A 72,089-nucleotide genomic window follows, 5' to 3' on the forward strand; every position below is an offset into this window, starting at 1 on the left:
GAAATGAGGGTAAGGCGTATTTGGCTTACGTTGTGGACACAAGACAGAGGGTACCTGAAATTGGAGAAGTTGAAGTTGTGAACGAGTATCCGGATGTGTTTCCGGATGAATTACTGGGGTTACCACCCGAGCGAGAGGTGGAATTCCGAATTGAGCTAAATCCGGGTGCCAAGCCAGTGGCTAAAGCTCCCTATAGATTAGCTCCCGCTGAGATGCGAGAGCTGATGACACAGATACAGGAATTACTCGATAAGGGCTTCATACGCCCGAGTGTGTCACCCTGGGGAGCCCCGGTACTCTTTGTGAAAAAGAAAGATGGTACGATGCGCATGTGCATCGACTATCGAGAGTTGAACAAGATGACAGTGAAAAATAAATATCCTCTACCTCGAATAGATGACCTTTTTGACCAATTGCAAGGAGCGAGCTGGTTTTCAAAAATTGATTTGCGCTCGGGGTATCACCAACTTCGGGTACAAGAGGAAGATATTGCGAAAACCGCATTTAGAACCCGATATGGGCATTACGAGTTTTTAGTAATGTCATTTGGGTTAACTAACGCACCGGCCGCATTCATGGATCTTATGAATAGAGTATGCCGGCCCATGTTAGATAAGTCTGTAATAGTGTTTATAGATGATATTCTAGTTTACTCTCGTAGTAGAGCCGAACACGCAAATCATTTGGGTGAAGTATTAGAAATTCTTCGGAGAGAAAAGCTTTACGCGAAGTATTCAAAATGTGCCTTCTGGCTTAGAGAAGTGCAATTTCTCGGCCATGTTATCAATAAGGACGGTGTCTTGGTGGACCCAACTAAAGTGGAGGCTGTTACGAACTGGGTTCCTCCAAAGAACCCGAGTGAGGTAAGAAGTTTTCTGGGTTTGGCTGGGTATTACCGAAGGTTTATACAGGATTTTTCCAGAATAGCATTACCCTTGACCAGACTGACAAAGAAGAATGAGAAATTTGTATGGGGGCTTGAGCAAGAAAACGCATTCGAAACATTAAAAAGTAGGCTGTGTAACGCACCAGTCTTAACCTTACCCGAGGGATCAGAAGGGGGTATACACTGATGCTTCACATCAGGGGTTGGGAGCTCTTCAAGGCAGCTTAAACCGCACGAAAGCAATTACCCAACACACGATCTAGAATTGGCTGCAGTAGTATTCGCGTTGAAACTGTGGCGACATTATTTGTATGGAACAAAATGCACTATATATTCGGACCACAAAAGTCTCAAGTATTTCTTCGAACAAAAGGACTTGAATATGAGACAACGAAGGTGGTTGGAGTTAATTAAGGATTATGATTGTGAAATCCTTTATCACCCACGGAAGGCTAATATCGTAGCAGATGCGTTAAGCCGGAAGGAATACCCACCACCCATACAAATCAAATCAATGAAGATTACTGTCACCCCTAAACTTTTGGAATTGATCAAAGAGGCCCAAACTAAATCTTTAAATGCTAGTGATCCGAGGAAGGAAAGAATGAAGGGCTTAGTTGGCGAATTAAAAGCGAATGCTGACCGTATCATGACCAGGTATGGCCGAATATGGGTACCTTGGTTATGTGAAGTGAAATCACGGTTACTAGAGGAGGCCCACAAATCTCGCTATGCGGTACACCCCGGAGCAACAAAAATGTACCAAGATTTGAAGAAAGGATATCGGTGGCCTGGAATGAAACGCGACATTGTTAAGTACGTGGCTAAGTGCTTGACGTGTTCCCAAGTGAAAGCGGAACACCAGAAACCGTATGGAAAATTGCAACCCTTAGAAGTACCGGTTTGGAAGTGGGAAGACATAACCATGGATCTCGTTACAAAACTCCCCAAAACAAACAAGGCCATGATGCTATTTGGGTTATTGCCGACCGACTCACGAAAAGTGCTCACTTTCTACCCATACAAGAAACCATATCTTCTGAAAAGTTGGCGGAGATTTATACGAATGAAATAATAGCTCGTCACGGAGTACCCGTGTCCATTGTATCGGATCGTGACACAAGATTCACATCTCGATTCTGGCATAGATTTCATGAAAAGGTGGGCACCAAGTTACGGTTGAGTACCGCGTGTCACCCGTAAACGGATGGGCAGTCAGAAAGAACGATACAAACGTTAGTAGACATGTTAAGGGCTTGTGTCATAGATTTTAGATTTTGGGGGAAACTGGGACGACCATTTGCCATTGGTAGAGTTCGCGTATAATAACAGTTATCAAAGTAGTATTCAAATGACGCCATATGAAATGCTGTACAGAAGAAAGTGTAGAACCCCTGTATGTTGGGGAGAGATCGGGCAGCGAGAACTCGCTCCTAAAGATGTTGTGGAGATAACAAATGAAAAGATTGATCTAGTGCGGGCTCGTTTGAAGGCAGCGCAAGACCGACAAAAATCTTACGCGGATAAAAGAAGGCGTCCCATTGAATTTCAGCAAGTTGATCGGGTATTTTTGAAGGTCTCGCCGTGGAAAGGCATCATCCGGTTCCGTAAACGAGGGAAGTTAGGCCCTCGGTACATTGGGCCGTTTAAAATTATAGCCAGGATTGGTAAAGTAGCGTATCAGTTGGATTTACCTCCGACTCTAGATGGAATCCATAACACTTTTCATGTGTCACAACTAAGGAAATGTCTCGCGGATGAAACGGCATATGTACCACTTGATGATATCGAACTGGATGAGAAAATGAACTATGTTGAGAGGCCGGTGGCTATCAAGGATTCCAAAATAAAGCATCTTCGAAATAAAGCCATTCGACAAGTTCTAGTTAAATGGCAGCATCGGAAAGGATCAGATCTAACATGGGAATCAGAAGATGAAATGCGAAAGCACTACCCGTCTTTATTTGGTACGTGTTAAGGTTTCGGGGACGAAACCCCTTTTAGGGGGGTAGATTTGTAACACCCCAAAAGTCTATAAAAGATTATTTGAATGATTAATTGTTTTAAATAAATTATATTTAAGTCATAAATAAACATGGAAGTTTAAAGAGTTAGGAAATAACCAAGAATGACAACATGAATGTTTCCAAGGGGCTGAATGTGTAAAATTGTAAAATAAATAAGAAATTAAAAGTAAATGTGGGGTAGTGTGGGTGTTCTATGCAGGGATCAACCAGGAGGGGAGAAACCCCTCTTTGCCCTAGTTCATCAAATCTCTAACAATTAGAGGTGATTCTGGACATCATTTGAATGCATGTGGCCTAATTCTCAACCATCTAAGAGTTTCCTACATAGGGTAAGTCAAATTTTGTGATTTGATGCTAGATGGTGAAAATGGGTTTTGATCAATCCGTGAATTAGTATGAAATTAAGCTTGTGTATGAATTAGAACCATCATTAGAGGATGTTTTATGCTTGAATTCATTTGTATTGAGGGTTTGAAGGAAAACCCATTTGTTCTAGTAATATGATGTTCTTTAAGTTAAGTAAATTGAGTGGTTTTAATGGATGAATGAATATGTATTAGGATATTAATGAATTGTTAGGTTGTGGAATGAATAAGTTATGTGAATTTAGTTGATTAAAAGAGTTGTGAATATTGCTAGTGAAATCGTACATTGGATACATATACATAAGGCTTAAAATGTTGTATGCACACCTTGTGTTCGATAAAATGCCTCAATGAAAAACTATGTGATTTTGAATGGATTGATAAGTGTTAAATTGTATAAGTGAGATATAGTATTGATACATTGCAAAATATGAAATGGAATGTGATTGATGTGTGAATGTGATTATTATGTAGTGAATGAAATAATCTAAATAAGAATGAATTATGTGTAGGAGTGAAAGAAGAAGGAGCTAGTTCCGGTTCACAACACAAGGCTCAAGAACGAGGTAAGTTCAATTACTTACAAGTTTATGTAATGTTAATAATTGTATAGTTATCATTACAAACCCATGTTTATTGTTAGTCTTATAATCCGTTAGATTCTAGTTAAAATTTATAGAAGGTATGTCCTTAATGGAAATTGTAGTCAAGAATGAGATTTCTTATTGATTCGTATTGAACGGGTCACTTGGAATAGAATGAGAATGTTCACGATTTGGTTTATGAGAATGATCCGTTATGAACGGGTTGATTAGTATGGAATAAGTATGAAATAGGAAGATAGCATGTCGAACTGTATCTAAATGGGTCGACCGCTTAAAAGAATGAATGTTAGAAGAATTGAATGATAATGTTGGTAAAATTTTAAGTTGTATTATATAAAGTTATTGACAAGTTTTCTTTGTTGTAATAATAGGTAAATCTCATGCTTAAGTGTTTCGGCCCCTTTCTCGGATCGAACACGCACCTTGTCAACCTCATATGCGCTTCCGGTTTAAGTCGCTCACTTGAAATGGGTCAAAAATGGTTTTGTAATGTAATGTTAAGTTAATTTAGGATGTTTGTAGTAACTTGGGTATTTGCCTTAAAACTTATTTTGGGCGGTATCGCCAAAATACTTGTAATGAATTTTGTGTGGTTGTATTTCTCATCTTTTCAAAAGATGTCTTGCGCTTTGTTTTTTAATGAAATTTGGTTAAAACAGGGAATCGTTTATGGTACGAACGGGTCATGCCCAAATTTTCTTTATTAAGTGAAAAAAAATATGTGTCATGTTGTAGACTTTCGAATATATGAAATAGTGGGCGTTTGAAGTTGGTATCAGAGCCTAGGTTTGAGGGATTCGAACACAATGAAGTGTTTGGACTCAAACCCAAAGCTCGTAAGAATGGGTGTGTTCGCTCCGAGACGCAAAAGAGGTAAACCTTCTAAGAAAATTTTATAGTAATTATTGCTATGAGTATAAAGTAATAGAAAGGTTAGAAAAAAGTTTTTTTTATATGTAGCCTTAGTAGTGAATGGTGCATTAGGAACCTCAGGAATGTTCATTATGTTAATAGAATGTTCATTATGTTACTAAATGTTCATCATTTTACTGAATGTTCGTTATATTAATAGAATGTTCATCATGTTACAAGAATGTTCATCATGTTAATAGAATGTTCATTATGTTACTGAATGTTCATTATATTAATAGAATGTTCATTATGTTACAAGAATGTTCATCATGTTAATAGAATGTTCATTATATTATGTTACTGAATGTTCATTATATTACTAGAATGTTCATCATGTTACAGAAATGTTCATTATGTTAATAGAGTGTTCATTATGTTACTGAATGTTCATTATGTTACTAATATGTTCATTATTTTACTGAAATGTTCATCATGATCTAAAAGATACAACATGATCGCCGGTGACGATAATGCACGGAGTATGAATTGTAAATGGAATGTAGTTTGATAATACAAGTTTATATGTGTCGAAGAGGTGTATAAAAAGGAATTCTAATATATATAGAATGAATGTTTTATGTAGATGACGGACACAAGTAATATAGATGATGCTGAAATAGCACGACAAGAGGCATTCGATAATAAGATGATGGAGGCGGCAGAAATGGTTATGAATGCCAACCTTCCTAAGTAAGCTCAAGAAGTCGAAAGTCGTGTCTTGGGGGTTGTTGATAAGATGATGACTAGTAAGATTGAGGAGTTAAAGGAAATGATTGAAGGGTCTGGGACTAAAAGTAAGGAACGAAGGTGTACATATAAGGATTTTATGGCATGTAATCCATTTTCATATAATGGGGAGGTGGATCCGATAAAGTGTCAAAGATGGATAGCAAACATCGAAACCGTGTTTATACGTAGCCGATGTGAGAAAGAAGATCAAGTAATGTTTGCTACGGGTTAGCTTCAGCAACAAGCCAAAGATTGGTGGGATACCCAATGTAAAGAGTTAGGGGAAGTAAGACTCCAAACACTAACCTGGCAAGAATTCAAGGAGTTGTTCCTTAAGCATCATTTCCCGCAGTCGGCAGTTGATAGAATACAAGATGAATTCTTGCATCTTCGCCAACAGAATGAATCCATTGATGAAATCACCAACATATTCTTTGATAAGCTAAAGTTCGGTGATGATTTCGTCATGTCCGAAAGGATGAAGATAAACCGGTATTACGGTATGTTGAAGGCCGAGTATAGGGAGTTCATTACCCCCTCGAAGTGTGAAACTTTGAGTGAACTTATCAATTTGGCCCGGGATAGAGAGATAGAGCTGAAGAGACAAGTGGAAAGGGGGGGGGGGAGAAAAGAGCTGCTAAAAAGACAGTGACTACGAGTCCATCCAAGAAGCCTAAGCAGCATGACACTAGAAATAAGGGAGGATCTAAAAGTAGTATTCCTCCATGTAAAACTTGTGGAAAGCTTCACACCGGAGAATGTCTATTGGGAAAGAAGGGATGCTATAACTGTGGTATAAGTGCCCTAGTCCCGTAAGGACGTGTTTCAATTGCTTTACTCCTGGTCACGTCAAAGCCGAAAAGAAGAATGAAAATCAGAAGGCTCGGGGAAGGATGTTTCAGATTACCACGGAGGAAGCTAAGGTTCTACCAAATGTTGTATCAGGTATTTTCTTAGTCAACCTAATACCCGTGAATGTGTTATTTGATTCTGGTGCTAGTAGGTCTTTTGTGTCTAGTGAACTTATGTGTCATCCCTCTTTTAGAAAGGAACGAATGTCTATACCCATAGAAGTAGAAGTAGCGGATAGCAAAAGCAATTTGCTAAGTGAAGTTTGTAGAAATTGTAAAATCACCATAGAAAACGAAGATTTCGAAATAGATCTTATTCCTATGACTTTGGGGGAATTTAAAGTAGTAGTAGGAATGGATTGGTTATCCCGTTATCACGCGAAAATACGATGTGAGGCGAAAGTCATTCATGTGTTGTCACCTAATGGGGCTCGAATAAGTATCCGTGGAGAAAGAAAGTTAGAGACAAAACTGTGTACTATTGTCGAGGCGGTTAAGTACGCAAGAAATGAGGGTAAGGCGTATTTGGCTTACATTGTGGACACAAGACAGAGGGTACCTGAAATTGGAGAAGTTGAAGTTGTGAACGAGTATCCGGATGTGTTTCCGGATGAATTACCGGGGTTACCACCCGAGCGAGAGGTGGAATTCCGAATTGAGCTAAATCCGGGTGCCAAGCCAGTGGCTAAAGCTCCCTATAGATTAGCTCCCGCTGAGATGCGAGAGCTGATGACACAGATACATGAATTACTCGATAAGGGCTTCATACGCCCGAGTGTGTCACCCTGGGGAGCCCCGGTACTCTTTGTGAAAAAGAAAGATGGTACGATGCGCATGTGCATTGACTATCGAGAGTTGAACAAGATGACAGTGAAAAATAAATATCCTCTACCTCGAATAGATGACCTTTTTGACCAATTGCAAGGAGCGAGCTGGTTTTCAAAAATTGATTTGCGCTCGGGGTATCACCAACTTCGGGTACGAGAGGAAGATATTGTGAAAACCGCATTTAGAACCCGATATGGGCATTACGAGTTTTTAGTAATGTCATTTGGGTTAACTAACGCACCGGCCGCATTCATGGATCTTATGAATAGAGTATGCCGGCCCATGTTTGATAAGTCTGTAATAGTGTTTATAGACGATATTCTAGTTTACTCTCGTAGTAGAGCCGAACACGCAAATCATTTGCGTGAAGTATTAGAAATTCTTCGGAGAGAAAAGCTTTACGCGAAGTATTCAAAATGTGCCTTCTGGCTTAGAGAAGTGCAATTTCTCGGCCATGTTATCAATAAGGACGGTGTCTTGGTGGACCCAACTAAAGTGGAGGCTGTTACGAACTGGGTTCCTCCAAAGAACCCGAGTGAGGTAAGAAGTTTTCTGGGTTTGGCTGGGTATTACCGAAGGTTTATACAGGATTTTTCCAGAATAGCATTACCCTTGACCAGACTGACAAAGAAGAATGAGAAATTTGTATGGGGGCTTGAGCAAGAAAACGCATTCCAAACATTAAAAAGTAGGCTGTGTAACGCACCAGTCTTAACCTTACCCGAGGGATCAGAAGGGGGTATACACTGATGCTTCACATCAGGGGTTGGGAGCTCTTCAAGGCAGCTTAAACCGCACGAAAGCAATTACCCAACACACGATCTAGAATTGGCTGCAGTAGTATTCGCGTTGAAACTGTGGCGACATTATTTGTATGGAACAAAATGCACTATATATTCGGACCACAAAAGTCTCAAGTATTTATTCGAACAAAAGGACTTGAATATGAGACAACGAAGGTGGTTGGAGTTAATTAAGGATTATGATTGTGAAATCCTTTATCACCCACGGAAGGCTAATATCGTAGCAGATGCGTTAAGCCGGAAGGAATACCCACCACCCATACAAATCAAATCAATGAAGATTACTGTCACCCCTAAACTTTTGGAATTGATCAAAGAGGCCCAAACTAAATCTTTAAATGCTAGTGATCCGAGGAAGGAAAGAATGAAGGGCTTAGTTGGCGAATTAAAAGCGAATGCTGACCGTATCATGACCAGGTATGGCCGAATCTGGGTACCTTGGTTATGTGAAGTGAAATCACGGTTACTAGAGGAGGCCCACAAATCTCGCTATGCGGTACACCCCGGAGCAACAAAAATGTACCAAGATTTGAAGAAAGGATATTGGTGGCCTGGAATGAAACGCGACATTGTTAAGTACGTGGCTAAGTGCTTGACGTGTTCCCAAGTGAAAGCGGAACACCAGAAACCATATGGAAAATTGCAACCCTTAGAAGTACCGGTTTGGAAGTGGGAAGACATAACCATGGATCTCGTTACAAAACTCCCCAAAACAAACAAGGCCATGATGCTATTTGGGTTATTGCCGACCGACTCACGAAAAGTGCTCACTTTCTACCCATACAAGAAACCATATCTTCTGAAAAGTTGGCGGAGATTTATACGAATGAAATAATAGCTCGTCACGGAGTACCCGTGTCCATTATATCGGATCGTGACACAAGATTCACATCTCGATTCTGGCATAGATTTCATGAAAAGGTGGGCACCAAGTTACGGTTGAGTACCGCGTGTCACCCGTAAACGGATGGGCAGTCAGAAAGAACGATACAAACGTTAGTAGACATGTTAAGGGCTTGTGTCATAGATTTTAGATTTTGGGGGAAAATGGGACGACCATTTGCCATTGGTAGAGTTCGCGTATAATAACAGTTATCAAAGTAGTATTCAAATGACGCCATATGAAATGCCGTACAGAAGAAAGTGTAGAACCCCTGTATGTTGGGGAGAGATCGGGCAGCGAGAACTCGCTCCTAAAGATGTTGTGGAGATAACAAATGAAAAGATTGATCTAGTGCGGGCTCGTTTGAAGGCAGTGCAAGACCGACAAAAATCTTACGCGGATAAAAGAAGGCGTCCCATTGAATTTCAGCAAGTTGATCGGGTATTTTTGAAGGTCTCGCCGTGGAAAGGCATCATCCGGTTCCGTAAACGAGGGAAGTTAGGCCCTCGGTACATTGGGCCGTTTAAAATTATAGCCAGGATTGGTAAAGTAGCGTATCAGTTGGATTTACCTCCGGCTCTAGATGGAATCCATAACACTTTTCACGTGTCACAACTAAGGAAATGTCTCGCGGATGAAATGGCATATGTACCACTTGATGATATTGAACTGGATGAGAAAATGAACTATGTTGAGAGGCCGGTGGCTATCAAGGATTCCAAAATAACGCATCTTCGAAATAAAGCCATTCGACAAGTTCTAGTTAAATGGCAGCATCGGAAAGGATCAGATCTAACATGGGAATCAGAAGATGAAATGCGAAAGCACTACCCGTCTTTATTTGGTACGTGTTAAGGTTTCGGGGACGAAACCCCTTTTAGGGGGGTAGATTTGTAACACCCCAAAAGTCTATAAAAGATTATTTGAATGATTAATTGTTTTAAATAAATTATATTTAAGTCATAAATAAACATGGAAATAACCTAGAATGACAACATGAATGTTTCCAAGGGGCTGAATGTGTAAAATTGTAAAATAAATAAGAAATTAAAAGTAAATGTGGGGTAGTGTGGGTGTTCTACGCAGGGATCAACCAGGAGGGGAGAAACCCCTCTTTGCCCTAGTTCATCAAATCTCTAACAATTAGAGGTGATTCTGGACATCATTTGAATGCATGTGGCCTAATTCTCAACCATCTAAGAGTTTCCTACATAGGGTAAGTCAAATTTTGTGATTTGATGCTAGATGGTGAAAATGGGTTTTGATCAATCCGTGAATTAGTATGAAATTAAGCTTGTGTATGAATTAGAACCATCATTAGAGGATGTTTTATGCTTGAATTCGTTTGTATTGAGGGTTTGAAGGAAAACCCATTTGTTCTAGTAATATGATGTTCTTTAAGTTAAGTAAATTGAGTGGTTTTAATGGATGAATGAATATGTATTAGGATATTAATGAATTGTTAGGTTGTGGAATGAATAAGTTATGTGAATTTAGTTGATTAAAAGAGTTGTGAATATTGCTAGTGAAATCGTACATTGGATACATATACATAAGGCTTAAAATGTTGTATGCACACCTTGTGTTCGATAAAATGCCTCAATGAAAAACTATGTGATTTTGAATGGATTGATAAGTGTTAAATTGTATAAGTGAGATATAGTATTGACACATTGCAAAATATGAAATGGAATGTGAATGATGTGTGAATGTGATTATTATGTAGTGAATGAAATAATCTAAATAAGAATGAATTATGTGTAGGAGTGAAAGAAGAAGGAGCTAGTTCCGGTTCACAACACAAGGCTCAAGAACGAGGTAAGTTCAATTACTTACAAGTTTATGTAATGTTAATAGTTGTATAGTTATCATTACAAACCCATGTTTATTGTTAGTCTTATAATCCGTTAGATTCTAGTTAAAATTTATAGAAGGTATGTCCTTAATGGAAATTGTAGTCAAGAATGAGATTTCTTATTGATTCGTATTGAACGGGTCACTTGGAATAGAATGAGAATGTTCACGATTTGGTTTATGAGAATGATCCGTTATGAACGGGTTGATTAGTATGGAATAAGTATGAAATAGGAAGATAGCATGTCGAACTGTATCTAAATGGGTCGACCGCTTAAAAGAATGAATGTTAGAAGAATTGAATGATAATGTTGGTAAAATTTTAAGTTGTATTATATAAAGTTATTGACAAGTTTTCTTTGTTGTAATAATAGGTAAATCTCATGCTTAAGTGTTTCGGCCCCTTTCTCGGATCGAACACGCACCTTGTCAACCTCATATGCGCTTCCGGTTTAAGTCGCTCACTTGAAATGGGTCAAAAAAGGTTTTGTAATGTAATGTTAAGTTAATTTAGGATGTTTGTAGTAACTTGGGTATTTTCCTTAAAACTCATTTTGGGCGGTATCGCCAAAATACTTGTAATGAATTTTGTATGGTTGTATTTCTCATCTTTTCAAAAGATGTCTTGCGCTTTGTTTTTTAATGAAATTTGGTTAAAACAGGGAATCGTTTATGGTACGAACGGGTCATGCCCAAATTTTCTTTATTAAGTGAAAAAAAAATATGTGTCATGTTGTAGACTTTCGAATATATGAAATAGTGGGCGTTTCAATGTCTTACCTCAAGTTGTAGAAGTTTCGTGTATTGCTTCTAGCCAACCATTTTCTCTAAGTGATTCCTCCCCCTCTTTGGTTCCAATTGTGAGGAAGTAAACGTAAAGACATAGTTAATTTCAGATGTCTCACTTCTTGTCAATTGCATCCCCAATCACATTCATCAAAGAATGCTCCTTGTCGATTGTTATAGAAGGCACCACATCCTATAAAAGATCGGAGTGAAGGTTTGTGTAATATTCAAAATAATAATAATAATAATAATTATAAAAAAAATCAACTTCAGTTTATTTTAAACGTTTAAACTGTTTAATTGAATTTAAATTGGGAAATAAAATTATCTTTTTAATCCAAAGAAGATATTGATTGAATCAAGCAATCAGTTTCATCCACCAACTATTTGAGCCCATCTCTTTTGAAAATTTCAACAAACTCATCGGATAAGTCGGTTGTCATGTGCATTACGTTTTGACCTTTGATTATTTAGTATCCTTGAACTATCAATAGTTTTTTAAAAATCCTTCTTCAAACTTGTTTCCGTTTCGGCAGAAACCCACCGCCTACGAGCACCTTTGCCCAACCGAACTCCAGCCATACACCACTGTAACCATCGCCATGCTTTGATTATACTCGTCGCAGCCGTGAAGCGTCGCTACCTTGGTGAATATCGTCGTCGTACAACTACCGTAGTCGCCGCCACCAAACTACCCGCCACTCGTATTCCGTACGGTTCAGTCTGATTCACGCCACTGGGAGTTACTCGTGTTTCACCGATCTTGCCTCACTTTCGGATATGTTTCTGTTCGACTATTAAGGTACCCGCACGAACCACCTTACGATTTGGATTCGCATAAATATACGATTTCTGGTTTGAGTTCGTTCTGACGGCTAAAGCTTTGTTAATTTCTTTTTATTATTATTATTATTATTATTATTTTTGAACATGACATGAGGTTGAGAAAAATAATCATACAAATTGGATAACTAGTTTGCTGCGTCTGTTTTCCGATTTCGATCCACCGGTGCATGCACGCGCACCTTTGTTTTCCATCATTTATGTGTTCTTTTGAAGTGGACATATGTATTAATTAACTGATAGTTGAATTCAAATGAGAGTCGAACAACTTAAATACTCAGTAGTGATGGAACTTTGTTAATATGATCATGAGTCAGACAAGTCTTGGTTTTATTTTGACTAATATTGTACTGTGATTTTTTTTAATTGAAGAAGATGAGTATGGGGGGTTTTAGCCTCATAAATTTCTACTTCATTGTTTTTTTTTATATATATTTCTGGTTATTTAAATAGTATTACCAGATTTAGTATTTTGGTTTAATTAATAATTTACATAAATGTGGTTTAAAGTGATATTAGCTTAATTTAATCTATTATCTATATTAAAACAAAACATTTTGGTGCCACTTGGCACATTCTTATCCCACTTATTGCCACCTGGCAATGTGATATTCCTCACAGATTGATTTTGAGCGGCAATTTGTTTTCTCTTCTTTTTCCTTTGCAAGCGGCTTCTCAAACACGCATCATTCAGCCTTCTCCGAATCACATACGTTTCTTCACACCGCCCCCTCTTTCTCTTTTCCCCATTTTTATTTCATCCTCCTTACATTCAAAAACCCTAATATACATCGTCCTCTGTGGCCACCAGATTTAAAATCAAAAACCCTGGGTCTGATTATATATTTCATGTTTTCCGCGATTCTTCTTTCAAAAGATTCCGGTCATCTAGGGTTTCCTCCGCAACTGGTGATGATGGTTGATGATAACAGAGATAACAATGAAGCCCTCAATGATTTCTTCTACTTCTAAAAATTGGCTCCAGATTTCTGATCCCTTTCGTTCACACTCCGTCACGTCTATTTCGAGTTTAGGGTTTTGAGGCATTTTTTATAGAGGATTTCTATTCAGGTGTGTTTGGATCATGTGCATTACAATTTCAATTTTACAATTTTGATTTTTCAATGGAGGATTAATGGTGAAATAACAATTCTGAGAAAATTTAAAATTAATGGTGTTGTTTCTCCATGTTACTTAACAGGTGTGCCTATGCGTGTAATAAATAGACCTGGTATCAATTGCTGGGAGCCAATGGCCGTGATGATGGTTCTATTGTAAGTTAAACTTATGTAATTAACAGTTGATGATGAGCTGTGTTGAATGTTCTAATGGTATTTTATAGCATTTTGTGATTTGAGAGTTTCTTATCAACTGATCTGGAACAACAATATGCTAAACAGGTTAATATTTGACAATTTAATTGAGGTATTCTTTGCTTTTGATTGTTGTTTGTACGCATATAGTTATCGAATATGATTTTTGCAATTTTCTGTAGATTTACGTGTTTGAAAGTACCAAAGGAACAAAAATTTTCAAAAATTACTAGGGATTTGATTTTTCATTTGCCATGTGATGTGGAATCAAGGTTAGGTATCGGTGGAATTGAAGAAACAAATATGATTTAGGTTTAATTAAGGGTGTGTTTATAGGTATGGATATTACAATCTTAGGAAATTAAAAGGTGTTACAGATCTAAGCAAAAGAGCAAAGATCCCTTGGAAGGATTTTCTATCAATTTTGGATGCATTCGCACATGTTTTACAAAATAAATTAGGGGAAAACCTATATATTTAATTCAAGGAACTTTGTATACAGATGTATTACATCTTGCCCTCCACCTGTAAGTGGAAGAACTCATTCTCACACAATTACAAGCCATCATAACGTAGGCGGGCCTCCCAAAAATATGAAATTGAAGCTAACTGAACCACTTAAGCTTATATTCAAGTAGAGGTTTGCATAAAAATTGAATATATTTTTTAAAATACTTTTTACTTTGAGCCATTGTAATGACAATTCTATGTAGTTTTGTTCATAAAAACTGAATCTATATAAAAGAAAATAGTGTGACCCATATAGTGACTTAGTGAGAGTTTGGGATGATTACTTCCGGTGACACGTTTGAAGCGAAATTCACTTTTAGGCCCCGACATTGCTATGAGGATCCTTGGTGATGTTACTTAAGGAAATGCATTGGATGTCCTTCGCCAGGTACATAATGAGACCATGCTACATAAGTTAATTTTTTTTCTAAATTTTGTTTTGTAATGAATTTGTGATTCAAATGGACACAGGTTTAAAATGACTAATATACCCTTCATTCTCTCTTTTGTTTTGTTCACTATATGCACTTTAAATGACAATGGTAGCTGATAGTGTTATTGTTTGTGTCTATATAGATTGCTTTCAGTTTCTATGATTATGCAACTTTTATAATTTAAATGAGTTTATGTATGTATGGTGTAGACTCTTGATGAAGTTGTTCAAACTTATCATGGGAAGACAAAAAGAACCCTGGTGAATCACGGTTCCTTGCTCAGGTGCGATTTGACTTTTTGTTTGTGATTGCAACAAAGGAAACTGGATAGTTTCTCCTTCTGTTATGGTTAGTATATCTCATAATGTACTTTATTAGTTTGATTTTGAAGTCCTGTTTGTAAAGCCATCCTTTAAATTAGATTGGCAAATGCATACGTAGTCTCGTATATGTTGAGTGAATCTGCTGGAAGAGTCATTGTCGACAATAGGAGTTTCTATCTAGGGATTTTCATTTGGTACTAGGTACCGGTACCAAAACGATACCGTACCGAACAATTTTTAGTACCAATTTGTTACCCACTTCTTTCGTTTTTCGTGGTCGGTACGGTATGGCATTTTGGGTCGACCAAAGTCCAGTAGATTTTTTGCTTAAGCTTATGTTTCGATGAGATTCCGGTGACTCAGTTTCGAAGTGCGTATCATAGATTGGTGTACCAGTTTTGGAATCAATTCTTTTTCTTAAAATATTTGCTGATGATTTTACTTTTACGTCAGTTCCCGAAGAACAACTACTAGAATTGCTACATGATGAAGATGGTCTTGTGGGATCCATTTTGGGGGCTGTTGAAGTACCGAAAGAAGATGGTTTGGAACTTAACACACCCCTTCGAGGACCAATCACTCCTGTTACCATTGATCATTTTGTGGTTGGTTTAACTGTTCGAGTCCCTTTCTATGTAACTGTCACATTTAGTAGGACAATAGCGCAAAGCAGATTTGAGTATACAAAAGATATAGATAATAAGATAGTACCTATTAAAACGTATAAAATAAAAGAGTAAAATGTCATTTTCGTCGCAGAGGTCTGGCCAGTTTTGCGACTTTCGTCCAAAGGTTTGTTTTTCGGCTTCTGGATCCAAAAGGTTTGAAATCTTGCCATTTTCTCCGTTAATTCAGTGGTATTTCCGACTTTTTTGTTAACTTAAAGGACAATTCAGTCTTTTTCAGGGGTAATAAGCTGGATGGACCTAAAGAGATGCCCTTTAAGTAAAAAGACCGAAATGTCCTTTAAGTTAAAAAAAAACCGAAAATACTCCTGACTTAACAGAGAAAAATGGATGGAGTTAACGAGCGGGATGAAAATGGCAAGATTTCTAACCTTTGGGATCCATATGCAAAAAAAACAACTCTTTGGACAAAAGTCGCAAAACTGGCCAACCCTTAGGGACGAAGAGTAATTTACTTTTTGAGTCCTTGTGTTTTAGTGGTTTTAACCACTTAAGTCTAAAATCAAAAAGTTTAATGCTCTGAGTGCCTAACCGCTCACTCTATAACGTTTTGACCAATAAAATGATTGGTAGCTGATAGTGTTATTGTTTGTGTCTATATAGATTGCTTTCAGTTTCTATGATTATGTAACTTTTATAATTAATGGAGTTTATTTGGTGTTAGATTGTTGATGAAGTTGTACAAACTTATCATGGGAAGACAAAAAGAACCTTGGTGAATCACGGTAGGTGCGATTTGGCTTTTTGTTTATGATTATAACAAAGGAAAGTGGACAGTGCCATTGAATATAAGAACATGAATAAGCTTTTGAATAGAAAATAAAAACTCAGTTGATGATACAAGTTTTCTTTGTTAGCTGTATATAAGCAATCCCAAATTCTCCTCCCTAGAATATCATTTTGAGTAAACAACCGTGCCTATATGCAGTACAACAGCATATTAGAGTTCTTTGTTACATGCCATATCCGTTATATGTATATTCATAAATGTTATCCAATTTAGTTTTTGACAACAACCCTTAAAGGAGAGCCAAAAAATATAATAGCTGCAGCAATACATGAAAAAGACATTCTATGTATTTTTTGTCTTGCTTCTTTTTGTGTATATTGCAGGTTTCAATTATTAATCATTTAAAGGAGAACCAAAAATGATTTATGATTAGATGGTAACCGGTCAAAATGGGTTGTTTTAAAGAAGTTTCAGTTTTGGTTCGGGTTAAAACAAAATCTAACCAAATATGGGTTCATGATCAGATGGTGGTACTGGGTCAAACATGGCGTTTTAAGAAAGTATTAATTTTGTTCAGATTAAAAAATATAAAATATCTGACAAAAAATGATTCATGAATAGATGGCAACCGGTCAAAATAGGTCGTTTTAAAGAAGCTTTAATTTTGATTTGGGTTAAAACAAAATCCTACCAAATATGGGTCCGTGATTAGATAGTTACCATCTAAATGAGTCATTTTTTCTAAAATGTATTAGTTTGTTTCGTGTCAAACAAATCTTAAGGAATATGGGTTCATGATCACACGGTGATGGTTTATTTTAGAAGTATTATTTCAACAATTTTAACTTATATATTTGTGTGTTTATATAAACACATTTTTTAATTTAATTGTGGGTGTGTTTAAGTTTCTTATTTTGTCAAACTGTTGCAGGTCATGATTGGGTACAACTACTTTGAGTTTATCGACGGGCTAACCTATCTTGTGAACAACAATTATATCCCAGTGAGTCGGATTGATGATGCAGTTAAAAGAATTTTACGGGTGAAGTTTGTGATGGGCTGTTTGAAAATCCATTAACTGATTTAAGCATGGGAAATACCTTGGAGAACAGGTTAAGACCCAGAACCGGGTATCAAAAGGCGGGGCAGGTTTCGAACCGAATCGGTTATAGAAAAACCATTTTTTAAAGTAACCGTTTTAGTTTTTTTTTTTTTTTTTTTTTTTTTTTTTTTTTTTGGAATTTTAGGTTTTATAACCGGTTTTTTGTACACCTCTATCTGGAGCTGGAAGCAAAATCCTGGGGATAGAGTCGAAGGAACGGATTGTGATATGCTTTTTGGTATTTCGGGATCTCATTTAGTTTCTAATTCATGAGATTAGTGGTCTTGGCTTCTTGATGATTCGGGTACGTTTTTGGTCCGCATCTTAAAACAATGATTTGTACTAAAAAGGTTTGGGCAGCCGGGTAATGCTATTCATTGGAACAAATGGGTTCCTATGAAAGTGGGCATTTTGTCATGGAGGGAAAAGGCTTCCAAGGAGGTGTGCTTTAGCATGTCGAAACATTAATCTGGCTTCCACGATCTGCCCTGTGTGTAGTGAAGCATCGGAGATGGCTGAGCTTATCTATATAACTATATAAAGCCCTGTGTGGAAGTGGCGGCTCGGTTGTCATGGTGGTTGTGTTGGATAGTGGTGGTGTCAGTGGCGGTTGGTTGTGGTGCTGGTGGTGAAGGCAACAACAGTGGATTGAACACTGGCGACGATGGCAAAAAAGGGTTCTGGCGGGTATTTTGGTTACCAGGGTAAGAACACTTCGTCTTTCCTCTCCTCTGATCTTGCTTGATTTCATCATGAATTTAAGTTTAACAGATATTTTTGGTGCTCTAGAAATTTGGCACGATCTGATCTTGATTTTTAGACCGAAATCGAAGCTACACGCCCTCTGGAATCACCCTGTTAGCCATAAAACCAGTGAGTTGTTTCCTTTAAATCATTATATTTACGATTTAAATTTCAAAGTAAATATTATGTTTTTGATCGATGGTTACCTTGCAGAAGTTGCAAGTGATCGGAACCTCACACACACTGTTTTCACAGTGTTATCACGGTCAATCCCTGATGCTGCTAGACCGGTACATGATGCAATCTATGGCGCTGTTGACGTTTACTTGAAAGAACACCCGACGTTAACTGAAGTCGAAAGGAAGAAAGTTTGTGAGTTAATTGATGTGAAAAAGTTGTCAGCAGACGCGTCCATACACGCTGCACAGAACGATCGGCTTCTGCTGCGAATGGTGGTGCAGATCCTGTTTCACGAGCAGGTTCAAGCCACTGCTGTGATCAAAGAGGCAGCACGTGGCAACCGGGCGCTGGAACAAGACTGGGAGATTAAAATGCCGCTGCGTTCTAAGTAGCTAAGAACACCTTCATGGATGAGGTTTACGGATGGGGATGTCAAGGAGGTGTCGAGTGGTGGTAGCATGCGATTGCTGCCATCGAGTTCACGGAGGTTTTTGGATAGGTTTTGGGTGGTGGGGATGGGTCAGCGGCACGGAGAGACCAGGACGTCTGGTAGTTCGCAATCTAAATTTTCGAGTTCATCGTCAAGGAAACAGAGGTATTCGATTTCTTAAACGGCATATTATGTTTCTGGGGCTAGGTTTAGTTTGTTTTAAAACAAATGTGTTTCAGTAGATGTATAAAAAGCATGAGGTGATTTAGGTGTAGGAAGATCTTAACATGCCTTTTCTTTTTGTATTTTAATAATTCAGTTCTATTTGTATATTTTCATAGCATGCTTATGAGTTGATTACATGAATTGTTTGGTGATGTTTTTAAATCCTTATTGCTTTAATTTCAATTTGTAGAAACAATAATTTTCTGGATATGGAGGGTGATACATAGAGTAATGGTTCTATCTCATTATGTTTGAACATCTGAAAAATATCGATGTGAATTGATGATCGTGTATTATAATGTCGGAATGATAGGTCTTCGCAAAAGAGTGGATAATCTTAAGAATTTATAAAGGGGGTTGATACTGATGATGGCTTTGACTTTGTATGTCTTACATATCCAGATGACTACATCCCACAGGTCTCTTAGTTAAATATATATTTCAATATTATTATTCATTATCTTTTTTTTTGTTTGCACAGATTAGGAGAACGCTTGAGGAGCACTTTGGGCAATGCGAAGAGATTTCAAGCATGTCTATTCTTAAAGATTTTGAATTTGGTAGTTCTAAAGGGTAGGCTTTTTATTCTCCTCCGCAAACGTGCGTTCATCGCTGGCATGCACTAATACATCATCTACAACAATTATTCTGGCGAGAATATTGTCTTGTGACTATAGGTTTGGGATGTAGCAACTGGTACAAAGGAATACACTTTTGAAGGTGATAATAATGCTCCCGTTTATTCCGTATACCCTCACTTCAAGGAAAACATTCAGGTAAACTGGTCGGATGAGTGGAGCGGGGTCAAGCGGATTGGAAGTCGCCTAAAGTGTGAAACTGTATAAAATCAAGTTTAGAGGGATTTGAATAATTTTCTGTTTGTTTCGTCCAATGTATGCGTTTGTACAGAATATTACAGTTCAAAGTAAATAATATGGTTTTGGTTGAAGCCCGCGTATCATCATGTATCTCGAGATATTACATTATTTGTCTCATTGTAGTTTACTAATTTATTATTACTTCAACGGTTATTTAATTCAAACGATTACTTCAATAAATTAAACTTATTCATTTGTGTTTTAGTCCACCCGCGAACCTCGCGGGTTCTTAAACTAGTATAATTATGTAAATAACACCTTGGTGGAGCATAAAAACTCATTTTGATGCCTCTCTCTCTCTATATATATATATATATATATATAAGTGTATGGTGTGTTTTCTAAATATGTTCTACAAGGTCAAGTATTATATTTATTAACTTTAGAGTGTCATGGTGTCAATATAGTTGGGAAAAGCGTAAACCTTTTATATATAATTACGTAAGATCATATGTTGAGCAACTAAATTAATTAGCCAAGAATTATAAGAGTTTTGTCGTCGGACATCAACTTACAACCAAGTAATCTAAACAGTCATAGCTAAATCTAATTTGAAATATTATGGGAACGTAGGCTCTCGTATTATTGAGGACGACTTGTTTTGTTTTGCGTTTACCTTGCTTGGCTAAATTAAGGTACGGATTCTGTTTTCTTTTCATCATAGTATGTTTATTCAAGTCCGTTACTTTGTAGTACGGATTTTTCGTCAGTACTTTCTGTTTCGTATTGTTATATGATTGGTATTTGTTGTAGCATGCAATAGACCTTAGATTTTGTGCTCGTTATTGCATGTTCTCTTTAGACTTATGTCAAGATACTTTTATTTCTGATACGCTTTGTACTCTGTCACCCGAGCAATTATAAGTTACTTGTCGTTGGGGCGTCAACGACATGGCACTCATCGTGACGGTGCGTAACTAAAGTTCACGGCGTTTCTAGTTTGTGCTTGTGTAGCACATGGCCCCTAGAGGCGAATAGACCGATCTTAGCTCTGACTCCTGACTCCTGACTCCTGTTGAGATGGAATAATGTGTGTGTGCCTACACGCACCATCTCGGCGCATGGACTATGGCCATGCATGCCTCTGTTTAGGCTCGTGGGTGCTTCTATATTACGTGACTTGTTTTATTGTTATATGTTGTCACGTATGTCTTGTCTCTGTTATGATATGTTTGATATGATTATATGCATCTGATTATGTTCAGTATCTGTTATCTGTTCAGTATAAGTTTTGGGATTCAAGTTATAAAAGTATTTGTTTCGATGCCATCTTTTGGATTTGTTAGTGTCGGTACCGATCTGTTTTGCTTCTGTATGCCCGCCTTACTTTTACTGTTGATTTCTCTGTTACTGAGCAACTTTTTGGCTCAGCCGTAGTTTTCTTTTTGGTGTTTGTCTTATTTGTTTGACAGGTAATTTGGGAAACGTGGGGAATACGTGAAGAGTGTCGTGAAGATAAAGATGTATTTTTATTTCGGTAATGTAATGAAAATGTAATTAGGATCTTTCGTTTTCAACGTTATGGATTGGTTTTAGTTTTGATATCTATATGAGTGACATGCCAGCTTGTTCCGGGTTGGGGTGTTACAATTATGGTATCAGAGCCAAGGCTCTTAGGCTCTTTCCTGTAGAAAATTTAAACCTTAAAAACAACCTGTGAGTTAATGGGTAGACGTTGGGTTAGGATTTCAACTTCTGATCAATTTTCGTACTCGTTAGTTGTTGTCTTTCAGCATTTGTTTTGGTGTTCGCTTTTGTATTTGTTTTAGAACTATTGCTAACTATGATTTGTTTATCGCCACACTAGCTTTCTTTACAATTTTAATAGGTTATTGAGATGCATGATAAGAGGACCGTTAGGACACTTATGTAAGGTAATTGACAATTATGGTCGCGAACATAATCGTGAATTACAGGTACATATGTGTGCTTTTGGACTCCTATTGTGTAGATTAGTATGTACCTGAATTTGTTGTGTCTTAGCATTCTAAATCTCACTTTACTTGTTTTGTTATTTTCGAATTTGAAATTATTTTGTATGTATCTTTTGACCATCTCAGAACTCCACACTTTAGTATGTTTCATATATAAGTATACCATGTTCAAAATTCATTTCGTAACTGTTATATCTAAATTTGCTCATCATCCGTACTTTAACAATTTGAGGACGAATTTTTGTGGGTAAAATTGTAATATTCGAAAATAAAAGTTATATTTTTTTTTATAAAATGAATAAAAATTATCAATAGAACTCGATGATCAGTTCTTAGATTATTTGTCTTAACTTTTGATAATTAAGTGTGAATGTATGTTTTATCACTTTTATTTGCTAAGTGTTTGAAGTCCTTGTTAACTGCTTTAGAGTATCCTCCAGTTACATCTGCTCCTTTTAGGGATACTTATTTTGATTTGCTTTAGTATCCGTTTAATTGCCATCTCAGAAACTCCGTACCTTAGTATGTGTTATGTCTAAATGCTTGCTATGTGTTAAGTCTTTTCCGTGTCCGTTATGATTGAGATCGTTCGTATCTGTGCTTAGCAATTTTGAGGACAAATTTTTTTTTAGGAGGGTAGAATTGTAATATTCAAAATAATAATAATAATAATAATTATAAAAAAAATCAACTTCAGTTTATTTTAAACGTTTAAACTGTTTAATTGAATTTAAATTGGGAAATAAAATTATCTTTTTAATCCAAAGAAGATATTGATTGAATCAAGCAATCAGTTTCATCCACCAACTATTTGAGCCCATCTCTTTTGAAAATTTCAACAAACTCATCGGATAAGTCGGTTGTCATGTGCATTACGTTTTGACCTTTGATTATTTAATATCCTTGAACTATCAATAGTTTTTTTAAAATCCTTCTTCAAACTTGTTTCCGTTTCGGCGGAAACCCACCGCCTACGAGCACCTTTGCCCAACCGAACTCCAGCCATACACCACTGTAACCATCGCCATGCTTTGATTATACTCGTCGCAGCCGTGAAGCGTCGCTACCTTGGTGAATATCGTCGTCGTACAACTACCGTAGTCGCCGCCACCAAACTACCCGCCACTCGTATTCCGTACGGTTCAGTCTGATTCACGCCACTGGGAGTTACTCGTGTTTCACCGATCTTGCCTCACTTTCGGATATGTTTCTGTTCGACTATTAAGGTACCCGCACGAACCACCTTACGATTTGGATTCGCATAAATATACGATTTCTGGTTTGAGTTCGTTCCGACGGCTAAAGCTTTGTTAATTTCTTTTTATTATTATTATTATTTTTTTTGAACATGACATGAGGTTGAGAAAAATAATCATACAAATTGGATAACTAGTTTGCTGCGTCTGTTTTCTGATTTCGATCCACCGGTGCATGCACGCGCACCTTTGTTTTCCATCATTTATGTGTTCTTTTGAAGTGGACATATGTATTAATTAACTGATAGTTGAATTCAAATGAGAGTCGAACAACTTAAATACTCAGTAGTGATGGAACTTCATTAATATGATCATGAGTCAGACAAGTCTTGGTTTTATTTTGACTAATATTGTACTGTGATTTTTTTTAATTGAAGAAGATGAGTATGGGGGGTTTTAGCCTCATAAATTTCTACTTCATTGTTTTTTTTTTATATATTTCTGGTTATTTAAATAGTATTACCAGATTTAGTATTTTGGTTTAATTAATAATTTACATAAATGTGGTTTAAAGTGATATTAGCTTAATTTAATATAATTATGTAAATAACACCTTGGTGGAGCATAAAAACTCATTTTGATGCCTCTCTCTCTCTCTCTATATATATATATATAAGTGTATGGTGTGTTTTCTAAATATGTTCTACAAGGTCAAGTATTATATTTATTAACTTTAGAGTGTCATGGTGTCAATATAGTTGGGAAAAGCGTAAACCTTTTATATATAATTACGTAAGATCATATGTTGAGCAACTAAATTAATTAGCCAAGAATTATAAGAGTTTTGTGGTCGGACATCAACTTACAACCAAGTAATCTAAACAGTCATAGCTAAATCTAATTTGAAATATTATGGGAACGTAGGCTCTCGTATTATTGAGGACGACTTGTTTTGTTTTGCGTTTACCTTGCTTGGCTAAATTAAGGTACGGATTCTGTTTTCTTTTCATTATAGTATGTTTATTCAAGTCCGTTACTTTGTAGTACGGATGTTTCGTCAGTACTTTCTGTTTCGTATTGTTATATGATTGGTATTTGTTGTAGCATGCAATAGACCTTAGATTTTGTGCTCGTTATTGCATGTTCTCTTTAGACTTATGTCAAGATACTTTTATTTCTGATACGCTTTGTACTCTGTCACCCGAGCAATTATAAGTTACTTGTCGTTGGGGCGTCAACGACATGGCACTCATCGTGACGGTGCGTAACTAAAGTTCACGGCGTTTCTAGTTTGTGCTTGTGTAGCACATGGCCCCTAGAGGCGAATAGACCGATCTTAGCTCTGACTCCTGACTCCTGTTGAGATGGAATAATGTGTGTGCGCCTACACGCACCATCTCGGCGCATGGACTATGGCCATGCATGCCTCTGTTTAGGCTCGTGGGTGCTTCTATATTACGTGACTTGTTTTATTGTTATATGTTGTCACGTATGTCTTGTCTCTGTTATGATATGTTTGATATGATTATATGCATCTAATTATGTTCAGTATCTGTTATCTGTTCAGTATAAGTTTTGGGATTCAAGTTATAAAAGTATTTGTTTCGATGCCATCTTTTGTATTTGTTAGTGTCGGTACCGATCTGTTTTGCTTCTGTATGCCCGCCTTACTTTTACTGTTGATTTCTCCGTTACTGAGCAACTTTTTGGCTCAGCCGTGGTTTTCTTTTTGGTGTTTGTCTTATTTGTTTGACAGGTAATTTGGGAAACGTGGGGAATACGTGAAGAGTGTCGTGAAGATAAAGATGTATTTTTATTTCGGTAATGTAATGAAAATATAATTAGGATCTTTCGTTTTCAACGTTATGGATTGGTTTTAGTTTTGATATCTGTATGAGTGACATGCCAGCCTGTTCCGGGTTGGGGTGTTACAGTTTGTGTAATTTAGTTAAGGCAACACAACTTCTACTTCGAAAATTTGAACTTATGTATATTTATATAAATGATTTTCATTTATTCTGTTTAAAAGCCAAATTTCATTCTTATTTATATTAACTAAAATTGTTTAAAAGTTATTACGGGTACATTAATTACAAAAAAAAAAGAAAATCATAAATATGTTTCATTGTATTTGTGTTAAATTGAGAAACGTTTTTATTTACATATCTATTATCTATCCTATCTAATAAATAAGAATTTTGGGTTGCCACGTGGCACCCTTAACACACTAGGATTTTGGAGGGAAGTTTTTCTACAATTTACTAATTTATTAAAAAGATAATTATAACTACCTAATTTAGTAAACAAAATATTCCGAAATTTGTGTTCAGTTTTATATCCCTAAATTAACCTTTATATTTTACTCTTGTGGAAATATGCAATCAGCTTAATCCATGTTTACTATCCCCAAAACTCAAAACCATTTTTGAAATTTCCATTTGATGATTTTTGCATCATAGTGTCGGTTGTTTAGTAATTTTGATGGGGTTCACAGTTTTAGTTTTAGTATTCAAAATCACCATATTCATTTTATATCATCTAAAAAGTTATGTTGTAAATAATGTGCAAGATAAATTCGAGTATACACAGATATATAAAAAAGCAAGGTCTATTCAAATGTTAATCCTATGAAAAATGCGGACCAATTAAAAATGACGACAAAATACCACTAAATTTGAAACCTTTCACATTTAACGTCGTAAAATGAGAATAACCTTTTATTTGTTTTGCTTTTATCCATTCTTTCTCTATGTAGGTTTTTATTATATCGGCACTTCATTCATAAACGGATTTAGGTATTGGTGTTAGGATTTAGGATGAATTTATCTGTAATGGACACCACACCTGAAATGAAGGAGATGAGGAATGTAGAAAAATTGTTTTAAATATTAACTTTTCTTCCCATGCAGAAGAAATAATTTAGAATTATTGGTGTAAAAAGGTAACATTTACCACTAAAAAATAAGATTTGTTTGAATTATGTTTAGGTTTGTCTTTCTAACTGTACATTCAACTTCATTAAAGAATATTGTGTGATCATCATCTATCTTTATGCATGTTTGTTGATGTATTTAATTTTTGTATGTTTCCAAGGGGGGAAATAAATTGGTGTTCGGATGAAAGGATTTGAGATATCCTCAAGAATGGTTAGGATACGGTCGGAAGAAAATGGATGCCTGACCTGATATTCTTGGTTTAATCTTATGTGCAATTGAAACTAGCTCAAAATCTGCTCAATCCAATGATAACGTGTCCTTTATACAACTCGTGTAATACATGATTTGAAAATTGTTATTGTAATTTTTGTTTTTGTTTTTTCGTTATTTAAAGTAATATGTAATTTCTTTTATATCTTGTTTATTTATATACTTTTGATTATATATTTTTTATTTCTCAACCCGTGTACTACACGGGTTACTAACCTAGTATATAATAAACAAGAAGATTTGGGCTGATGTGGCATTAGATTAGAGCCTCTAGGATTGGGTTTTGGCGGGAAACTCAATACGCAGCCAAAAAAATCACGCGGATCTTTCTTTTTTCTAACCCGACCCATTGATTTCGGGTCATATATATATATATATATATATAACCCTAATTCCTTTTTATTCTTCCTTGAGAAGCTACTAACCGAATATCTATCTTCTCTCACAAATCACAATCGATGTTGCTAAGTTCAACATGTGATGTTCATCTGGTGCTCCTCAATTTCAGTCGTGTGATCTTCGTTTATTTTCATCATCACCTTCTTGTCAAGCATCGTTAATATTCATTATATTCAATCAAACAGGTACTGGCTTTTTAAACTCTTCATATTAATTCTTAATCCTCTCGTATGTGATGGTCAAAATCCACAACATGAGTCGCTTGAGGGTTTTTGTTCATCAACATCGACGCTTTCTAGAGTATGTTCGTAATCGATTGAGAATTTTTCTAGATAATTATCATTCGTGTTTCATTTAAATCGATGTTTCCGGTCTAATCGATTTATTATAAGTGTTTGATTAGAGCCTCTAGGTTAGTAACCCGTGTAGTACACGGGTTGAGAAATAAAAAATATATAAGTCAAAAGTATATAAATAAACAAGATATAAAAGAAATTACATATTACTTTAAATAACGAAAAAACAAAAACAAAAATTACAATAACAATTTTCAAATCATGTATTACACGAGTTGTATAAAGGACACGTTATCATTGGATTGAGCAGATTTTGAGCTAGTTTCAATTGCACATAAGATTAAACCAAGAATATCGGGTCAGACATCCATTTTCTTCCAACCGTATCCTAACCATTCTTGAGGATATCTCAAATCCTTTCATCCGAACACCAATTTATTTCCTCCCTTGGAAACATACAAAAATGAAATACATCAACAAACATGCATAAAGATAGATGATGATGACACAATATTCTTTAATGAAGTTGAATGTACAGTTAGAAAGGCAAACCTAAACATAATTCAAACAAATCTTATTTTTTAATGGTAAATGTTACCTTTTTCACCAATAATTCTAAATTATTTCTTCTGCATGGGAAGAAAAGTTAATATTTAAAACAATTTTTCTACATTCCTCGTCTCCTTCATTTCAGGTGTGGTGTCCATTACAGATAAATTCATCCTAAATCCTAACACCAATACCTAAATCCGTTTATGAATGAAGTGCCGATATAATAAAAACCTACATAGAGAAAATATGGATAAAAGCAAAACAAATAAAAGGTTATTCTCATTTTACGACGTTAAATGTGAAAGGTTTCAAATTTAGTGGTATTTTGTCATCATTTTTAATTGGTCCGCATTTTTCATAGGATTAACATTTGAATAGACCTTGCTTTTTTATATATCTGTGTATACTCGAATTTATCTTGCACATTATTTACAACATAACTTTTTAGATGATATAAAATGAATATGGTTATTTTGAATACTAAAACTAAAACTGTGAACCCCATCAAAATTACTAAACAACCGACACTATGATGCAAAAATCATCAAATGGAAATTTCAAAAATGGTTTCGAGTTTTGGGGATAGTAAACATGGATTAAGCTGATTGCATATTTCCACAAGAGTAAAATATAAAGGTTAATTTAGGGATATAAAACTGAACACAAATTTCGGAATATTTTGTTTACTAAATTAGGTAGTTATAATTATCTTTTTAATAAATTAGTAAATTGTAGAAAAACTTCCCTCCAAAATCCTAGTGTGTTAAGGGTGCCACGTGGCAACCCAAAATTCTTTGGGCTGATGTGGCATTAGATTAGAGCCTCTAGTATTGGGTTTTGGCGGGAAACTCAATACGCAACCAAAAAAATCACGCGGATCTTTCTTTTTTCTAACCCGACCCATTGATTTCGGGTCATATATATATATGTAACCCTAATTCCTTTTTGTTCTTCCTTGAGAAGCTACTAACCGAATATCCATCTTCTCTCACAAATCACAATCGATGTTGCTAAGTTCAATATGTGATGTTCATCTGGTGCTCCTCAATTTCAGTCGTGTGATCTTCGTTTATTTTCATTATCACCTTGTTGTCAAGCATCGTTAATATTCATTATATTCAATCAAACAGGTACTGGATTTTTAAACTCTTCATATTCATTCCTAATCCTCTCGTATGTGATGGTCAAAATCCACAACATGAGTCGCTTGAGGGTTTTTGTTCATCAACATCGACGCTTTCTAGAGTTTGTTCGTAATCGATTGTGAATTTTTCTAGATAATTATCATTCGTGTTTCGATGTTTCCGGTCTAATCGATTTATTATAAGTGTTTGATTGGTGGAGTCATGTTTTTGTTTTGGCGGAATTGTCTTTGCATCATATGTATTTTTATGCAAGTCATTAGATGGGTCAAAATGCTGGAACTGCTATGGAGGCATCGGTGATTCAGTGCTGCAATATTTTTTTACGATTCAGAGTGAAATAAGGGAGCCACCAGTATAATGTTTTATTATTCTCTCTGTCTCTTTCTTTGATTATGGATCAATTTTACGTGCTTCTTCATACTAGATACTTCATAGTCTTTGAACCCTGATTGTGTAAAATCATAAGAACTCAAAATAAATCTATTTTAAAGTTACATATATTAAATTCTATGTGTATATACAGTTAACATGTAGAAAATGATTAAAATAATCTCCATTTTTGATTTAGCATCCTGGTAATATAGTTGTTGATGACATGATGGTGGAAGGCTGGTATATCATATGATTTTGGAATGATGGAAAGATAATGACTGATCATTTACTCTCTAAACCTTTTTATTGCCGTGAGAAAAAATATACAGGATTTTCTTTAAATTACTGATCCATGAGCTCTTGCAGCGTAAGCGCGAGCAACAGAGAAGGTTTGTTGGAAGCTTCTTATGGAGTTTATGAGAAAGTTCCAAAAAAGGTATATGGCTCCTTGGCTCCCACGTTTAGCTTTCTTTTTTTTCCATTTCAAATTTTGTAGTTCATTTCAAGTGGGTCAAATGTCACATAATGGTAATCATGTTTCACCATTATTCTACCTAAGCGCTTAAATTGAAGAATTAAAAATGTTTATCCAAAGATTCAACTTTCAATTTTAGAACAATGTTATGAAATTAAAGAAAATATGGCCTGAAATTTATAGAAAATTTGTGCAGAATAGCTGATTGATGATCTGGATGTGGAATTGGTATGTTGTACAAAGGGGAAACTAATTATAACGATCCCCTAAAACTAGGATGTTGCACAATGCCATGAAATCTAATTTGAAGATGGATGAAGTGAAGGTACATTATGTACAAATGCCAATACATTTCAAATTAAATTTCATTACGAAAACTGATTTGAATTATATGCATTTACTCTTGCTTGCTAACGGATGTCGCATGCCGTTTAAACATCCAACTTTACGAAAACATCCACGGATTCAAGCATCAGGTAAGAATTTCTTTTTCGGATTGTTAATCCTTTTCTTTATCTAATGTATCCATGCTTTGGTTAATTGGTTCGACGACAGAATGCGCTAGCCGCCACCACCAGCATTCATGGCTAGGGTTCCAACAAGTTGATCTGGAGCCAGTTCTATTAACAGGTCTGCGTTTTTTTTAATAAAAAGTATATGTTGATTCTCCATTATGGTTGTCGTTGAGTCTTCTATTTTTCTTTACGATGTATGCTCCTGTTTCCTCTATTTTAGGTTATTGGGTTGAATTGTTGTTATATATCTTTTGCTAAAACCATCGTTTGTATCAGTTATATACCCTTTTTGTTAGTAAATCAGTTTTTCCGATTAAAGATTTTATTTTAATTTACATATTTTGTATGTTTTTTATTAGTTACATTGCAAACTTTAGTTGGATTGAAGATGTTGGTTTGAATATGGACAATGGATTTAAGACTAGAGATATGACGAATATAAAATATAATGCAAGGTGGTTCTTCGAATCAGATATTTTAAACGGGTTCTAAAGTTTTTGATATAGGTTAGATGATTATAATTTCTAATTATATTAGTTTTTTTAAATATGTTTAGGGAGTAATAACAGTTTTATATACGTAATATATATATATATACACATATATTATTGCGCCTTACTTATCTCGGGCATGCGCTTTTTTTGCATCTTGTGTCTAGGCTCCAGGCAAGGCCTATTCGCCTTGAGTCCGCCTTGCGCCTTTGACAACATAGGTTAGATTAAGTTTTTTCACTATATTTTTTTACTTGCAGACTTATAAATCTCCTAGCCACTAGCCAGTATGGATGAATTGCACATGCTCTTGCTACAGTACTCCGTGAGGAAGGCTTGCATGCATTATACAAAGGATGGCTTCCTTCTATCATTAGTGTTGTAAGTTTAAGTTCTAATGTTTTTAATAATGGTCTTAACATGTTATATGTTGGATTTAGGTTTTTATTGTAGATTTCTTATATAAATAACAAATTAGGTGCTGGCTAACTTGGATTTAGGTTTTTCTTGTAGATTTCTCGATGCTCTACTCTTCTTCGTTTTCATTGTTCAATGATTTAGACTCTACAATCATCTAATAGAAGGTATGTTTTTAGCTTCATTCCTCTATGATTTTTATTGTTAATCTAATTTTCTCTGTTAGACGCATCATTTATTCGATTCTATTTCAGATTCAACACAGATCGTTATGTATTATAAACCTTTAAGTAATAATACTAAAAATTGGTGCCATGGATGTTACGGTTTGATGTTAATGACATATCTGAAGATGCAAGGCAAGATGCAAAGGAATCCTTGAATAATATTTATCGATCAATTGTAAGTGCTAATCTTAATCCTTTTCCTTTTCATATTTTTATTCTATATTGGATCCTTGATTTTCTGCAAGAAGGATACGCAATCAGTAAGAAGAGAAGAAGTGGTCGTCGTTGCCATTGCTAAGTACATCGCCGATCTGTCTGCCAAATCAATGGGTCCTTCTCCGTCGTGCTCTCTGGCGGTACTTTATTCGATACTACCAGGTAACTATAACCCTAACAACCTACCTTCCTAATTGATTACGGATTAGTTACATGTTACTAGAAAAGAAGTTAGAGGTTGTAGTTGTTATATTAGTTGTTTTATTGTGTTATTTTTGGTTTGATAGTTAGAGCTCAAATATAACTGAACTTAAGTTGCTGGAGCCTCCGTACAAGTAGATGGATTGGTCGAAATGGTTGATTTTCTATTTCATTGGTTCAGGAAGAGAGTCCATTAACGATCCTCAACATCCAGATTTTTATGAAGGAGAAGAGATGTGGATGGCACGAGGCTTCATTAATCAGTTTTTTTTTTTTTATGTAAGTTACACTTCCAATAAATGAACATGAATTCGTAGATGAACAAGTAGGTTTTTTTTCTTAATTCTGGACTAAAAATTAGATTTGGGTATTTTCCGCCATAGTGTACTTTTATTTCTCTATGGATTTCTAATTAAAGCTTAATACATGTTAATTATGTATGTGCATGTACTTGCTATTTACGTGTAATTAATGAGCCTTAAACAAAGGCTAAAGCTAATACATTCATTAATTAAAGTTTTTTTAAGCGTAAAAGAACTATATAATCCTCAAAGCTTTACAAAGAAATTATGGTGTACTTTTTGTATAAAAAATAGTATTTTCTTACTTTATCCAAAGTATGAGGTGCATCAGTGTGATTAGAAACGGCCGGCTTGGGTTGGGTTAGGACATACCACGCACAATCTACTGGATGATGATGATGATAGTGGTGAACTTGGCAGCTCTGTTAAGTCTAAAAAGACCAATAAAAAGGTAAACAACTTTAGAAAAAAATAGTGAAACCCAAGAAGATGAAGATAATGAGGTATAAATTCTGGTACTATTATTGGTAAAATTATTATTTTTTTAATTGTAGGTTATTGTACTCGTGTCTTATGTAACAATCGGTACTGATTATGACTGTATTTGGTGTTGTAGGGAGCTGTAAATCTGAAAGAAGAAAGATGAGTGAAGCAAAAAGTTATTCAAGATATCTTGGATAGTTCTAAGGTATTGCATATCATCTTTTATTGGCAGCGACACAATTTATTTGTCACTCTATATTGCTAATATTTTGATAATTAACGGTAATTTGTTGGTCAAATATTAATTCCAAAGTTCTATTGTTGTGACAGTCGCAAGAAGAAAGACTGCTCGACCAAAAACGAGAGGATCACATAGAAGCCCTCCTTGACCAGGTACATTTTACATGCATGTTCTAATTATGGACTGTCGACAAGATTCTCGGGTTGGTAACGAGACAAAACGGGTTTGGTTTGAACAGGTCATCATTAGTCATTAGTCTGGGCCAAAAGTCTCAGACTCAGCTTCAACTACCTTTTCTTTTCATTATCATAAGTACTTAAGGCGTACATTGTGACTGTAAAAACCAATAGTGTTGGATTATCACAGGGCTAGCTAAAATGAAAACATGGCAGATTGGCTGAATGGGTCAAAACTTGGTACAAAGAGCAGTTTTCACTGTGGGCAAGATAGATGGTAATGGGTCAAAATAGGTTTGTTTTGAACCGGGTCATCTTGAGTGTAAGTTGAAATGAGCCAGTCTGACTTTCAACCATGTTTTATCTTTTTATTTTCATAAATATTTAAGCCTTAATTGTAACTATAAAAACAATATGTTGGTGCACTTGTGTCTGTACTTTGTCTGTATTCAGTCTCGATGTAAAACGATGTCTATGTTAGTCTTGTAAGTTTGACCAAGTCAACTATCCTCCTAGTTTGACTTGGCCAAACAGTTAGTTTATGAATGTAACATGTCTGGCTCGTAGGATGACCCATCGAAGGATAGTGAGATCCTTCGATGAGATCGAAAGTTGAACCTTCGATGGATGGACCTCGACAGATCAACCTTCGAGGTCACTGAGAACCCTTCGATGGAAGTCTGATCGAAAGATGATCTTTCGATCAGTATTCCTGATCCTTCGATAGGTTCAACATCGATAGATGATCCTTCGTGACATCTATCGGATCCTTCGGTCAGACCTGCTGTGTATGGGTATATAAACCCATGCAGTGTGTTCATTTCACACAGACATGAGAGACAGATGCACACATAGAGAGTTGAGAGCATTCTGTCCGAAACACACACACCTTGAGAGTTTGCAAAACTGATTTGTAAACATTGTGCTTGTAACCGGAACCTTCATTCGTATTAATACAAGTGGTGTTAATCGGTGAACCTTTGTGTGTTTGTGTTTATACTTGTTTCATCTTGGTTTGCTTGCTAGCTTGGATTCCGCACTCGCTAGTGGGTTTGTATAACAAGGTTTAGGTTCGTCATCCTCCGAGAGGGACCTACAAGTGGTATCAGAGCCGTGGCTCTTTACCTTGTTTAAAACCGGGTTTGTTCAAGTTCTTGGTGTGTTTGGACACTTGGTTTAGCACCCGTTTTTGGTGGTTTTCTTGCATTTGAAAACTGAAAAACGCGTTCTAAACCTTTCGGGAGTGTTCAAGGTTGGGTTGGGTAACTTAAAAACTTGTTTTTAAGGAACTTTGTTATTTCCGGCCAATTTCCGGTCATTATTCCGGTGACTGTTTTCTGGATAGGGTTGTCCATTTTGGGTAATATTTTCAAAGTTGGTGAAAAGTTGTGTCTGCACATACCTTCTTCCGAAAGTTGTGCACCAACCCATCACCTTTCCCACCTACCCGTCAACTTCGTGTCAGTGTGTCAGAAGCATTCGAAAGATATCCTTCGACATCAAAAGACCATCTTTCGATCAAAGACAGCTCGATAGATAAGCATCTTTCGAGTAGTCTTTCGAAGTCTAAGCATTATCTTTCGTTCTTGGAATCTTTTCGAAGGATACATTCTCGAAAGATAAGGATCTTTCATTGTGAATCTTTCGAGATCAGTGTTCGAAAGATAAGGATCTTTCATTGTGAATCTTTCGAGATAGTTATCCGAAAGATAAGGATCTCTCGAATTGTGAATCCTTCAAGATAGTTATTCGAAAGATAAGGATCTTTCTATTTGTGAATCTTTCGAAGTCTTTGTTCGAAACTCAACAGTGATCTTTCGAACACTGTTGATCCTTCGAACAAGTCTTGATCTTTCGATTCTTGTCTGTTTGAATTTAACAGTTTGCATTTGTGAAGGTTTTCAATTAGTATCTCATCAAAATGAGTTGTACAAGTCCTTGGGACTGGAGTATTGACTCACAATCTAGTCAAGAGCTAACCTCCGCTGCAGCTTGGGCAAAGAGTATGTTTCCACAGCCATCAATCAGTGCTAGTCAATGGGCATTGCTGTCAAATCAAAATCAAAACATACAGAATCTTGTTGTAGCGAGAAGAGAAGGATATGCAGCTACCAGAAAGACACATCATGATTTGTTGAAGAAGAAGTTTGAATCATTTCACTTCTTAGAGAATGAAACCCTAAATGATCTAACTACTCGTTATTATCATTTGATGTGTGAGATGTATTCTGGTGGTGTTCTTGTCTCTCAACAGGAAATGGTAGCACGGTTTGCTGATGCTCTACCTCCAAAGTGGAGCCCATTCATAGAGTTTTTAAAGCATACGGGCGTTTTAAATGCTGTCAATGTTAATATCTATGAATTCATTCAGAAGTTGGAGCACAAGAACGAAGAGGAAATTCGGAAAGCTAAAAGGATTACACCTACTCAAAACACAGAAATGTATTTGCCTGGTTTTGGTCCTTCAGCTAGTTCTAGTTCTGTTCAGCAACCGGAGCTTCAAACGGCGTTCGTATCCAATACAAGCTCTTCTCCGTGTCCACAGTTCAATCAAACCCAACTACAAGCCCAAGTTTCCACAACACAATCTCAATTTGATCCAAGTGTCGATTGTGGTCCGGACATACAGTTGGGAAACGGTGATCAAACAAGAACTGCGTTCTATGCTGAAATTGTCAAAAATGTCAATGATTGTGAATCTTTGGGAAATGATGACAGTTCAGGATATAGTGGCAGCTCTGATGAAGAATCAGATTTAAATGAAAGAACTGATTCTGAAGCTGATAATTTGTCGGATGATGCCAAGGAGACAAGGTCAAAAATCTGACTTGATCAAGAAAGCTGATGCTACATCGAACGAAATGGAGAAGATTCTCACTGAAGATGGATCTTTCTCTTCTCAGATTGCCTTTGTGGCTAATGTCACAGATTCTACAAGTCAGGTTCAAGCTAAAACTCCTAGCATATGTAGTGATTGTGCCGATATGAAACTTAAATGTGATGAATTGAAACGTGAATCTGAAACGGTTCATAGTCACAATCAAAGTTTGGTTATTGAACTGTCCAAGTGCCAAGAGGCAAACATGGTGTTAACTCGAAACGAAAAGGATTTTAAATCTGTAATTGAAACCCTAACGAAAAGTGTTTCCGAATTGAACAAAGTTGTTTATCATAAACAAGTTAGTATTAACAATTATATTAATCTTGTTGAGGAAACCAAAAGGGAGTTAGCCATTGCCAAATGCGAGCATGATGCTATCAAGCAAAAGTTGGAGAGTTATTCTAACTCCCGATTTGTGCTCGATCACATCATAGACGTTCAAAAACTGAAAGGTAATGTGAAAGGCGTAGGGTATAAGGCGTGTCCACCCCCTTTGAGACACAACTATACCAAAATGCCCGATGAAGAGGAAATGCCTCGGTATGAACCCAGTGTGCCTCTTGATGTTGAGGAATTTGTTACTGGCCTAGGGTTCAAACCGGACAATTCATCGGAGGGCTCATCTGATAACAAAGAAAAGTCATCATGTGATTCAACTCAAAGTCCTCCAACCATTGAGGACTATGATTCTACAGATGATGAATCAGATGTAAGTGACCAGGATGAATCACTTGATGTGACGAAAGGAGTAGAAATTCCAATAGAGAATCATATTCTTTGTGATCCTCCTACTCCTGCCATGCAACCTGTTGCCAAGAAAGTGATAAATCCTGTCAAAGATGTCAAGAATGACAAAGAAAGTGTGTTTGCTGTTAAAAGCAATAATTTGTTGTACACTTTGGTCGGAGATGTTAAAATTTATTCAAACAATGATTTTCCAATTAAAAATGTCAATCCATCCTTGATTGATAAAGTTTTTGAAGATAACACAAGCAAGTTTTTGGGAAAGACGATCCCTGGAGTTACTGTAACTCAATGTGATCCAATTCCAAAGGCTGAAATCAGAAAACAATTTGGGAATCAAAAGTCACCGACAAAGCAACAACCAATTGTTTTTAAAGGTAAACAACAACAACGAGCTCCAAAGCCAAAGGCTAAGGTTGAATCAAAAGGAGCTCGTTACAAGAAGAAAGCAAAAGATGTTAAATTTGTAGCATCAAAGGGTACGGATAAGATTGAGACTTTTGAAAACAAATCAAACACCGATTTTGTACAAAAAGTCAAGATTTTGAAGCGTAACAGCGATAACAATTACACCCAACAAACACACAGATGGGTGTGATGAAAGAGCAAGTACCTCAGGTTCTACAGGTTCGACATCTGCTAGTCGAACAAATTCTCCTAAGTTTGTTGAAAGGAGAACTTGTTTCAAATGTGGGAAGTTTGGGCACATCATTAAAGACTGCACAAACTAGCCCAAACCAAATTTTGTTGAAAGAACCCCCTCTGAACAAGGTCACTCACAACGTCGTACTGTTTCTCCAAAACATGATAGACGCACTATTAAAGAACAAGAAACAAAACAACGACGTAAAAATGTAAAGGTGATCGAAAAGGCTTTAAAACCGGAAACTGTTAAAAGGAAACCTAGTTTGTCACAACCTTTAAAACCAAAAATTGTACATAATACACAATCTGGTAAACAGAAACAAGCTTGGAAACCGAAAACAGGTGAAGGTTCAGGGGGAGGCGTGAAATTTCCAAATCATCAAGAGATTGAAATTACATTTCTTGATTCTCAGGGGCAACCCAAGTCTATGAAGGCTTGGGTCCCCCTCTCCAACTAATCTCTGAGTGAGTGTGCAGGAAGTTCCAGGAGGAACTATCGATAGTCATAGGATTATTGATAGTGGAATGTCCTTGCACAAGATAGGCGACAGAAGAAATTGTTGCCTTTGGTGGAGAGAGGGAAGAAGAAAAGAAGACAAAAATGTCTGATGGAAGAATATGTTTGAATGAAGTTGCAAAATTCGACCAAATGGAGAACGTGCCAAAAAATTTGGTCATTATGGTTTTTGATCGGGTCCTCAGGAAAGAATACAATGAAATGTGTGCAGAAGCCTTGCGATAGATTGAACATCCGCACACCATTTCTGAAAGAGAAAGACAGAGACCTTCGCTGGTGCAATGTTGAAGACCAGCCGGACCCGGAGGTTTATGTTCTTGTTGCTGTCAAGAGATTTTTCAGTAGCTACAAAATCGACTTTGAAGTCCACACCGAGTGGATATCCAGTTTGGGAGAGTGCTCAGATTTCTTGCAATGCACGAAACAGTTGCAGGATACGGTTTTTAAAAGTTCTAGTCTCTCCTATACTTGTTGATTTTTAAGCTGCTTTATGAACTATTATCATCTCATACAACACTCTTTGACCTGACACATTGATCTCGAATATCACCTCACGTGTGATTGTTTCTTTGTGAAACTTGTCAATGTTGTTAAGGTCCACACCAATGACCAACGTGCCGACCTTTTTACCAAAGCTTTTGACAAATCTAGATTTGACTTCTTATTATTGGTAAACGGCATTAAGGTCAAGCAAGAGTAAACCAACATCGGAAAATCATTTTTGTATATATCTTTGTGTCTTTTAAATTTATCTTAGTTTATTGATTTTAGGGGGAGTAAATCCAAAAATCGGAAAATCCAAAAACATCGAAAAATTTCAAAAACACAAAAACAATAGAAAAACAAAAATGAGTTTCCTGGCGAGCAAAAGAGAAAATGATAGTACATCAGTGGTCTATCCAAACCTCTTTAAACCTTAAAATGAAAAACGATAAACAGCTCTATATAAGATGTATCGGTAGGCTCACAATCATTTTAAAGTGTGCAGGGTGATATAAATCTTAAATAGACTGAAGACCAGGTGGGAACCATTCATTGGCATATGGTCTTAGTACCAAAATTTCGTTTGATAGATTGCCGAGGTTCAGAGATATTCGGTCTTTATGCTGCTTATCATCTGAGTATCATGGTTGTATCTTTTACCGAAAAATAACGGGGACGCAAGTCTAGATCTTCCATGATACTATACATACGTGTACATATTACATACTGCATTCGACCTCAATAAGTGATAAACAATCACATGTCCAATCAAATAAGTGATAAAATATCACATTTATCCGGGAGTCAAGTTCGTCTCTCTGCTGTACGGAAGTACTGACCTGTTCACGGACTTGCTCCTGTGCCCTCATGCATATGAAAATCAAGTTCCTCATCAATAAGTGATTATATCACATAGGGCTTGTTTTCAAATCAAAATAAGTGAGTATCTCACAGCTTATACGGTCAAACAGATGATAATCGGTATACTCACCGGTAAGATGAATTCTCGTGCATACCTTGATACGGGAATGTGTCGTGATGTGGATGAACACCGGTCGGTAAGTATAAATCATACCTTAACGTACACCCTCGCCATGATTACATCTGATAAGTTGAGCTTAAGTGGACAACAATACCGATAATTGTTATAGGATGCTTGTCTTAATGTTAACTAACTGAACAACAAGAGTTTTTTGGCATGACCGTACACTGATATGATTCTCTTACCCTCGAAACTCGCAAAAAGAATGTCTGTATATATTTATTTACTGCTTAACTTTTATTGTTTTTATTTTTAAACATTTTCGTCGTTTGGTGCATATCAGCACGACATTAGCGGTGATGTCGTTTGATAACACTCAAAGGATATTAAAATTGTTGTCTTTTAATTTCAAAAATACCAAAAAGATTTTAGGTGTGTTTTAATATAAACTTTATAAAAGCCAAAAAGATTTTATTTCTACTTTATTTTCGATCGTACGATGTTGGAGCTCAAGTCTTCGTTACCTGAAACCTGAACGAAAACCGAATTGACTAAATCTTCATAAACGGTCGAAATTTGCAAGTTTTGAAAGTTAAATCTAAAATTGAGAAATTTATTAAACTTTCAAACTGTCGGACGGTGTTTGATAGTGACATGGGCATTCGTGTGTCATTTGTTTATACTAACAATTCCAAGCAGTTGTTCTCATTACGCGTTTAGATTTCTTGCATGTGCAGATTCTAAAGGCTAGGAGAACATGGTCGATGACAAGCTTCGGAATGAAGACACGACGTGAAGGCACTCAAAAGATGAAGATGATCGAGTAGCCGCTGACCATCATCAACACCACAAGGATCTCACTTCATAAAGATCAAGTCATTCACGAGCATAACTCAAGGGGGAGCTTATGTTAAGGGGGAGTTTGTCAACACACTTCCTACATGATACGGGTAGTTTGTTGATACACTCTCTACTTTCAAGACGTGAAGACTTTGAAGATCCTCCGACATTGAAGACTTGAAAGGACATCAGAGTCTTGAAGACATGAAGATCAACGATGATCAAGATCAAGACAAATCTGCAAACATCGAAGATCGAGACAAAGCTACAGCCAAGGGGGAGTTTGTTGGTGCACTTGTGTCTGTACTTTGTCTGTATTCAGTCTCGATGTAAAACGATGTCTATGTTAGTCTTGTAAGTTTGACCAAGTCAACTATCCTCCTAGTTTGACTTGGCCAAACAGTTAGTTTATGAATGTAACATGTCTGGCTCGTAGGATGACCCATCGAAGGATAGTGAGATCCTTCGATGAGATCGAAAGTTGAACCTTCGATGGATGGACCTCGACAGATCAACCTTCGAGGTCACTGAGAACCCTTCGATGGAAGTTTGATCGAAAGATGATCTTTCGATCAGTATTCCTGATCCTTCGATAGGTTCAACATCGATAGATGATCCTTCGTGACATCTATCGGATCCTTCGGTCAGACCTGCTGTGTATGGGTATATAAACCCATGCAGTGTGTTCATTTCACACAGACATGAGAGACAGATGCACACATAGAGAGTTGAGAGCATTCTGTCCGAAACACACACACCTTGAGAGTTTGCAAAACTGATTTGTAAACATTGTGCTTGTAACCGGAACCTTCATTCGTATTAATACAAGTGGTGTTAATCGGTGAACCTTTGTGTGTTTGTGTTTATACTTGTTTCATCTTGGTTTGCTTGCTAGCTTGGATTCCGCACTCGCTAGTGGGTTTGTATAACAAGGTTTAGGTTCGTCATCCTCCGAGAGGGACCTACACAATATAGTTACAAAAGTAAGGGTTATGTACTTATGTTAGTGTTAACAAAAATGTAAACATGGTTAATGGGTCAAAAGTTGATATGCCGAGCAGTTTCCACTTTAGGCAAAATGGACGGATATGGGTCAAAATGAGTTCGAGTTGAACCGCGTTATCATGAGTATGGGTCGAAATGGGCCACCTTCAACCATTTTTTTTTCTCATTTACATAAATACTCAACGCGTAAATTCTGACTACAAAAACATACAATTACAGATTAAGGGTCATTTTTTGTGGCTGCAGTGTTAGTTTTTTGTCTTGTGAAATGATACTTTAGTTGGTGTAATACTTATATGGGTAGAGTGTTTTTTATTCTGGTTGGGGCAGATTACGACAGAGTATATAAGCACTTGAATTCTGCATCTCGGTAACCTATGACAAAATGTGTATAAAAGTGTATTCATGTGGCAACAAGTTTATCGGAAAACTGCTACCATATGGATAAAATTTCTACATTTATGATGGGAATCATGGAATGAACAAGCAACATGCATGCTGATATTTAAGACACTATGAACAGGAAGTTCAATCAACAATCACAAAAAGGAATACTGGTGCATAAGCTACTAAATAAAATATAACAAAATGGAACAATGGGGCATGACTATGGAATATAAGCAATCTTTTAAAGACCGAGTTAGATGCAATCTCAGTCCAACCAACAAATCATACAAAGGAGAAATTTGGTGTCCATGGACTGGAAACAACCTCATACACATTTAGTTGTATATAATAATGGGCTACACTCTCAATAAAATATCTTTGTTTTCATTCAAGTAGAAGTTTTTTTATTCTTTCAACAAAAGGCGTGAAAATTGTTATATTCTTTTGTTCATGTTTCCCTTCTTTTAGGACCGAATCATTTTATAAGTTTAACTACAACTTCACATTTCGTGATTAAGTTTATGAAAACTTTCTCTCTTCTTATAGCGAAGACATTAATATGTTATATATTTTTTATGATTTTAAGTGTGTATTAATCATAAATAGTTTTTAATAAAAGTAACTTTCTCGAGCCTGGGAAGCAATCTCGGGTGATAACCTAGTATATGTAATATATTATGTATTCGCGTAGTTAGACACAACCTTCTAACACCTTTCAGAAAAAAGACACAACCTTCTACTAGTTAGATACATCACAAAAAAAAAAGTAAAAAAAAAAAAAATAATTACAATAACGACTCAAGCATGTGAAGATGGATAACTATAATGATTAGCCGGACCCGGAATATATTTAACGAAAAGTCATGTGTAAGAGCTCTCATTTTACATTAGATTTTTCATTTCAATTTTAAATACATTATTATAATTTTATTTTAATATTTAAGCACCCACTTCTTTCATTTAACTAAACGAATTTTGATTTTATACGGAAGCACAGCCGGCCGAAGTCGGCACTCTTACATATAATATGAACATGGTCGTCATCTACTTCTGCATAAAAAGTGTATTTTGGAAATTAGTAAAAACATTATTCTTGGAAAACCCCATAAGCAAACTATGGGTTCTTCCTTCAGCTGTTGTGATTCTGACAAGGTTAATGAAGGGTATGCAAAACTTATTAGGGTTATATGTTTTTTTTTTTTTTTTTTTTTTTTTTTTTTATAAATTTATATGTGCTGAAGTAATATATTTTTTTAGGGTTCCATCAAGCAATGATCCCTCTACATGGAGAATCTTCACTTTCAAGGAGTTGCATTCAGCTACTAATGGTTTTAGTGAAGATAACAAGCTTGGAGAGGGAGGTTTTGGAAGCGTTTTCTGGGGCAAAACGTCTGATGGTCTTCAGGTGAGATTTATGGCTGCCTTTTATTTTAGATTCATCATATGTTGTAGTTGTAGTGTTACACAATGCAAATCCTTGCTATCGTCTACAAGAATTCATCACGTAACTAAAATTAGGATTGTTTAAAAAACTCACGATTCATAATAATCTTGCACAAAAATACAGCCAACTTGTTTTAATATATGAACTATAAATTCTTAGCTTATAAGATAAACAGTTCGGTATGTTAATACATATTAGGATGATGAAGTTGTAATTTTACATTTATTTTTAAGTGAGCAAAAATGTGTTTTGTTAATTTGTCTCTCTTAAGTATCTTTTACACACTAATGCTAGTTATGTGATAAATAAATAAAAAAGTAAGTGAATAATATTGTTTATAAAAACTATAAATTAGTTAGCTGGTAACCTAAATTTTGTAGTTATAATTCTTTACAAACCTATGTAAATATAGATATCCTATTTAACTATATCCTCAAAATCGTTTTTATTTTATATGATTTCACATATAATCTTTTAAATCTATAAAATATTTCATTAATTAATTGTTCCATTGCTTTACCGGTTACTTTGTTAGTGTATGTGTGCACGCGTGTAGATACCAAATTTCCGTCTGGAAAAAGTTTTTTGATCCCTCACTTGCTACACATGTGTTGGTCACTAATCATTTTATGCTTTTGTTCATACGTTTTAGATAGCAGTTAAACAACTGAAATCGATGAATTCAAAAGCTGAGATGGAATTTGCTGTTGAAGTGGAAGTTCTTGGAAGGGTTCGACACAAGAATTTGTTAGGACTTAGGGGTTATTGTGCTTCGGCTGAACAACGACTTATAGTCTATGATTACATGCCTAATCTTAGCTTGTTATCTCACCTCCATGGCCAATTTGCTGCTGAAGTTCAACTTGATTGGAAAAAGAGGATGAAAGTTGCCCTTGGATCGGCAGAAGGACTACTGTAAGTTTCCATGAGCACTCTTTATCAAATACTTGTTAACTTTTAAACTAAAAAGATCAAAATTAATATAACTAAAGGCAGTGGCAGAGTTAGACAAAAAGTTCCGAGCGGGCGGAAAGACATGAGACCCAGTTTATATATTATATAGATATTTAGGCAAAATAATTGGGGAGCAATCCTATATATTCGTGATGTTATTAGTAATACATTGCCGGCCATTGGAATGAAAATATTATCAAGAAGGTGAGGAAAACTTCTTGAAAGGCCGTCTATTTCATTTTTAAATTATTTCTATAATAATTAAAATGTGCTTAATATTCCTTATGTGTCCTTTCCTGATTAATGTACTTGCTAACGGTATTTAGGTCGTCTAGTGTAGGTATTAACCAAATAAAATAAGTATATTAGTTAATGAAGAAAATGAAAGAAACGCATGGTAGTGTTCTCTAGGTTTTTGTTCTCATGAAAACTATGCTAACAATGTTGTCTTGTGTTATCTTTTGGTAGCCCCCTAGTGTAATCATTAGGAGATCCATACTAATGCATTATGCATGATTTTTCCAGAGAAAAGAAAAATTGAAGAATGTGAAACAACATGAGTTATATCGCAATAGTATATTGATATTAATAAACAATCAATAAGTAATCTCGTTTAAGCAGACTAAAATTATTACAATTTTCACACCACGGCATAATGACTATCTAAAGGTCCTTGTCACAAAATTACTAAAACACATTCAAAACTATGCTTAAAGGTTACAAAATTCATATTTATTGTATACAGAATATAATTTTAAAACTATTCGTTCCCTATAACTTCTATTCTATTTTAGTAAACCTACGTACTTATAACACTGGCAATCTTTAACATATTTGATATCACAGGTACTTGCACCATGAAGTTACACCCCACATAATCCACAGAGACATTAAGGCAAGTAATGTCCTCCTAGACTCTAACTTCGAACCGCTAGTAGCAGACTTCGGATTCGCCAAGCTAATCCCAGATGGTGTTAGTCACATGACCACCAGGGTCAAGGGCACACTAGGTTACTTAGCCCCTGAATACGCCATGTGGGGAAAAGTCTCCGAAAGTTGCGATGTTTACAGCTTTGGCATTCTTCTCTTAGAACTGGTAACAGGACGAAAACCGATTGAGAAACTCCCAGGAGGTGTAAAACGAACCATAACTGAGTGGGCTGAACCCTACATTGAAAAAGGAAGGTTTCGCGAGTTGGCTGACCCGAAATTGAGAGGCAATTTTGATGAAGATCAGCTGAAACAATTCATAAATGCGGCTGCACTTTGCGTGCAAAGTGAGCCCGAAAGGAGGCCTAACATGAAGGAAGTTGTGGCCTTGCTTAAAGGGTATGAACCTAAGGGGAACATGATGCAATTCAGGTTAAAGAGTGTCAAATATGGTGATGATCTTGTGGCTAAGGATCAAGCTAGTGATGATGATGATGATGATTATGATGAGGATAGAACGGGTGGTGGGTATGACGAAAGTGATGCTTATGGAGTTTTTGGTGCCATGAGCAACGTGCAGAAGATGCATGATCCATACAAGAGGTATGCAGACAGAATGGGGAAGAAAGGGTGATTGAATATCTTCATTATTTAATTAAGAACATCAAAAGTTCCATCTTTTCGGATGTTGTTATGGGATCTTCGAAAATTATCTTGTGTGATATCCTTACGATGATAATTATCTGTTTGAACGGGGTTTCTATATCTCTTAAATTATTTTGTTATATAATTTGGTATTGTAAATTACAATATTCTTAATTAATACATTTGATATTGTAAGACTAAATATAATTATTGGGTTATATTTAATTGTGTAACCATTAAAATCATTTATATTAGAGTTAATTGCTTGGATAGTCCTTGTGGTTTACCATTTTTCACCTATAGTCCTTATCTTTTTAAAATAATATGTTTGGTCCCTATGATTTGCTCGGTTGTTACTCGGATGGTTCATAGAGTGAATGTCTGTTAGTTTGCTCAGTTAAGTTGGTATGAAATTACTAAATTACCCTTAGAGTTAATAAACATTAATTAAAATATTAAAAGATATATAAAATAATTATGTGTGTGGTCCTCACTCCACCCAATCAGCCCGTTCCCACCATCTATATTGGACCCGCCCACTACCATCATCATCTTCAACCTCATTCACTCTCCTCCCACAACAACACAACCCACCCGTCGGTTGTTGAATTCCGACAAACAAGATCAGTGATTTAAACGTATTAACCACAACAACATCAGCAACCGAAAGAAAGCTTTGAGCAACTATCAAATTCGATACCCAGTTCACAGTAGTTGCTATTCCTCCAAAAGTCTCGCGATACAATTCTGAGTATATTTCAGAATTCACCGTCCATGGAATGGACCCGTCCCAAGGGCGAACGAACTAACGTAATTATTGCTTATTAATTGTAAGGGTAATTTGTAATTTCATACCATATTAACTGAGCAAACTAACAGACATCCATTATGGGGACTGTCCGAGTAACAGCCGAGTAAATCATAGGGAATTAACATGCTATTTTAAAAAGGTGTGGATTAAGGTGGAAAAAAGACAAACCATGGGGACTATCCGAGTAACAGCCGAGTAAATCATAGGGACTAATTCTTTATATTATATAGATCAAAATATATTATACCTATTATGAAATTAGTTGCTAATTGTTGACAGGCCATATTATCCTTATTAACTAATGATCCTTCCGTGTATCCTTGATACATCATTTTTACTATGTACAACGGGTATTGGAACGATCAAGGATCCTTAATTCTTGTAACAGTTTATAATAATTGTCTTCGATATGCCTTTGTAGTTTGATGCAGGTAAATGAGTTAAATGAGTTGGACTTGGTCAAGCTAGAATCTCGCTAAATATGCTCCGAAAAAAGCACATGCAAAAGATGGATTAGCCGTTATGGACAATCGTGGTGACTTCCATCTTTTTCATTTTGTTAGTTAGATAGTTTCCATTAACATTTATGGGATGATCAACTCATTAGACACACAATTCGCACACTTAGCAACTTTCGAATACTCTTTGAAACACACACACTAGTGACTATTTGTATTGATCTTGTTCATCATCCAAAGTTGTACCCGATTTTGCATTGTTCTTTGATTGATATAATTGGTGATCGGTAGTTTCCATCACCCGAGGTTTTTATGTGGGAGATCTTCTAAAGATGAAGGGTTTTTTACTCGTATAAATCATGGTTTTAATTGCCATTTTCATTTCATATTCAGTTACATTATTGTTCAACATTCAAGCACTCTACCTCACAAATCAGATTTGATTTCATTATCGTTAAACCGATTTTTGACCAAAACAATAATCATTTATATTATATAGATCAAAATATATTATACCTATTATATAAATAGTCGGTAAATGTTAATGGACCATATTACCCTTATTACTAATTAGGTTTCCTCTTGTTTGTATATATAAGAAGATGATTAAAGAGGTTAAGGGTTAGACACTATAGTAACATCAAGAAATCGCCCCCCTCTACTCCTCTTTCGCCATCCGAATTCCACCCTAGAATTCGGTTTCACCATCACCTTAAGGAGAAACTAGATCATCCTGACAATTATGTCGAACTCCATGCCTGCGTCTCTAGCTGGATTCTTTGTTAGCCTTTCTGTGGTTACATATATTTCTATAAATTTTTCATTATTTTATACAGAACTGATGAACAAATATTTGTAAATGACATAAAAAATAAAAATCATTCTTGTGGTATATGATAACTATTATGGAAAGAGTAGTTATATGATTCCATATGTTGTTCAAAATGAATCACGATCGAGCCACTAAACATCAAAGAATTAAAGAGTCTAGGAAGTCGTTTAAAGGGAGAAATATCACCAACGACTTCTTTATTGAATTGAATTGTAAGATATCGAAGAACTAAAAACAAAAATGGGTTCAACATCAGTTGTTCTCAACATTTTCTACACCCACTTCTATATACCTATTCTTTACACACTTCTATATACCTATTTGTGAAGAATCCATAAAATTCTTGTGTTCGTGTGCCGTGCTTTATATTTTGCTTTTATTGTGTTTTCGTTGTGAATCAGTATTCCGCTGCGTCACTTGACACCTAACAAGGGGTAGACAACTAAGCCCAAAACTTTATTATACTAGTATTTAGGATCCCGCACGTTACGGCAGGATCTTTTAACTGAACAAATAATAGACGTAAAATTGTTAAACCACGCACGCGCGATACGACGTGTTAACTCGTAAAATAAAGAGCGTAATGTAAGACATTATTAAGTATAGTTAGATTAGAGGTTGTAAAAAGTAGCAACAATAAATATTTAGAAATTAGACATTAATTAATGATTTCAAATTTAATGCTGTAATTGTTTTAATGTTTTGCATTATTTGAATTAAAGTAATATAACATCCACATTAATAAAAAAGTTTTTTTTCCCTATGGGTTTATAATCCTCAAGCCCTCATATCCATAATATTACATTTCCCTGGTATCCAGGTGAATAGCGAATATGAGTAGCGTCGATTTAACTTTGATGGGAGGCAATGTTTTATCGATTATTCCAGCGTCGTGTGTTTCGCCCGGTGAAAGTCGGGTTTCCACGCATCTGGGGAGAGCCAAGGGCTGACGGCGGTCGAGTAGTCGACCTTATCCACAACGTCCGGTATCACGGTAGTTGGTACATCGTTACTTGCTGTTGAAAAAAAATAATATTAAGTTTCTATTAAACAATATATTAATTGTATTTATGCCAAAAAATGGCACATTATATTTTATATGACAATAAATAATATTTTAATAAATCTGGATGTGTTTGCTTCAATACATTTAGGTCATGTTTGGATTAGCTTTTCAAAACAACTTATATTTTTTTTGGAAAAATTAAAAAGTCATAGTAGAGTAACTTATTGACTTTTTCACCCAGGTAACAATTTCATGCCAAACACTTTTAATTTTTAAAAAAGTTGATAAGCTAATAAGTTACTAAAATAAGCAATCCCAAACAGGCAAACACCCCCTTACTGTAGTAGTATTTCGGATATTTACCTGGACCACCTTTTCTCACATTGTTTGTGTTGGATTATTCGGGTTTGTTTACGGGTCACAGGTTCGGCACGTTATCAGGTCACAAAGTAAATGGTTCGATGGGTTTAATTAAATACTTTCTGCAAGTTTTCTTCAACTCCACATTCATATACATACATGTGTGTGATCATAGGGGCCTGGGGCCTGAACCAACATTTGGTATCAGAGCCTAGTGCTCGCAAAGAAGACGGTGTAGCCGTTTTCAGAGTCGGTCTCGTGAAAACGGTTTAGCCCGTCGTTGCGGGCCAAACGCAGCAGGAGAGTAGGAAAACGAGTTGTTCGGGACTGTGTTGCAGCGTTAGACCAAACCAGAAAGGTGTTTCGGTTCGACCGTTGTTTTGGGGAAGCGCCGGAATGACAGCGGGGTGTCCGACATCACTTTTCGGGGCTATTTCAGGACTGATTAACAACAGAAGACGGAGGCGTTATGGTGTTTTCGGTAGGCCGTTGTTGTGGTAGACGTGTTGGTTCAGGCCCACTCAATTCTCACTCATAAATTGATTGTAAATATGCAGAGAAACAAAACTCTTATATAACTTAAAATAAAATACAACGAGAATGAAAGATGCTTTAACAAAAAAACAATACTATCCTATTTATAGCAAACCCAAAGCACATGCACAATAGAATATTCCAACGAAGTCCTCCATTTCAGCAACAATATTCCAACGTATACTTCCTCAACTTCCACTTACCATGTTCTCGGTCAACCTTAGACTAATTCACTACCATGTGACTAAAATAAAACCCAGCTGACCCGTTTAATTATTCGACCCATTTTCTAACCCGTACTAGACCCGTAACCCATCAAGATTATCCAACATTCACCCCATAATCTTGATGTCGGTTCTTGTTACTTGCTCGTTTCTTTGTCGCATTCAATCTGGCTTTTCTTGCAATCCGAAGCTTCCCTCTTGCTAATCTTTCTTCTTGCAATGAACCACAAACGACTCGGTTCTTGCTACATGAATCGCAAGGCTCCGGTTTCTTGCTAACTTTCGTTCTTGGTAACCCGAATTAGATTTCTTGCTCTTGCTTCTAATCAGATCAGATTACTTGCCCTTAATCTTGCTTTTCGTGTAGAAAATTTTCTCTACATGACTCACTTTCTTGCTAAAACAACTTGATGCTGATCAACAAAAAAACACCGCCTAGTATTTTCCTTTAAACTTGCTGCTTCTAATTTAATTCAGCTGCTACATGTCTTAGGATCATACTCTTGAACCACTCCTCTTCTTCTATTGGCAGTGAATTCTCACCTTCTCGGTCTTAAGTTGAAATTTCAAGCTGCTGGTCCATTTCAGCTTTGACGGTCTTCTCTGTCTCGCACCGGAACTCACTTTCCGGCTGCGGTCACGGTCTTCGGTCTTTCTTTTCGGTGAAGAGAACAGATTCAGTCTTCGGTCATGCGGTTCGGTCTGTCACGCATGGCTTCCGTTCTTCTTCTTAGGCAATGGTCTTTCTTACGCCGGTATCTCCCTTCTAGCGACGGTCTCTTTCGGTCTCACTTTCTTTCGGTCTGGTCCGCGGCAGGCACTGTCTTCTTTCTCTTTCTCGCGGCACGCTACGGTCTTCTTTCGCATTCTTTTGGGCGACGACTCATCTTTCTCACGCCATTCGTGACTTCCTTCTTCTTACTTGACAATGCTTGCATCTTCTTTCTTACCGCACCGGTCTCTTTCTTGTGCGGCTTTCTTTTTTCTTGCTAAGTGACCCCGGCTTCTTTCTTCTTTCTTGTGGTGCCTCTTCTTTCTTCCTTTCTTAAGGATTCAAAGATTTGAACCCAACTTTCTTTGTCACACCCCCAAAAATACTACAAACGGAAACCCCCGCGAGGCGTGTGACGTACGAGGATCTAGCCACTAATCACATTGAACTTATACAAGATTTTAAAATAAAAGTTTTCATTTATTAAGATAAGGTATAACAAAACATTATGTATAAACTCAGTGTGTTCAGCGGAAGCATATTACAACGTTTAATCAAGTCAAAACCCAAGTACATGTAACCAATTAGTCTTGCTTCGTATTTCCATGTATCTCGACTCATGACCACTCCAGTAACCCAGACAACAAGTTCCACATCCAACCTGCGAGCATGCAAACAAGTGTATCAGCACAACACTGGCGAGTTCACGGTTTTTGTAAAAACGTTTAGTTTCCAAGTGTTTAGTCCAGTTTAATAACAATTCGTAAAACAATGTTGATAATAACTCGATACCGTACAAGATGGCGTTAGATTGTTTTGCCAGTCCGTAATGCCACCTATCAAAGCATTGGTCATGATAAAGGTCATTAGTTCACGCCCGTCCTCTCAGGTACGGTGTGAGGTTGCCAAGCCTAATAGCGCTATCAACTAATACCCTGTTACCTCTCAGGTAACTATTCGGTAGAAGGTGGGACTTAAGGTGATAGGAAATGAGTGTATTATCCAACATCCCAGTTTATACCCAAAAGACTTATTCCTCTCAGGAATACCCATTTGATTGTCCCACCCACCGGGACGCATGCTCAAGAGAAGTGAACTCACCTTTTTATTGCTCGGTAGATTAGATTTAAGTGTACGAAACCTAGAGCGATCGACCACGCCCTATAATAGTTACCATGGTTTATTAGGCTTTGTTTACACATTGCACGAAAATCCTACACATGTCTAGCTAGCAACTAGCACGCAAACTAGAAGTTACATGGCACGTCTAAACATATGGTTCCATAACCGTGTTCATAACTTTTCTACAATGTTACTTATGCTATTTATACAATTACCAAACAAACATGGGTACTACCAGTAGCAAGTTGGTTCCTACGCGTTCATGCTTTATTACCTATAAAATCACTGAAAACAAGTTGTTTTGGGTGACCCGTTAAACCTGTTTACAAGCCTTAAAAAATTATGATTTTTTTATGTGACACACCACTCGGAGGGGTAGGCCTTGTGCTAAAATTTAAAGGTCTAACTCTTTACCAATACTTCATAGAAATTCATTTACTTAGCTGCAATCAGGTTCGTCACTTCTGACTGCGGCTTACGGAAAAATTCATTTAACATTCCTCGTTTATCCGATTGATGAAATTCCAGTTGGAGATTCATGCTAACACATAAGGCCATCCGCTCCATAAATCTCACAACCAAGTTCGCAATATTCATTCAGGTATGACAGAGAACATAAGCTGCATTTTTTGTAGAATCTGCAGCTTTGCGCACAGAAACGAAATAAATCATTTTAAATAGTAAAAGGCGTCCAAAAATTATGATTCCAGCGCCATTGGAATTGTATTTCGAAATAACATGTCTTAGGCTTTAGAAATTTCATTTTTCCGTTTATTAAGGTCTGGTTACAGCCAACGGAAGTTGGCTGCAGAATTCTAAACATAACCCGTTTCAGCTTAAAATAGTCCCAAACAAGTTCCAGTTGTTCTTTTTTGCAAAGTATGTGATCAAATAGTGTATTTCAATCATAGTTCAGTTCCTACATGACATGTAATTCAGATTTTTCCCTGGTTATGTTATCCTCATCAAGATTCCCCTTTAAATACCCCAAACCCTAATGATCATACAACCCAACATGTGCACCCATTACCCATTAATTGTCACCAAACACCCACATGTGCAAACCTCTCATATATAGACTAGTAAATCACAACTGATCATTTTCTATCACAAAGAATTCGTCCACTATCATGAAACCCTATATGTTTTCATCATTATTTATATTTTTTCTGATAATAGGGTTTCTAACAACAACCCTAGTTACACAATTTCCTAAACGTCAAACTAATTAGAGCACTTCGCACGATTAGGATCCTCATAATCATGCACATACACGATTCTAATTCACTGATTTACACCATCCAAATATAATTCCTAACTTCTCTAAATCATAAGAACTCATATGATCCAAGTCATGAATCACACAAGTTCGTACATAGTAAAAAACAATCAACCAAAATTAAAACGAGTAGGATTTACTTACCAACGGATTGTAGAGAGTGCACTAGAGCGAATGTAGGGTGATTCTTCAAATGATCTGTCTGCCTTTGCTAGTTCTAAAGGACCTAGGGTTTTCAATGATCTGGGCCGAGGGTATCCAATAACGCCGAAGGTGTGCGAGTTTAAGGGAGTATGTGTGTGTGTCCGTGTAGATAACATAAAACCACTTAACATATACTTACTTAAAACTGCTCACTTAGATATTAACGGGCATGTTTCCACATAATTACATGTAACGAGAAGCATGAGGAATTTAAAAGTAAACGATGCTAACCTTGCAAGTTGGGGTTATCACATCATCCCCAACTTGAAAGAAATTTCGTCCCGAAATTTGATAAGCACTAGAGGGGAATGAAAGGAATGAAATGATGAGAAGTGATGAGTAGATCAAGATGACTGTGTGTCTTCCCCGAGTGCCACATCATCCCCAACTTGAAAGGGAATTTCGTCCCAAAATTCACCAGTCGCATCGGGATTTGATTCCACCGTCTTGAACAGTTGAGGATACTTGAGCTTCATCTGATCTTCGCGTTCCCACGTGAACTCTGGTCCACGTCTTGAGTTCCAATGAACCCTCACGATTGGAAGTCGATTGTGCTTACGAACCTTAACTTCCCGATCCATGATTTCAATAGGTTCTTCGATGAACTGCAACTTATCGTCGATTTTCAGTTCTTGAAATGGTACCACAAGTGTTTTATCGGACAAACACTTCTTTAGATTAGAGACATGAAAGACATCGTGAATGTTACCCAATTCGGCAAGTAACTCAAGTTTGTAGGCCACTTTACCTATCCTTTCCAGAATTTTGAGTGGCCCAACGTAACGTGGATTAAATTTGCCACGCTTCCCAAAGCGCACCACACCCTTCCAGGGTGAGACTTTCAACATAACATGATTGGTTACTGCGAGTTCTAAGGGTTTCTTACGCTTAGCAACTTATATGGTCATCACACGCTGTCGCCATACAAGTTCTGATCGAAACGATCTTCTAGGGAGCTTCGAGTACGAGTCCTGGACCTATGATTAGGTTGTCACCCATCTCAGCCCAACAAGAAGATCGGCATTGTCACCCATACAATGCCTCGAACGGAGCTGCCAGAATACTAGAATGGTAACCGTTGAAGTATAACTCTACCAAGGGTAAATGTCTTTCCAACTTTTACCCAAGTCAATCACACATGCTCGCAACATGTCTTCGAGTGTCTGGATGGTTCGCTCACTTAGACCATCTGTCTGAGGATGATGAGCAGTGCTCATATCTAGATGTGAGTCACAGGATTTGTGTATCGCCTGCCTCAAATCGGGTATAAACGCAGATCACAATCAGAGGTAGTAGAAGTTGGCACCCCTGCCTAGAACCCGCCTCTCTTAGAGAAATATTCACAAGCTGTGAAAACTCATCAGTTTCCTTGATTGCAAGAAAGGGTGCTGATTACGTGAGACAATCAACGATCACCCAGGTGATATTGTTTCCATTTCCAGTTTTAGGTAGACCAGTAACAAAATCCATGGCCGTCTATTCCCATTTCCATGTGGGTGTTTCTGGTTGCTGACACAAGCCAGAAGGTTTCTAATATTCCACCTTGCCTTTCGCACAAGTCAAACATCGCTGACATACATGGTTATGTGGGCTTTCATGCCCGATCACCAGTATATGATCCCTAGATCCTAATACATGCTATCAAAACTCAGACGAGTAGAACATCAAGACTTGTGTGCTTCGCCCAACACAAGTTCCCTAACGTTTCCATATAATGGGACCCATATTCGCTCCATGAAGTAGGGAATACCGTCCGTTTTGCCAAAAGTTGCTTCCCCATGCCCCGTATGGATTCAGCTTGAAAATTCTCTTCCTCCAGTGTTTCGGTTTGGGCAGAATGAATCTGATTAGGTAGGTTAGGATCGATGGTGAGCTGCAAAGCTCGTGCATGCTTAGGTTTCATAGCTGTAATCGTTCAAGAGTTCCATCCAGCGATGTCGTCGCATGTTTCTGTTCGAAGACATGCTGGAGGCCCTTGTGATCAGTCTAAATAGTGCATTTGGTACCGCACAAGTAACGCCTCCAGATATTACATCCAAAGGCCATGGCTTCCACCCAGGTTGTAAGTCGTGCAATTCTTATCTACAACTACCGAGAAACGTAGGCTATCACTTTCTTCCGTTGCACCCGCATGCAACCGAGGCCCTGAATCAAAACAATATGGTTCACTACCAGATCACCTGTACCATCGGGTAAAGACAATATTGTAGAGTTTGGTTTCAGAGCTGAAAAGACGTTCTCTTGTTTTTCCCTCCATGAATACACAGCACCCTGTTGTGTTAAAGCGGTAAAAGCTGTGCGATCTTCGATAATCCCTTGATGAATCTGTGACGGCACGCAGCGGGGTCAAGAAATTGCCGCACCTCCGACGGACTCTTTGGTGCCGATCAATTTCTAATAGAATGGACTTTAGCGCGATCCACATGTATTCCCAATTCGTTGACTATATAACCAAGAAAGTGTACTTCTCAAATCCAGAAGTCACACTTAGAAAGGCTTCGCGTGGGTTTGCTCCTCCCTCAGAAGCTCTAAGATAAGATACAAGTTCCGCTCATGGTGTTCCTTTCCTCCTGGAAATGATTCATAATGTCCATAATAAACACGGTTGACGAATTCGGCAAGATGAGGTTTACACATTCGATTCATGTGGTCCATCAGGCTGCTTGTGCATTGGGTAACTTGAATGACATGAACAAAAGGTCGTAATGGTCGTACTTCGTTCGAAATGCTGTTTTAGGAACATCCTTCTCTTTGTGACAACCGTCAAAAATCTAGATATCCGTACAATTAGTTAATCTTGATTAGTGCTTAATGACTGTGCTGGATTATACTTAACTGCTTCCTAATTACTACCTTATACACTTACATATGCATCACATATTGCATACTGTCACATCATTATTACATGCAAACCATATTGACATAAATGATGCACAAAGAACAGTAGCACAGTTAGCGGATAACTCAGAAAAATGCTGAAAGAACTCACCACGTAGACAGACAGTGTTTTGAGACCCAGTATTGGCCAGAGACTAAGTACTACACTAGTATGGTGTGTAGGAAAGTAAGGACTACAAAACTGCATCCCTAAGTGATAGTTTAAGTGCCGGAAAGTGCCTAAAACTGACCCAAAGTGCTGAATTCAGCATAATTCAGCAAAATTCAGCATTTTAACAAACTAGTAACATGCAAAAACATGACTAAATGGTCCTGAATGCTTTCCTAAGTGTCAGGAATCAAAAGTGTCACAAAAGGGTACATAAAGAATACTAAACGGTATAGTTTAGCAATTTAACGAACCGATATCTAACCGAACAACCGGACACTACCCGAAACATTATGATGTACACTAGAAGCATTGTTTTAACATTTCTAAGCTAGTTATGGGCACCGAACACCCTAAGACACTATATAATATCTAATACACATAAAACCTAACTAATACACTTAAGTTCTAACTAAATAACCTAACTAATCATTAAACCCCAACCAAGACCCCCCCCTTGTGTGGACGGTCACCAAGGGTGGACCCACCCTTGATTCCACTTGATCTCATTAGAAATGTTAATAGATTTTGAATTGTACTTAGGGAACACATGATCCAATGGTTAAACCTCTAATATGAATTATAAGAATGCATGGAAGGAACTTGATTCATTATCTTTCACCCACACAACACACACTAATCTCTCTCCTTCCTCCTCTCTTGTTCATAGCCGTGAGCCACCACCCACACCACCATCATCTTCAATTCACTTTCATCCATTCCAAGTTGATCACAAGGTGTTAGAAGCAAGATTAAGAAGCTTTGAGCTCTTGCCGATTGAAGGACCACTTCCATTTGCTTTTATCCATCACATTTACCATCTTCATCTTCTTGAGTTCATCCCTAGCCCTTGTGCTAGTAGTACGCTTCTTGTCACTTGAATTTACTTCTTATTTCGTTGGTTAAAAGAAGGTATGTGAAGAAAATCATGAAGAACACTAATGAACAAAATGTTAATATCTAACATAAAGCTTAATAACATAAGAATCAATGTTGTTTAGCGTTGTTTTGCTTCTTGATGATTGATCATTTTTGTTTATGATGTAAGACATCATATGAAACCTACTAGATTGTGATTAAACACATGATCTAGTAAGTTAAGATGATGATCTTGTGAAAGACCAAGATGATCATACATTATGTAGACACAAACTTGAATAATAAAGTTTGTTTTCATATGTCATGATGATTTAAACAAAATACAAGTCTTGTAAGTGGATGATTTCCATGATAGTTTTCCCAAGAAACTAAGTTAAATAACAAGATTTACATAGACTTGGTTCTTACATAAACCAAACTTGTTTTTATTGGTTAAACAAGTGTAGAAACACTTGTGTAACAAAAAGATTACAAAAAGAAGCATTTTTAGAAAATGTGTTTGGAAGTTGTAAACACCCAACTTCTTTAAAAATGGAGTTTTTAAAGAAGTAAATCCATTTTAAAGGGTAACTAAACCTACTAAACACACTACCAAGTTACTACAAGTTTTTATGAAAGTTCAAGTTCATGTTGTTATGTAAATTGCATAACTTTGGCAAATTAGTAAGTGTAAGTTGTTTATAGTTGATTGTTTGTGATGATTTCTAAAGAAAATGATATGCTTTGAAAGCATGGGAACCTCCATTTTTAGGGGAAACTATGGAAAAATTTTCTAAAAGTATAAACACTTAGAAAAATATCTTCAAACAGGTATTTATAAGTGTATTTTAACCATGAGTTTTCTACATACACCCTGCCATAAATTTTGTTACAAAAATACAAATATTGGAGGTTATCTTTTATAAATAAAAATGGCTAGATATATATATATATATATATATATATATATTAAAGACACATGTGTGTGAATATTTGTATACTTTGTGTAATAGTTATATTATATTAAGATTTGAAGTATTATAACTTAACAAAATACCAAGAATTTACAATCCAAAATATTACCAAAAATCACAAGGAATAAATACACAAGTTGCACACAAAATATTGGGAAACCGAACGAAATAATGTAGCTTATAAAATATTTCGGAAAATACATTTACAAGTATATTTTTGGTAAGTAATATTTTGGACACAAGAAAAGGAAAATAAGACTTTTCCAAATATTACCAAGTTATATCATATTTTCGACAAGGAGAAAATATATTATTTTTGGGAAGAAAAGATATATTTTCTTAGAATTTTTTTAGAAGATATATGATTCTTGAGAAAAATATATATTTTCTTGGATAAACTTGAAATACATTATTTTTGGATAAAATAAGTTTATATATATTTTCTAAAGTGAGACTTGAAAATATATTAATTTGGAACTATAAATAGTTTTGCCAAAAGAAAAATTATGAATAATTTTTCTAAGTAATATTTCTTAAAACATATATTTTAGAAATATGTATTAGATATTTATTCCAGAATAATTAATTAGAAATTAAGTATAAGAATACTTAACAAATACAAGAATACGGATATACATGTATGGGATACCCCATCCTTGGTAAGGAAATATAAATTTAAATACTTGAGAAGTATTATTACAAAAATATTGTTTAACAATTATTCCAAAATTTACAAATATAATTTAAGTTGAAATATGAATTATTTTGACTATAATTATATAAATAGGAATGATATCAGAAACGTAACTCAAAAACGTTAATTCTAAGTCAAGGCACGACCCGTTCGTCTAATAGACCCTAGTACATTGTAGGTAGTCGTGTTTGCTGAAGGGATTGAGTTACGAGTACCGAAGATGCAAGACTGTGAGTTCATGTCCCCCTTTTCTTTTAACTGTTTTCAGTTTTATAACTTCGGGGGTGAAATACATGTTACAATTATTTACAAAGGTTTTATACATGGTATGGTTAGCTAAGGAAGTTTACTGCTTGATCATGTGAGTGGTGGGTACAACACTTAAGGCCATTAATCCTCGTCGTAGGACCGAGGGACATGAGTGATAGATCTATTTGGGTGTAGCGAGCCCACACCCATGAGGACCAGGGTGGCCCATGTGGTGACTATGTCCACATACTAAAGCCGTGGCAAAATCCGCTAGGTTTGAGTTTTCCTGCATCACTTCACACATACCATTGGCCTTGCAAACCACTTGTGATCTGTTTGTCCTTATTGCTTCATACCAGGATTTACATACATACATACATACTTTAAAGGTTATTCATATACACAGACAAACACATGAACTCACTCAACTTTTGTTGATGTTTTCAATTTACATGTATTTCAGGGAATTAAGTGGATCTGGCGGGTGTTTGCATGTTTCAGGCTGCGTCATGAATAAAAGATGTCATCCGAAGGCACTAGGGTTTAGGAGATGTATCTTAATCCTGGACGAGATACATGGTTCTAAACTCGGTTTTATTTAAGGTCTTTTGTCGAGTCTTCTTGAACTCATTTAAACATGTTGTTGTTTGTAATTTAAATTTGGAGTCTATGTTTCAGACAAGTATGTTGTAGTATTTTCCAAACTTAATTTATGGATGAACATCTACTGGTTTAATCATATAGTGTTGTTATGATTGATTGCTATGGTATTAAGAAAGTCACACCATAATCACGCTTCCGCAAGAGTCAGGGTGTGACACTCTTGGATTTCCATCTGATGATAGACCGATCTTTAGTCAACTTTCGAATTGGAGTTCGACCCTTGCAGCTGGTCAAGCAGGTCATCGATGCAAGTTATAGGGTCTTGGTTCCCGACTGTCATCTTGTTGAGTTTACGGTAGTCGATACACGTACGAAAGGACTCGTCCTTCTTTTTCACAAATAGAGCTCGGGCACCCCAAGACGGGGAGCTAGATCAATAAAAACCCCTGTCCAGTAGTTCATGTAGTTGATTTGGCAGTTCTTGTAACCCTCCTGGTGCAAGATGATAAGGAGTGTGAATGATCAGGACTGCTTCTGATGTGAGATCAATCTGTGATTCCACCTAACGATGTGGAGGTAATACCTGGAAGTTCTTTTCCTCATGCTAAGTATTAGTAACTAGTGATAGAGTAGCTGGGTAGCTGAAACACCTCTGGGCTATCGTCACTGAAATTATACTGTCAACCAGTGAATCTCCACCAGGGAGAGATGTACATGCGATTTTCTCCTTACATAGAATTTTTGCCCGAGGCTCGGACATCCAGTCCATACCAACGACTACATCACAGCTTCCAAAGGGAGCAGGAGGAAGGTCAGTGTCGAACACGTGACCTAAGGTGAACGTGTGGGACTTCAGTCGACTTGCCATCGGTAAATTTTACGTGTTTGGTCTCAAGAAGTATCGAGGTTGAGCATAACAAAGGCAAAAAGATTAATCATAAAATGTACAGATCACTATGTTGTAATCATGCCTGACGTTACCCACGCCAATCTTCGAATGCCCCTCTACACGCACCACTTCCATCATCGTTGTCATGGTCTCGAGGATTCCCAGCACTGTTATCGTTCTCGTGGTTGTTAACGTTGTACCTTAACAATGACCAATCCTTGTCAGAGTCACCCTTATTCCCATATCGAGGGTAACAATTACGAGTATCTTATTGCCGACGTGGTCCAGAGCCCTGCGATCTTTCACCAAAACGATCCACCTTTCTGCATTTCTTGACACATCCTAGGGTACTGCCCATGGCGCTAGAAATTACACATCCCATACTCTGGCCGATTGTCAGTGGTTATGCCCCGATCAATTCGTAAGGGTTGGCTTCTAGAAGTTGCTGACTAGGTTAGGGACTCGATTGGAGTTGTTCTACTGGTGTTCATTGTCAGAAATCAGAGCCGTCATATCACTGGGGTCGGTAATGTATCACGTTCCACTTCATGTCCATCACCTTGTGTGTCGATTGAGATAATGTTCGGTGGGTTGTCAGAGACTTACAGTGGTGATCATCCTTCTGAGTTTGAGTCATCAATTCGTTGAGTAAACGAGAAAAGTGAGAGAAGTACATACCAAACATTTGATGCTTCGACATCTAACTCAGTGACGTTCGCACTAGCAACTAACATTCTTATAGGGTTCCCTACACGTTCAGGTACGTGTTTAGGCATCACTCAATATCATCGAAATTCATAGAGATTCAGTGGGAAGTGAAAGGATTACGTTCGAATAGGAGACAGTCATCGCTATGACCCTATGGATTGTTGAATTTCTCAATAGGTTGAATAATGGAACAGAACCCCTTTCACAGTCGCTAGGTCTCAATGGGCTCACATGCACCCCACATTATTATTATGTGTGCACCCACAATAATAATATGATTTGCATGCTCATCTCAACTCCTCCTAACTCATGTTAAATGGTTCCTCAAATTCGAGTAGCAAAAAAAGGACATCATAAACAATGGATAACAAAATCCTAGAGGAAATGCCACACTATCATTCACATAACATAGACAAGTAACACATGAATTCATGCTATCGTGCTAAGTGTGCAATCACATGTAGTGTCATACGTAAGGGTACACTAGTTATGTAGTGTAATAAGTGAACGAAAGACGAACCTTGCAATCTGGAGCTGAGTGTCATGGTCGTATTCAGAACTTGTTCGGTTATAGTCCGGTTTTATAAAAACGTTTTAAAACCAGGTTCACTATAACCAGTGGCTCTGATACCAAACTGTCACAACCCCAAAAATACCCTAAACGGAAACCCCCGCGAGGAGTGTGACGTACCAGGATCTAGCCACCAATCACATTGAACTCATACAAGATTTTAAAATAAAAGTTTTCATTTATTAAGATAAGGTATAACAAAACATTATGTATAAATTCAGTGTGTTCAGCGGAAGCATATTACAACGTTTAATCAAGTCAAAACCAAAATACATGTAACCAATTAGTCTTGTTTCGTATTACTATGTATCTCGACCCATGACCACTAGAATATCCCAGACAGCATGTTCCACATCCAAATATCTATAACCTGCGAGCATGCAAACAACTGTATCAGCACAATGCTGGCGAGTTCACAGTTTTTGTAAAACCGTTTAGTTGCCAAGTGTTTAGTCTAGTTTAATAACAATTCGTAAAACAATGTTGATAACAACTCGATATCGTACAAAATGGCGTCAGATTGTTTTACCCGTCCCCAATGCCCCCTATCAAAGCATTGGTCATGATTAAGGTCATTAGTTCACGCCTGTCATCTCAGGTACGGTGTGAGGTTGCCAAGCCTAATAGCGCTATCAACTAATACCTCGTTATCTCTCAGTTAACTATTCGGTAGAAGATGGGACTTAAGGTGATAGGAAATGAGTGTGTTATCGAACATCCCAGTTTATACCCAAAAGACTTATTCCTCTCAGGAATACCCATTTGATTGTCCCACCCACCAGGACGCATGCTCAAGAGAAGTGAACTCACCTTTTTATTGCTTGGCAGATTAGATTTAAGTGTACGAAACCTAGAGCGATCGACCACGCCCTATAATAGTTACCATGGTTTATTAGGCTTTGTTTACACATTGCACGAAAATCCTACACATGTCTAGCTAGCAACTAGCACGCAAACAAGAAGTTACATAACACGTCTGAACACATGGTTCCGTAACCGTGTTCATAACTTTTCTACGATGTTACTTATGTTATTTATACGATTACCAAACAAACATGGGTACTACCAGTAGCAAGTTGGTTCCTACGCGTTCATGCTTTATTACATATAAAATCACTGAAAACAAGTTGTTTTGGGTGACGTGTTTAACCTGTTTACTAGCCTTCAAAAATTATGATTTTTTTATGTGACGCACCACTCAGATGTGACAACTGGCACCAAACCGATAATTTCCGTACACTTTAATTATTATTTAAAGATTGCAATTATGTGCTTAAATAACAACATTGTCTGATTACATACTAAACAAGTGAATTCATGCACGTTTAATACTACAAGAATTACTTTATGCATTAATGAACTGCGTTGCGTCAAAAATACTAGTAAACTCACCGGTAAGACACATTGTGTCAACAATTCTGCAGAAAGCAGTTAGACAATAGAATTGGAGCCTAGGTGTAGGTCCAACGACAAGAATACATTAAAACCCAAGAGTACATACAAGGGTTTATATATATATATATATATATGCTTTCCGAAAGCTAAAATACACACTAAAAACACCCGAAACACACTTTAAATGCTAAAATTCATACAATTCAGCAAAATTCAGCATTGTGACAAGATTGTATCATGCAAAAATATGACAAATTGATCCAGAATATTTTCCTGAGTGTTGGGAATTGAAAGTATCACAAAAGGGTACTTAAAAGACACTAAATTGTGCAATTTAGCACTTTAACTGAACGGTATCTAACCGAACAACCGGACATTACCCGGAACATAAAAATATTACTAGAAGCATTGTTTTAATGTTTCTAAACTAGTTATGGTCCCCGAACACCATAACAACCCTTATAACGTAACAACACACTAAATCCCTAAACTTCATACTTGGAACTTAACTTATTAATGAAATTAGAGATTTGAAAGTTGCACTTTACCCCCCCCCCCATATGTTGGACGGTCATGGTGATCCCACCAAAGATCATACTTGATCTCATAAGATTGCAAATGATCTTGCTTAGATTTCATTTAGATATTACAAGATTTCATAAGATTGTGAAGATATGAATTGTACTTGTGGAGATCTTATGAAGATATGGCCTATATATGTAAGCATCATCTCTCATTCATCTTCTCAACACCAACACAACCTCCTCCCTTCTCCCTCATCTCAGCCGTGAGCCACCTCCCCCCACACCACCATTACCTTTATCTCATTCCATACATTCCAAGTTAGTTACATGATGCAAGAAGGTGTTTAAGGAGACTTGGAGCTTGTAGAACTTGAAGAACCTTCTTCCTTTGCTTTTATCCAACCATTTTGTCATCCTCAAGTTCTAGTAATCTTCCCTAGCCTTGTTGCTAGTGGTGAGGCCTCATAATCTCTTATTACTTCATGTATTGATTTGTTAAAAAATTTATTATGGTGAAAATCACAAGAACACTAAAGAATATGAACATGAATCTTTCACATAAGCTTAAATACATAAGAATACATGTTGAATATGTTGATTTGCTTCTTGTTGATTTATTATTAGTGTTGGTGATGTTAGATACCATATGGAGCCTACTTGATTGTGGTTAAACACATGATCTAGTGAGTTAAAGTGGTGATCTTGTTAAAGACCAAGATCTCCATACCTTATGCCTTCATGAACTTGAATAATGAAATGGGTTTCCTTATGTAAAGATGGTGTAAACAAAATACAATTCTTGTAAATAGATGATTTCAAAAATAATTTTCTTAAGAAACCAAGATTAATTACAAGACTTACAAAGTCATGGTTTCTAAGTAAACTAATAATAGTTTTAGTGTTTAAACAAGAATAGAAACATGTTTGTAACAAGAAAAATACAAAAGAAATATTTTTAGAAAAATCATCTTACAAGTTGTAAATGACTAAATCTTTTAATAAAGCGATTTACAAACAAATAACCATGTTTTTAAGGGTAACTAAACCTACTAAATAACATGGTAAGTTACTACAAGTTTTTACAAGAACTTCAAGTTCATGATGTAGTGTGAATTACATGGTTTAGGCATATGGTGAGACTCGATTGTGTTGTTGATGTTGATGATGATTTTAAAAGAAAATAAACACATGTTTTGAAAACATGGGAAACCTCCATTTTTAGGGGAAACTCTATCAAAATTTCTACAAATTTTGACACTTAGAAAAATATAAGTTTTTGAGAAAATTATTCCCTAAAAATGTATCTAAAAATGTTTACCAAGGTTTCCCTAATTTTTGTGTTAAGAAATGATGACTTCTTCAAGAATAAAATTGATACTAAGTATGTATATTTTTGAGAAAAATATATATATTTATCTATCACCAAATCTTTTGCTAAGTGTATGTAGTATGTATTATACGTGATAGTGTATTAGGACTTGAAAATACACTAAATACTCCTAAGGAGTGAAAATACAAAAATACACATACAACATACTTAGACAAATACAAGAAAATATATTTATGAAAATAAATTACTTGATAGAATGAATAACTTGGACAATGTATGAACATGAAATGAAGTTTTGGACAAAATACATAATTCGGGTGAAAAATACAAGATACTTATATTTATTGTTGAGAAAATAATATAAGTAAGATACATAGTTAAAAATATAAATTATTTTTAACACAAGAATACATACACAAAAGATGGTGACTTGTACTTGTGCGATACAAGTCTAGTGACTAACGTTAATAAAACACGTTTAGGTTACGACGCTAGATAAGCAAATCCGGTGAAGTTTACGACGCAGGAACGCAAAGTTGTGAGTTCATGCTCCCCCTTTTCTTTAACTGTTTTTGGTTTTATAACTTCGGGGGTGAAATACATGTTACAAATATTACAATGTTTATAAATGGTATGATACAAAAACAAGAAGCACTCTTGGTGATAACTAGTACCAAGTATGATGCGTTTGAGAAATAATACGAGAAATGATACGAGAAATGATACAAGAAATCGTGTCACGAATAGGGTACCATAAGCACCATTAATCATGTACATACATAGACCGCATAACAAAAGGTTAGATCTAATGGGTACTAGGGCAGCCCCACTCTTGGTGGTAACTAGTACCGAGTAGTGTTTTTGTGTCTCCGTCGTGAATCGACAACTAGAAAAATGCCTATGGTTTGGTTGCTTCCTAATGTCGTGTCACATGTTAATGGCCTTGCAACCTGTTAACAACTTGATACATACACGAATACTTGATTTATACATGAATACTTGATTTATACAAGATACATACCATGTTTTTCGTACAAAGTATACAAACGTTCAATACAAGAACTGCATGAATTCACACCAACATTATGTTGATGTTTTTTTTTCCAAAACTCACATGTATTTCAGGTAAAAAAAGTGGATGTGCGCGCGGTCCTACTCATGCTCTTGGATGTCGTTTATGTTTATCCATAAATAAAGTTGTAAACTTTAAGACAATATGTTGTCACGTGATGTAAACACTTAAACTATATTTTCCGTTATGTAATGGTAATGGTGTTTGAAGTAATTTTTATGAGCATGTAGTATGTTTACCAATCGTATGAAATGAAAACCTTTCATGATCACACCTCGTGCTTCCGCCTAAGAAAGGGGTGTGACATTGGAGGGGTTGGCCTTGTGTTAAAATTTAAAGGTCTAACTCTTTACCAATACTTCATAGAAATTCATTTACTTAGCTGCAATCAGGTTCGTCACTTCTAACTGCAGCTTACGAAAAAAATCATTTAAAATTCCTCGTTTATCCGATTGACGTAATTCTAGTTGGAAATTCATGTTGACACATAAGGCCATCTGCTGCATAAATCTCACAACCCAGTTCGCAATATTCATTCAGATATGATAGAGAACATAAGCTGCATTTTCTGCAGAATCTGTAGCTTTGCGCACATAAACGGAATAAATCATTTAAAATAGTAAGCGGAAGTTGGCTGCAGAATTCTGAACATAACCCGTTTAATCTTAAAACAGTCCCAAACAAGTTCCAGTTGTTCTTTTTAGCGAAGTATGTGATCAAATAGTGTATTTCAATCTTAGTTCAGTTCCTACATGACATGTCATTCAGATTTTTCCCTGGTTATGTTATCCTCATCAATATTCCCCTTTAAATACCCCAAACCCTAATGATCATACAACCCAACATGTGCACCCATTACTCATTAATTGTCACCAAACACCCACATGTGTAAACCTCTCATATATAGACTAGTAAATCACAACTGATCATTTTTTATCACAAAGAATTCGTCCACTATCATGAAACCCTATATGTTTTCATCATTATTTTTTTTGATAACAGGGTTTCTAACAACAACCCTAGTTACACAATTTCCTTAACGTCAAACTAATCACAACACTTCGCACGATTAGGATCCTCATAATCATGCACACACACGACTCTAATTCACTGATTTACACCATCCAAATATAATTCCTAACTTCTCTAAATCATAAGAACTCATATGATCCTAGTCATGAATCACACAAGTTCGTACATAGTCAAAAACAATCAACCAAAATTAAAACGTGTAGGATTTACTAACCAACGGATTGTAGAGAGTGCACTAGAGCGAATGTAGGGTGATTCTTCGAATGATCTGGCTGCCTTCGCTGGTTCTAAAGGACCTAGGGTTTTCAATTGTTGTGAGGGAGTTGTATATCCCCTTACGTAACACGTATATGAACAAATAAGTGGAATGGGCTAGGCTTAGTTCGGACTCAGGAGGCTGGGCCGAGGGTATCCAATAACGCCGAAGGTGTGTAGGTTTAAGGGCGTGTGTGTGTGTCCGTGTAGATAACATAAAACCACTTAACATATACTAACTTAAAACAGCTCACATAGATATTAACGGGTATGTTTCCACATAATTACATGTAACAAGAAGCATGAGGAATTTAAAAGTAAATAATGCTAACCTTGCAAGTTCGGGTTGTCACACTCTTTCTCTCTCGCTGACCTCGATCAGCCCTTTCTTTCTAGGGATTAAATCGCCTCTTCCTAGTTACTTTCTTCTGCTGATCACAGCTTCTAGATCAGCCCCTTGTGTCTTCTTATCTTTCTGTTTGATCATGGCCTGCTTCGCCTTCAGCCCTGCAGCTAAAGGGCTGTACCCTTTCTCTAAACGACTCTCAAAACGGCCCTCGTTTCTCACCCGCTTTGATACCAAATGTTGGTTCAGGCCCACTCAATTCTCACTCATAAATTGATTGTAAATATGCAAAGAAACAAAACTCTTATATTACTTAAAATAAAATACAACGAGAATGAAAGATGCTTTAACAAACAAACAATACTATCCTATTTATACCAAACCCAAAGCACATGCACAAAAGAATATTCCAACGAAGTCCTCCATTTCAGCAACAATATTCCAACGTATACTTCCTCAACGTCCACTTCCCATGTTCTTGGTCAACCTTAGACTAATTCACTACCATGTGACTAAAATAAAACCCAACTGACCCATTTAATTATTCGACCCATTTTCTAACTGTACTCGACCCGTAACCCATCAAGATTATCCAACAAGGCGTATCGGTTATTAAGACGACAGGGGTGACCGGTGATAAACACTTGTGTTCCGTGGCTGTCAGTAGTGATCAAAAGAAGGTTCAAGGCTGTTCGGATGTTAGTTGCGGGTTTGCGTAGCTGTTATACAACGGTGACAACAGCAGAATGTTTTGCGGAAGCCTTGATCAGCTTGTTTCGTGATAAGAGGATCCCGACGTATGTGCGTGGAAAATGGGCGTAAGGGATCCATCAAAGCAGGTGGCTTTGGATTCGGTTCGTTTAGCAGTTGAAAGAAAACGTTATAAGCGGGTGGCTCTGTTTTCTTGGTCGGTGGAGAGGCCTCTTGGCGCAAGTTTGATCGGGAAAAGGTACGGGTGTCAAGGTAATGGCGTTGGAGTTAAATCAGGTGGCTTTGGATGTGACCAGGGAGAGGTCGTTGATCCGTGATAAGTCGTGATGTTAGTGAACGGTTCCAACGGGATGCCATGTGACATGTTACAAGCGTGGTCGGTTTGATTCGGGTTGAACCGAGTTGACTTTGGGCATGACCGGTGGTGGTCGGGGTGTCCGGTAAAAAGTCGTTATGGTTTGAAACCGATGTGATTTGGTGCTACGATAAAGGCGTAAACAAACACCGATTAAGGGGGTGATTGTTGGATTATTCGGGTTTGTTTACGGGTCACAGGTTCGGCACGTTATCAGGTCACAAAGTAAATGGTTCGATGGGTTAAATTCAATACTGTCTACACATTTTCTTTGTGGAAAACTGGGTCATGGGTTGACCGAATAAAAGAGAGAAGAAATATGGATTGTTGAAGAAATCCAAAGTATGGGGCATGCAAACTCTACGTGGGTTGTATCGGATTAATTTAGCATGTGTTGTTTGTGTAGTATTATAAATATGGGAATGGGATCAAATACAAACACTTAAGTTTGTAAGAACCATAAGAACCAATACATAATTGACAAGTGTCCATCAATAAAAAATTAGTTTAGGGGTAATTTAGACTTTTTGACCATATTTATTTATAACTAATTAAAAATAATTACAAAAAATATAATCAGCACAACACTATATAATTAGCACAACATCATTAATCGTTCTTCATTATCAGCACATCGTCCTCGAATCGTTCTCCATTATCAACATAAACGACATTAGCACAACATCTTCAATCGTTCTCCATTATCAGCACACCAGATGTGCTAATTATATCTACTTTTGGTGTTTGTTTGTATTATTTTGTAATTAACACATAATCAGCACCTTATTAGCACAAATATAAAACACCTTTTGTTAACTTTTTTTAAAAAACACTTTTATAAATACAAAAAGGTATAGCAATATGGTACTCATATTAAAGATAAAAAAATACTTGATTTTATGGTATATATTTTTAAAAAAAATAATGAAGTATATAAAAGTTATTTTAGTTTAAAAAACCTTGGTGGAATTTGTATTTAATAGAAAATGGTCAAATGACTAGCAATTTTACAAAATTACCCCTAATTTGTTAGTAGTAATTTTTAATTATAAGAGTTTTATTTATAATCAATATCAACCCTTGATTTAAATTAACAATGGTTCAGATCTGTTCTTACGGTTCTTATAATTAGCACTGTTTGTACAGGATCTCAACCCTATAAATATGATAGGATATTGTTCATTTTTTGTACCCTTTGATTAATTAATACAAAAGTTTTTTTTCTTCCACTCCACAATCATATACATACGTGTGGGTGATCAAAGGGGCCTAAACCAACATTTTGTTCACTTCAATTCTTTTATATAAGAAAGCTAGATATTTTTGTCAAACATGAACATGGTTTTCAATAACCATGTGTTGTGTTGGGTTTTACAAATCTCTACACATCTCTCTACTATAACACAGCGCCATATTCCCAAAATTGCTACCGCCACCAACCAGTCAACCACGATAGTCTCTCTCTATCTCTAATATATCTACTAACTTTTTTGAGTTTTTCTTCATTCTCATGGATTAGCAGCTCTCTCTGCTTATGTCAACATAAACTGGCGGAGTAAAAGTGTAATGGCATATGTGTTGGGTTAATCGGGTTCGTTTACGGGTCACGGGTTGACACGTTATCGGGTCAAGGTTAAAATGGTTAATTGTTTACGGGTGACGCGAGTCGCGGGTCACATGTTGCAACTCGGGTAAGCTGGTTGCACATCAGTAGTTGAAGATATGATCCAGGTTGACCGAATTATGTGTGCTGACCGAGTTTCATGGAGGAGAAAACGTGCATGTTGGGTTTTATGAATTTGGGTCAATTCATGTACCCATTATTTAGGATAGAATATTTATTTTATTCCTTTTTTTAATTCCCACGTTCATAGATTGTATGGCTATATAAAGCCTTTTGTTTATTCAATAATATGAACCCCATTTTCTCATTTGAAAATCATCAACAAAGTGAGTTACATTTCATACACATATATACGTGAGTTTGAGTGTGTATAGAGTGTGTGTTGAGGGGCCTGTAACCACCAATATGCACCAACCCCCATAGTCGTCTTCTTCTGGTGATGGGACCTCTCCGTTACCACCACCAGCAGGCCATCATCCATTAATGAAAAGGCACTATTGCAGGTGTTTGAGTTTGGGAAATGTGATGGGTTTGGTGTTTGAGTTAAGAGCATTCGCATTGTTTCTCCTAAAAATATGTGAGTAATTAGTTATATTTATATGGAATGGTTGTTAATTATTTTGAGAGATTGGGAGTGGAAGAGAGAGAAAATATATGAAAATTTTACTGTATATCTGTAAGTATATCGAAAAGATTGTTCATCCATTATAAAATTTTTAATATTTTTATAAATGATTGTGAGTGAAAGAGAGAGAAAAGATAATGATAAATGAATTAAAAAAATATTATTTAATTAAAAAAGAGAGAGAAAAATGAGTTGTTTTTAGTGTAATTATATTTATATAGATAAAGAATTAAATGTGAATGCATAAACCCCAAAAAGAGATATAATGAAGTGGTAAAATTGGACCAATAGAATGACAGCAAATTCAACAGTAATTGTCAGTTCCAAACAAAATTTGAAATTAACATAGAGGAAATTTGGAAGACATACCTATCACAGCAGTATCTTGTTGAGTTGACAATAACTCCCGACATTAATTAACATATAATCAGTACAAATATACTATGAGTTTCAACTTACATGTTACTTTTAACCACTGGGTGTCGGCCCAGTGGCCACCGACACCCATCTTAAAACCTTCAAGGGGGAGGTCGCAAGTTCGATTCTTACCCTGAGCAGACTGGGGAATTCATCGCCAGGGCGCTTGGTCGGGTAGCAAACTGAGGAGGGGGATCCCTCCCGCGATCAGAGGTACCGTGCATTTACCCTTTTTTTTACATGTTACTTTTGGCCTAAGATCATAACAGTTTCTCCCAATCACACAATTTTCAATTGAATAACTTTGCTACTAAAGATACATTACTACCAACCATCAACGACAGTTACATAAATACCCTAGTGGGCTTATGTTTGACTTTAGCATTATAATCAAACAATCTCCACGTTATGATAATATCTAAACCTAGCCTATGAGCAAATGATATTTAACGCGCTGTACTTTTGTACTTTTTAATTTTGGAAGCTTTTAATCTGTATTTCATTTTCACATTTATAATCTGAGACTTCGATCATAATAGAAATTCATGTTTCTATATACACGTTACATTCATACTTAATTGTTATTCTATCAATCAACAAATACGCGTTTATACACAAAACTGAAACTTGAAATACTATAAGAATATCAACCATGCGTGCATCATACTTATACTATATTCAAATACACCTTGAATACCTAAACACAAGTTAAAACACAAGTTTATGGCATAAAATAACCTAAAAACCAAGTGCATGGGCCAAAGGTGTACAAAAAACAAAACTTTTGGAAAAAGCTGAATTTTCCAACCAACTGGGTTTCACCCTTTTCTACCTCTTTTTACCTCCAATTATCTTCCAAACTCTTTAAAACATAACGTAGGATCGAGAAACGACCAAAACGAGTCTATCAGAAGAGTTCTAGACCAAAACGAGAGGCGGAATCAGACGTTTCGGTGTTGAATCAGCTTGATTTGCACTTGAAAGTAGTTTAAATGTCTTGTATATTGATTTGACACTGTTACAGACCTGGAGACACCTCGG

The 72,089-nt window shown here is 36.4% G+C and overlaps 2 protein-coding genes and 4 long non-coding RNA genes across 14 annotated transcripts; all 6 read left to right on the plus strand.

Annotated features, from left to right (window-relative positions):
- Positions 1-3,108: 3,108 nt before the first annotated feature.
- Positions 3,109-4,466, plus strand: LOC110939436. The gene is made up of 3 exons (XR_002592255.2): positions 3,109-3,242; positions 3,791-3,844; positions 4,255-4,466. It is a non-coding gene; the product is annotated as an uncharacterized LOC110939436 (long non-coding RNA).
- A 5,501-nt stretch (positions 4,467-9,967) lies between these two features.
- LOC110939437 lies at positions 9,968-11,393 on the plus strand. The gene is made up of 3 exons (XR_002592256.2): positions 9,968-10,105; positions 10,654-10,707; positions 11,118-11,393. It is a non-coding gene; the product is annotated as an uncharacterized LOC110939437 (long non-coding RNA).
- Positions 11,394-11,993: 600 nt separating this feature from the next.
- LOC110942021 (coleoptile phototropism protein 1) lies at positions 11,994-19,998 on the plus strand. 9 transcript variants are annotated; one of them, XR_004889226.1, is made up of 13 exons: positions 11,996-12,331; positions 13,250-13,443; positions 13,574-14,583; positions 14,839-14,977; positions 15,406-15,557; positions 16,303-16,363; positions 17,300-18,174; positions 18,260-18,343; positions 18,428-18,989; positions 19,240-19,277; positions 19,363-19,432; positions 19,531-19,622; positions 19,727-19,998. XR_004889226.1 is itself a non-coding variant. In XM_035987862.1 (5 exons), the coding sequence occupies exons 2-4, from the start codon at positions 18,135-18,137 to the stop codon at positions 18,784-18,786; spliced, it is 483 nt and encodes a 160-aa protein (XP_035843755.1). In that variant the 5' UTR covers positions 17,576-17,774; positions 17,969-18,134; the 3' UTR covers positions 18,787-18,989; positions 19,531-19,998. The 9 variants fall into 9 exon arrangements, 2 of the variants coding, with proteins under 2 accessions (XP_022039406.1, XP_035843755.1); XR_004889227.1 differs by lacking the exon at positions 19,240-19,277 and having other exon boundaries at positions 11,994-12,331; positions 17,300-17,774; positions 17,969-18,174; positions 19,531-19,998; XR_004889223.1 differs by having other exon boundaries at positions 19,531-19,998.
- A 2,700-nt stretch (positions 19,999-22,698) lies between these two features.
- On the plus strand, positions 22,699-25,019 carry LOC110942022. Its single transcript, XR_002594570.2, has 3 exons — positions 22,699-23,087; positions 23,982-24,043; positions 24,814-25,019. It is a non-coding gene; the product is annotated as an uncharacterized LOC110942022 (long non-coding RNA).
- Positions 25,020-32,153: 7,134 nt separating this feature from the next.
- Positions 32,154-33,187, plus strand: LOC110939438. Its single transcript, XR_002592257.2, has 3 exons — positions 32,154-32,559; positions 32,685-32,747; positions 32,946-33,187. It is a non-coding gene; the product is annotated as an uncharacterized LOC110939438 (long non-coding RNA).
- Positions 33,188-42,350: 9,163 nt separating this feature from the next.
- LOC110939439 (PTI1-like tyrosine-protein kinase At3g15890) lies at positions 42,351-45,473 on the plus strand. The gene is made up of 4 exons (XM_022181053.2): positions 42,351-42,418; positions 42,513-42,660; positions 43,352-43,614; positions 44,500-45,473. The coding sequence occupies exons 1-4, from the start codon at positions 42,372-42,374 to the stop codon at positions 45,215-45,217; spliced, it is 1,176 nt and encodes a 391-aa protein (XP_022036745.1). The 5' UTR covers positions 42,351-42,371; the 3' UTR covers positions 45,218-45,473.
- The last annotated feature ends 26,616 nt before the right edge of the window (positions 45,474-72,089 follow it).

Source organism: Helianthus annuus, chromosome 3, assembly GCF_002127325.2.
Source record: "Helianthus annuus cultivar XRQ/B chromosome 3, HanXRQr2.0-SUNRISE, whole genome shotgun sequence".
Classification (NCBI taxonomy): Eukaryota; Viridiplantae; Streptophyta; class Magnoliopsida; order Asterales; family Asteraceae; genus Helianthus; species Helianthus annuus.

Bases quoted from the DNA above. Each gene is read 5' to 3' on its own strand.
- LOC110939439 (XM_022181053.2), top strand. From the start codon at position 42,372: ATGGGTTCTTCCTTCAGCTGTTGTGATTCTGACAAGGTTAATGAAGG. The intron at 42,419-42,512 runs GTATGCAAAACT...ATATTTTTTTAG, and splicing joins TCTGACAAGGTTAATGAAGG to GGTTCCATCAAGCAATGATC. The intron at 43,615-44,499 runs GTAAGTTTCCAT...TTGATATCACAG, and splicing joins GGATCGGCAGAAGGACTACT to GTACTTGCACCATGAAGTTA.
- LOC110942021 (XM_022183714.2), top strand. From the start codon at position 18,135: ATGGCAAAAAAGGGTTCTGGCGGGTATTTTGGTTACCAGG. The intron at 18,175-18,259 runs GTAAGAACACTT...TTGGTGCTCTAG, and splicing joins CGGGTATTTTGGTTACCAGG to AAATTTGGCACGATCTGATC. The intron at 18,344-18,427 runs GTGAGTTGTTTC...GTTACCTTGCAG, and splicing joins CCCTGTTAGCCATAAAACCA to AAGTTGCAAGTGATCGGAAC.